The following is a 72,089-nucleotide window of genomic DNA, read 5'->3' as shown; positions in this document are numbered from 1 at the left end:
TTTGGCATAATAACTAGTTACCGTGCTCGTTACCACAATAATAACGTAGTTACTGTAACGCGTTACTTAATAACGCGTTAGTCCCAACACTGTTTATGACTTTAGTCTCATGAACGACATTAGCTAATTGTTATTTACTAGCTAATCTTACATGACTGTTCAGTACAGATATGAAGCCCAACAATCATGTTTTACAGTCCTGTGGTCTCAGCCTCAGATATTTATCAAATCACACAAAGCTCAGGTAGAAAAAACTGAACAAAATATGTTCTCCTTCATTTCTGTCAAACAAAGCTGTATGACACGTTTCCAGCTGTTAGTATCATGGTTGCTAGGCAACCTGGGCAGTGCGACGGAGGCTAGACCGTCCCATTTCACAAGCCTCGCACTTCCGGCCTTAGCGGTCTTTGAGTACGCGGCCCTTGTGGACCGGTAAGGCTGCGTACTTTAAGGCTGCAGACCCTGAATTGGGATACAGCCACCGTTTCACTTCAGTCTCCTCCTCTGACTTCAGACATGTTCCCTTAAAGAAAGAGATCAGAGATCAGTCCTATGACAGACTGACAGCGCTGTTTATTTAAACATCATCATATAGAGGCAGTATTTTATGTTATAAAAGCGACTTCAGGTTTAACTCTGGTTTATTTCATGTTTAGACTTAGACTTTTTTATTGTCATTGTGCAGTTTCTTGCACAGCAAAATTGGGTAGCTGGACCACAAAGGTGCTAAAGTAAGAAGAGAAACCAATATACAACAAGGGGGGGGGGGAATAAAATAAATAAAAAAAATAAAATAAAAAGCAATGTAGTTGTATACATATATGTGAGTGAAACTATGGTGTATGTGTAAGAAATATTGAAACAGAAACATTGTGGGTCTGTATACAAGGGCAGATATATATTACCCAATTTCCTTCAGGATCAACCTTCAGGATCAATAACGTTTTATTGAACTAAATTGAATAATATAATAAATAAATAAGGGTGGAGGGGCTATGGTCATTTAGGATGGAGATGGTAGTTCTACCAAAATATTGCACATGAGCCAAAATTCAACAGCAGTGTCAGGGTGGATGTGTTGGGGAAGTCTTTACACACTCTTAGTTTTCATTAAGAGTCCTGACAGCCCACGGGAAGAAGCTGTTCTTTAGTCTGTTGGTTTTGCACCTGATGGATCTGAACCTTTTTCCAGAGGGCGGGATGTTGAAGAGGTGGTGGTTAGGATGGAGGTGGTCCTTTATAATTGCCCTGGCTCTGGAGAGAAATCTTGAGCTGGCAATTAAGTCCAGGGAGGGGAGTGGACAGCCTTCTCTGCAGTTCTGATGACCCCCTGTAGTCTTTATGAAGAGGGTCACTTTTCACTGATGTACTTCACCATGGTAACCTACATTGCAGACTGTGAATGATTGAGGAGTCAAACCATGAGCATGTCCTTTTAACCCTGATGTCCTTCAGCTGTGCTGTGTAACCAAAGAAACTGAAATGACCTGTGAGCTTGTTTCTGCTACGACTCTGAGATCTGACTGTAAACACTGAAACCTGATGTTCCAGTTTGAGGATCATCAACCCTGAAGGTGATTGTTTTTCTTACTTTTTCACTGCCAGATACAAAGAATTACCTGTGTGCCTACTACAACTTTAACACTTCAATTCTAAAGTGAGTGAGTCACTCTTATAAGCTTCTTCCTGTTCCTGCTCCTGCTGCTGTGTGATCTACTTGTTCGTGCCCCCTCAGTTTATTTCCATATTGCAGATTGTCTCAGGTCCCTGAAGCATATACTCAGTCTTTATTGCAAACATGCTCACTAACATAACCAACCGAAGTGCAGCTGTGGTGAACACCTACTCTGCCTGTTTGGTCCTTCTTCTTTCTGGTTTTGTGTAAAGCTGTTTAAACAAGACCTGTTAACATTTTCACTCTTTTCAACTGAGCAGACAAACATGATGTGTTTTGGGTTTAATTCTGGATGAACTCCTTCTTTAATCTGACTTTTAGACATTTCACAGATTCTTTTCTTGCTCACAAATGAAATAAAAAAAATGACAGAGATCGTCTGTACTCCTGCCCACGAATAAAAACACACACTATTCTATGTTTTGACTATTAATCAGTTTCTCTAAACAAATAAATCATATCACTTAAGGAAAGTAAAAACATTTAAAGACACAAATAAAATTAGTCTGACATAATGGATCCTGATCATGTACAGACTTTACTGTGTAGAAGCTGTGTGCCGCTTCTGACCTTCATCAGTGTGTTTGATTTCAGACGGGTTCAGAGTAAAGTTCACTTATTAACATGATACCTTGTACCTTCAGCCGTGTTGTGTAAACAAGCAGAGAAACTGAACTCTGTTTGTTTCTGGTACAGCTCCAATATTTGACTGTAAACACTGAAACCTGATGTTCCAGTTTGAAGATCATGAACCCTGAAGATGATTCTTACTTTTTTCTGTCAGATACAAAGACAACAAACTTCTACAGTTATCAATAGTGTTTTTTAACAGAAGAATACAGTTAGTCACTCATATATGTTTCTTCCTTTTCCTGCTCTCAGCTCAAAGGCACAGTGGGATCGACTCATTGATGTCCCCTGAGTTTAATTCTATATTGCAGTTTTTCTCAGGTCCCTGCTGCAGACACTCAGTCTGTATTGGAGACATGTTTTCAAACGTAACCAACCAGAGTGCAGCCTTGATGAATCCACACTGCTACCTTAGTCCTTCTTTCTCGGTGGTTGCAGCTCGAGTGGTTGGGTATGTCAGCTGCTAATCAGAGTGTTCAATCCTCGTCTGTTTCAGTCTTCATGCAAATATCTTTGGGCAAAATACTTAACTCACCAAGCTGCTCTCTGATGCATCATGGTGTGTTTTTGGTTTAATTCTGGATGTACTTCATTAATCTGACTTTTAGAAATTTCACAGATTATTAACTTTCTCACACACATTAAATAAGTCATCTGTACTCCACCCCATGATTCAAAACCAACAAACACTTTATTAAGTTATGGCTCACAGTTTCTCCAACTAAAACAAGTCATCATATCACAGTATTTATGGAAAGTAAAAACAATTAATGGAGAAATATTAAATCAGTCTGACATGTTTAATGGATCCCGATCATCTACAGACTTTACTGTTTAGAAACATCTTTGGTTTTATAATTTGATGTTAGTCTGACTGCAGCTTCTGACCCTCATCGGTGTGTTTGACTTCAGGCTGGTTCAGACAGAAGTTCACTTGTTAACATGAAACCTTGTTGTTTGCTTTGTTTGGAACAAAACTTTTTAGGGATCTGAAATCACATGAGATGTTAGTGGTGCTCACATGAATCCTGTGATGAAAGATTTATTTCACTGAGTGTTTCTTCAAAGCTCATTTCAACCTGTTGAAGTCATGAATGAAAGTGCAGACTGAGAGTGGATCACATGATGTTTAAGGTGTGTCATGTGACATGTTCAGTATTGTCACACGTGTCTAGATTGTCCCTGATATCATAACTGCTCAAACACTGATGATTATATTTGAAGGATTATTACTGATGGCAGCAAAGTCTGAATGAAGCTCTCTGTCTGTGCTGATTTGTCGCCCTCTGGAGGTCAAAGCACAAACTGCATGATGTCACTGTAACCACCACAGTGACAGGAAGTGTTTTTATGACTGAAACACTGAAATGATGCTAAAGGCTGTCGTTAGGCTCACTGATAGCAGTGCTGATGTGTTCATGTCAAACACTGGCTCAGGTCAGACTCCTTCATTCTTCTCCAGCGTGAGGCCGCCCTCAGACCCACAGGAGCGCTGACCTTTGACCTCCTGTACACAGCTGGCTTCATCAACAGCTCATTCTCTAAACTCCATTTATAACTCAAATATTGCTTTGAATCTGTGCCAGCTGACATCACAAAATTCTCATGAGACTCAACACAAGAAATAATCCTTAAACATTTTCTTAAAGCAAAGCAGAGCTGCAACATGACTGTGAGGATTCACAATAATAAAGTCACAATACTTTATTATTATGAAGACTAAAGTGCACCTTAATGCTGCCAATGAATACACATGTTCTTTGTGACAGCATGAGCACAGCTGACATGCACCACACTGACCCCACTCGCCCCATTTCTTCATCCACTTCTTGCTCTTGTGCTTGAAATGAGGCACGAGACGCAGCAAAAGTCAGAGGCTCTAAAATCCACAAAAAGGGGCTTGTTAGATCAGGATATTGATGTGATCCATAGAAAACATGGATAATACACCACTTTATTTGAAGACATCTGTAGCACTGCCTCAGGATGTTTCCACAGACTCCTCTGTGCACCTAAAGAAAAGGTCAAAGGTCAGCAGCACATGTAGTTGGGACAATTCTTCATTTACAAACAACAGTCGCACAAACTACACAATTATTTTCCTCCAATTAGGACTTTTCACTTGCAGAAATGGTCCTGTGTGATTTCTAGGCTGTGATATAAAAAACTAGTTCCTAATGGCAGCGATTCACTCAGTAAACATGTGTTTCCTTCACCAACCTCACACACAGATCCAATAAGATCAGGAAGTGGGCAGTATAGTACAATATGTGTTATTTTGTACTGTGCTGCCCAAACTAAAGATCTGCTGAAGTGTTGGAAATGATTCAGATGTTTATTTTGGACGATACAGCAGAAGATCAGACATGAAAGTGGAGATAACACAGAAGACCTGCAGCAAAGGGTCAGAGGTCAGACTGGGCCACGTGATTCAACAATGAGCCAATGATCATCAAGTAGTGACTAAAGCAGAGCCCTGACGTTCTGACATTTATCACACAGTTAGAACAAATGTCTGCTGATGACTTCATCTCATGAAATGACTGATAGATGTCAATTCATTGATCAGCTGAGCTGCTGATCTTCATCGTGCACAGAAACATTCAGCTTGTTTCAATCAGTAAATAACTCCCACTACTCTCAGTTTGAACTGTTCCCACTCAAAATGCTGTCAGAACAATGATCATTGTAGAACTTCACAAACATCACGTGTTGTTTTCCACATGTAAGATCAGCAAACATACAGAAACTTCCTGTTGCCACACACGGCCTCTAAAATCTCTTCCACGCTTTCTGTCTGAAGTCCACTCTCTGTGTCGGATCCACAGGAAACAACAAGATCTTATTAACATGGTTTTCAATGTGTCTCCTTCCAAAAGTCCAACCAATGAACAAATGTGTATATTTGTGGAGGCCGAACAAAAGCATGACACATTTGTCTGTTTCTATAAACTGGTGTCAAACACAAATATGAAGAGTTTCATTGACAGACTCCATAATGCCCCCGCAGTGAATCACAGGAAATCCTACAGTGTGCAGAGAATCTTAATGGCTCCAACATCAACACATCCACAATGTTGGATCCAGTTCTACCTCACAGAGTTACTAAGACACACCCTCTGCCAGCATTACAACAGCTCCACCTGCTTCACCTGCCTCCTCAGCCTCTGTACACCTGAAGAGAAAAGAAAGGCTCCAAAAGCTCAAATCTACAAAGGATTCATGAAGTTTCATCCAACAATAACATGTTTGCCTTCCACAGTGTGCTGTTAGACACCACTGTACCTCTGCCATTTCAAAAGAGCAGCTTGGGAACATTTTGGCTCCAAACACTTTGTGTTTAAGTTCCTAATCTTTGTTTTCTTTGTGAACAACATCTGGAGCTTTTGACTCATAGAAACATCATTTTGTTCTTTAGATGACAGCAGATTGGGACTGAATAATCAATCACTATCAAACCAATAAAGACGCTGATTTTACAGGAACTTTGTTGGAGAAGCTGGAAAGACATGAAACTGGTGGAGATCCCAAACCAGTTGATAGTGCTGATTATTCCAAATAAAGCTGTTTTCCATTTGAGATGAAATGACTTTCTGTCCTGATATATAATAAAGATGTTGTTGTTTTTGAGCCCCTGTATTAAAAGTAGATGCAGTTTAAAGTCAGCTTGAGTTTGATGTCTTTATGTCAAAGCTGCTCATGATGTTGAGCTGCTGATGGAATAAAAACAGGTAAAAATCTGCCTCAATATAAAAGCATGTAGTCCAGACTTAAATGTAGCCTGTTGTTAGCTGAGGTCCACACACAGTGTTTGACAGTGTAAACTGTGTGAAAGGGCTGCTGGTGGAGCTCACTAGGATGAGCAGGTGACCATGTGCCACGAGGTGGAGAGCAGCTGGCCTGGCTTTGATTCTGACCACGCCCCTTTCTCTCTCCCTCTGCTTTGCTGTCACTTATCTTCACTGCTCTGTCCAATAAAGCTGAAAAAGGCCCCAAATCAAAGAAATCTGCTGCAGCCTCTGAAATGTCTTCTGTTTCCTTCCCGACGGCTTTTTCACCGTCAGCCCATCAGACAGTCCAGCAGCATTTATGATGATGTCATGATGTTGAAGAGACTGCTATGGTGGCCTCCCATGACCCCCAGCCTCATCTACACTGAGATGCAGACATTTGAAAACATTCAGCAGACGACTGAATAATAGTCCAACACAACAGTCTGTGTACAGACACACACTGAGCTTTCATAGAGTCAAAGGAGTCAATCAAACACAGCTAGTTGAGTCATTTCTTGTGTGAGTCTAAAGTGAATCTAGTATTTGAAAGTCCACTTCCTGTATTTGTTGTTGAAGACTTCTTCAGCTTCTTCTCAAGGACATCAGCTGCTTGTTTGGCAGCAGAGGCAGTTAAAAGCTTCCTGAAAAACACTGAACAGTGAGTTCACTGTGGCATATGACAAATTCAGCTTTCTATGTGCAAATGTGTCTGTGTCAACCTTTCAAATGCTGTTGAATCCAAAACATCAGCGGCTCCTTGGCTGCTCACTTCATGCACTTCTGTCTTTGTGACAGTCCAATGACATCACAGCTGTTTCCACCCCAGTGTCTCAGGACTGGACACCTTTAAACATGTGGAGGATCAAACAGCCGTCCAGCTAAACATACATGAAACTATCAAAGCTGACAATCATTCCAATAACATCTAATGGTACATATATATAGACACAGGACTACAAGGAAATGGCTCTCAGCATCTGGCTGTGGGAACAAATGAGTCCCTGTTTGTCTTCAAATTGTGTGCATGTTTTAGACGTGTGTCACATGTAGAAACACAAAAATCCCACAATGACACAAAGATGTGTTTGACACAACTGTGCAGCTGTAAGTTGTTTCTAATGATTCATTGAAGCTCTTCTAACATTCTGGAGACAATCAGTCCATGAATCTGTTCAACACCACAACAATTTGACTTCAATGTGAACGTTTGCCATTAAATAACCTTCTTCATCCAGCTGACAGCATCCTTCATTCTATGATATGAACAGTTCCTCCTGTTGATGACAAACCTCTGACATGATCTGCTTGAGGAGCTTTTTTCATGTGAAGCTCTCTGAGCTCAGGGCTAAGTTGCTGTGTTTCATCTTTAAGAGCTGCTGCCTCCTCGCCGTTCTTCTTCTCCTAATGACACCATTTCTGCTTCAGATCTTTCACTGGGCCTAAAACAGATGAAGAGTAGATCTACTGCTGTTCACTGTTTGTGTCAATATGGAGAAATATGAAAGACAAACACAGCACATACAGAGAAATGTAGACAGAATGTGCAGCCAGTGCAGTAAATGGTCTAAATATCAGCTCTTTAGAAAATGATCCTGATGAACATGAAACTAACATCCAATGAGAAACACAGCTTCCTTGTTTCATGTCCAATAACAATAAATGAAGAGCTAATAAAGAGCTATTCTATTGTAAAATGCTGAGATGATTATTAGACAGAACCCAGCGGCTCACCAAAAGCCTGCATTGCAAATCTATATGAAAGTAATCTATGCTCATATATGGCAAAATCCTTTAAGTGTCACTGTGTTTTTCATCTGTGCTCTTGTTGGTTGGACAAGTTTGTAAATGACAAAGAGCTCAGTGGACTTTGCATCCATCAAATCCTGTTAGATGTTTGTTTTCCTTCACAGCTTTGTGATGAAGGCTAAAGAACAGAGATATGAACTATTGCCAATATGAATCCTGATGCATGACGTGGGCACAGACCCACCAAAGCAACACTCAGCTCACCTCATTCCAGGCGCTTGTCTGCTGGAGACCATGAGCCTTGTTAGTCACACATTAGCACCGTGGTGAGGAAACAGCCTCCATCATTTCATTAGATCTGAATTTGGACTGTTTCCTCTGGATGAGAACCAAGTCTGTCAAATCTATTGATCCAACACAAACTATCAAACACATTGGCTCACAGTCAGATTGGCTTTGTATGGATGGTGTAACAGGGGCTGGGAAAGGATGCTGAAAGCTGAATATAATACAGAACAATAACAGGACATATAATCATGTAGCAAACATGATCTTCAACAGGCACACTTCTATTATTCATGATCACAAAGAACTTGTGCAGCCCTGATATCAGCCCTAATATATGAGTGTGTTTGCCCAAAGATTGAAACAGCATCAACATGACAGCTGTAAGAAATCTTCTCTCAGCCTTGTTTGGCAGAAGATCCCTGCAACAAAGATTGTAGCTGAAAGATGACGTGTGTAAAGTTTGTCTTTGGGAGGGTTGAGGCTGTTTTAGACCTTTGATAGTTTCAATCCAGTTCTGAAAGACAGAAATAAAAACAACATCATTAAGATCAGATCATGGAGCTGTTTCCTGCCTTGTTTCTAGCTTCACATTACAAGACTTTACTACAATAAAGATGCTAACATGTATCTGTAGGAACATCATTGAATCTAGAACAACTGGAGCCAAACCAGTGGCTCTGCTGGGATCACTGGTGAGCCAACACTTCCTTGTTGGATGCAGATTTCAGGGCTTCCTGTTGCTCCTCCGTTATAACTGTTCTCTCTTCTCAGCACATGATGACACAAAGGAATCAGCAGTGACAAAGATGATGCTGAAGAGAAGCACACATTTCACACATATAACCAGTGTTGGGTAAGTTACTTTAAATTAGTAACTTAGTTACATTACTAGTTACTTCTCTAAAAAAGTAACTCAGTTACTTCAAGTTACTCGTTACTTTCAAAGTAACTAGTTACTAGGGAAAGTAACTTTGGTTTTACTCAGAATTCTCTTGTTAATGTGTTGCTTCCGTAACTGGATACCCAGCAAGACTGCCAGTCTTCTATCTTGCTTACTTGCCACAAGTGCACTGTGCCACCTACCAATAGAAAGGAAAAATAATGCGCACATTTCCACACGAGAGAAATCCCGCGCTGGACCGTCGTTGACCGCCGCCATGATTCTAGCCTGCTTTTTACATCCAACACAAAAACTGCAGTTGTGGTGCTTTTGATTGTACTCAGAACTTGGAAATTCTGCCTTCTGAATAGGAAAGATGTAGGTAACACCAGACTGCAGATGAGCTGCATACAGAGCTGGACTGGGACAAAACAATCGTCCCGGCATTTTGACTAGAGACCGCCCACCATTATAGGAAAAATCATAAAGCCTTTGAATGAAAACAAACACTGTTGTGACAGTGATGTACACTGTTCTGATGGTATATATGTATCAATCTATCAATTGTTTGTTGTAAGACTCAGATAATTATTTTTTTTAAAAGCGAGACATTTTAAATGAGAATAATAAAGAAAAGTATTTCCTTGTCCCCCCTTTCCCTGTTAATGCCCTACCTGGCCCACTGGCAACACTTTGCTAGACCCGCCCCTGCACAGTTACCAGCTGTCAGCTACATAGAAAAGGATCCTGGTGTTATTTGTCTCTCAGAAACAGTTCATAACTTCCCTTCAACTCATTCATGTCACCTAAAAGGTAAACCTGTTTCTCCATCACCTGTTCAGCTCTGATGATTCAGTAAGGACATCTCCTGGTTTCATCTGCATGTTTCCCTCTCACCAGTTAACCAAACCGACATCATGACCAGCAGCTTTACAGCTGTGGCTCCAGCAAACATCAGCTGATACTAGAAATTAATATTAAATAAATTCTAACAACAGCTGATCAAGCTTAAACGTGCTGCTGTTGTTTAGCGCGACATCCGCTGGTTTCCTCTTTCTGGCGCAAAGTGGGCGATAAATAAACAAGAGAGAAAAGCCGATCAGCTGATCATTGATCAGTTTCACGATTGAAGTAGAAACGGGAGAGGAGAGAATGAGAGAAGAAGAGGCAGCTGTGCAGCTTCAGCTTTGTGTCTTTTTCATTGTAGCTGAAGTCCGGGACAAACTGTGTTCCTTTTCACCTCAGTACGAAACACATAATATTTTCTCTGAATACCAGACGATTCTGTTTTTTAGGGGACGGTTGGCAACTCTAATAATTAACCGTATGAACAAAATAAAGTTCAACATCAGTAACATAGCACCCACCCAGCTGTATAGAAACTCCATCATGCTAGCTAGCACGCAGTACAAAAACGTCAGCATACCGAAAATAAACTCCACCTAAACTTGGTTTATATCTGACTCCGACAGACTGCAGGTCATAACTTCTTACCTGAAGTTCAGTTCACCTGACACGCGGACCGGCGGCCGCTTCGGGTCTCTCCTCCTGCCTCCCTTTTCCTTCATCCACCTGCTGGCTTCCACCACTTGCTAATGTTATTGAATCTGTGGAAGCTCCGCGATATCCACCACACGAAGTAACGAGCCTATCTAAATCCCAGTAACGAGTAACGCGTTCCTGGTTTTGGCATAATAACTAGTTACCGTGCTCGTTACCACAATAATAACGTAGTTACTGTAACGCGTTACTTAATAACGCGTTAGTCCCAACACTGCATATAACAGAGCAGTCCAGTTACACACACCTCTGCTTGACATTAGGCCTCAAACAAAGACACAAAACACTAACTTGACTCTAAATAGAAGAAACTGGCAGCTTTTTCTGTTCTGTGCTTATTTATATTTGACACACATGCTTCTCTTTGTGCAAACACACATCGCACTATAAGGGTAACCTAGCACACAATGATTGGACAGCACAGTGATGATGCTGGGAGATCCTATACGAAGCAACACAGAAACACTGAGAACTTTAAACATTGATTATATTGAGATAAGCAGCCGACCCAGTCTAGATAAAGGCGAGCAGCTGGGACCGCTGCTGCACCAAAAACAGGTTTCAGTGTTTCCATGTGGGTGTGTGTGATGTCTTTACTTATACTGGTCAATAGACTTTAGTCAACACATGATTGAAAGGTGTTACACATGAAATAAAAACAGTGTTTCATCTTTATTCCTCTGAAGCAGCTGCATTATAACCAATCTGCTCCTTTGTGGCCTTTAAAACAGCTTAAATAACTGTTGTTATATTTGTTTCTGCTCCTCTTGGACAGACGACTCTTGAAAAGACATTTTGAATTTCAATGTGACTTTAACTGGATAAATATGGGATATATAAACGTCCCTCTGCAACAAACTGATTCCAGCTTCTACCTCATGATAGGAATGTTTTTGTGGCTCAAGATGACCTGATATCTTTCATGATGGAGACATTTGACACATGTTTCACATATTATAGACCAACAAGTTATTCATAGCAGTTTAAATACAGGGAGTCACTTTTGGGCCCAGCAGATAAAACAGAGCCAATATTTCCTTCTTTATTTAAGTGACGTGTGTCACAGATGTGACCTAGTAAAGTGTAACTGAACATTAGTAACGTTATTAACACTCTCAGCTCGTCCTTGTTCCAGACCTGAAGATCCTCTTCTTTCATTCAGCAGCAGCTTCAGGTCTCTGATGGTCCAGGCTTGTTGTTGGGAAACAGCCCTGCTGGGATGATGGTGTCCTCACAGAAACAGTCAGTGATGCTGTTGATCTCCATCACAGAGCACGTCCCAGTCTGCAGTCTCAGTCCTGCAGGGCCTCGCTGGCTTCCTGACTCCACCCAGTCAACAACAGGAAGTGTTTGCAGGAACAAACTGAGGCTGTGGTCAAACAGGAGTTTTATCTCCTGGCTCTGACTCTCACTGCGGCCCCGCTGCTGTGTCAACATGTGTTTGTGCTAAACAATGATGGAAAGTGTTATAAATGACTTGTTGGCCTCTGATCTGTCACAAACAGCTGAAACGTGTCTCTCATGAGTCACATGAAGGTTTCTGACAGAAAGGACAAAAAGTAGCTGCAGTCAGTTTGTGTCATTTTTATATTTATTCATCTGGGAGAAAAATCTGAGGGACATTAAAATGTGTTTTTCAACAGAGACAAGAACATAAATATAACAGAACAGGTAAATGAACATATTTCAAGTAAACAGCTGGACTGATCAGGTCCAAACACAGAGTGATCAACAAACAGCTGTCATATCTTTATATATAAGCTCTTTATAAATCCTGTTCACTGCAGTCTGTTTACTAATAATGTCAAACTGTTAGAAACACAGAAACATCAGAATCGTCTTTGTTGACATAAACCTGTCTGGGATCCTTTGTTGTTCTTTTGATGCAGAGTTACATTATAAATATAAAGAGTTATTTCAGAGTCTCATCAGTTTTCCTGCATGTCTTTATTGAACACATCAGCAGGGCTGAAGCTCTCATGTTAAACACACACTGATCTATGGACACGTTCATGTGTTTCTAACAGCATCATAACCAGGCTGTTATCAGCTGCACTAACATGATGTCACACACACTGAATGTAACAGTGACAGTTTACATCATCACACAATCAGCTGTGATTGTTTCACTGACATCAAACTAGTCAACAGGAAGTAGAATCAATAGAAACCAATCATTTACTGACAGCATGTCTGATGGAAATAAGTGCAGATTATGTATGAAGTATAACTGCACACAGTAACTGTGTTACAATAAGGACTTAACAGCGCCCTCTGCTGGAGTGTTTCAGTACTGCATTAACTAGAATACACCACCTCCTCCTCCTCCTCACACCACCTGCTACAGCTCTACTCTTCTATGACTACAGTCATCCACAGCACTGATGTGAGGTCACATGGTTCATATGTAAGGAGCACAGAGACGTCCTAGCAGCTGACCTCAGGTCAGTTTAATGACTGTGAGCAGCAGCTGTGTTCTTGTCACTGTGACAGGGAGACACTCTCAGACACAGCGCTCATGTCAGCTTGTTCTCATGCAGGAGGATCAGGAGCTCCATGTTTGTCTTTCTGTTTGAATCATGATGTGTTTGTGCCATCAGAGTCTGTCATGAGTACTCAGGGTTTCACAGCAGCTCTTCTGAATGCTGACGAGGACTCCAACCTCATGTTTCACCTCTCTGAGCTTCTGATGTCTGTGAACACTCGTGTTTCTTCTCTGGGCTCATCTGGACAAAAACACCTTTCTGTGTTTGGCTCCAGCCTCATTGTGACTGACAGGAAGTGTGTTATCCATGAGCTTCTTTGTTTCCTGCTGTGTTTCCTGTCTGTGGACAAACACGAGTGTTTCAGCTGAGGACTTGGTTCCTTCCACCTGTCCATACAGGACATCACGCTGTCTTTTCTCTTTAAATGCAGCTCCAGGTCCTTCCACGTGCTGCTCTGTATTTGTGCAGTTTGTAGTGTGTCCTGGGAAACGTAGCACACATGGTGTTCTTCTGGTGTTTCCTCCTTTCACTGAGTGTGAAACACTGACGCTGTGCTGTTGTTCACAGAGCTGATTCTAGCTGCAGCTGGACTCTGTCATCTAACTGAATGTGTTGGTGCTGATCACGGGGCTCTGAGGGGAGCAGCAGGAGGACTCTGGATACTGACGTCAGTGTATCTGTGGAAGCTCACACAGCGTCTCTGTCATTCAATATTGTGCTATATATTGTATCTATGCAAAGATGAACAGACTGTGTGTTCACTGGTCTCTGTGCTGCTGACTGCTTTGCTGCAGCTCTGATGTCATCATCACTCCCTCCTCCACCCTCAGCAGTCCCAGCATGCTGCTGTGGTGCACCCCACCCTCACTCTACACCTGAGCCATAGACCACACCCTCCACCTCAATATACACCACAGTTTTCTCTGCTATGGAAATGAGATCAGGAGGAAATCATTATTATTATTATTTAATAAATGCTCACATTAATGTGGGCTTATTTGTTTCATATTAGAAACATTAGTCGAGTGTTTTTAGTATAAAATGGTGAAAGTCCCTCTTTTTGCTCCTCCCCTCACCTGTGGATGGACGGTGCTGTTACCGTGGTGACAGCTTGGATGTGTTTCAGTCCTGCCTGGTTATCACTGCAGGAATCTTTCACATTTATTACAGGTAATAACTCTGATTTTTCTGTGTATTATGAACTAAATGTATCCTGATACACACAGAGATGGATGAGCAGAGGTCACATGATGAAAGAACAAACATGGAGTCTTTGATTTATTTAGATATTTATTGATGAATGCAAACAAACCCTGACACTGAACCATCGTCCAGCTTTCACAGAACAAACCTGATCACATGACCTGCTGACCCAAACAGTGCAAAGCTCCATGGCAACAACAACAAACAGCCTCACATATGTTAACAGAGGCTGTTAGAAGCACAGAGTCTTTACAGTCTTTCTCCTGTTTGTACACAGATCTCTGCACATCTTCATCACAGTTACTCACAGACGTGCAGAGTGTGTGGATATCAAAGCTAAGTTTCCACCATGTTTGTAGTCTGTACTGGGACTCATGGAGCATCTCTCTATGAGCACTCAGTGCTTTAAACAGTGAGTCCCAGTTTAACCAGCAGCCTTCACACCACACATCACACAGACATGGAAACTTCAAACCCTCAGACTGAAGTCACTGGCAGTCTCTGGCACCAGCGACTGCGCTAACAAACAGACAGCAAACAGTGAAGGTTTGTAGAGAAAGCTGGTTGGGTAATACCAAGTATGCAGCGGAGGAGGCGGGGTTACATTACTAGATGATTAAACATGAAACTATTTTGCTGATAATAATTGAAACGATCAAAGAAAATCAAGATAATTCATAATTTTATAAACTGGAATGATGAAATTATATTGGCTGGATCTAATTATTGGGGGGTCATGACCCCTGTAACCCCCCTGGAAGTTACACGCCTGGTCCTGAGGTCAAATCCACCATCTTTGTTTCAGTGCTGAGCTTCATGTTCTCCCGTGTTTGTGTGCGTCCTCTCTGGTACTCCGGCTTCCTCCCACAGTCCAAACACATGCAGTTAGTGGGGTCAGGTTAACTGTGAGTGGTTGTGTCTCTCTGTGTTATTCCACCTTAATAAATGACTTCCTGTTAGCATTAAGTGCTTCTGTAGGACTGATGTCATTTTCATGGTTGGATCATTTAAATGAAGCTGGACTCAGATGCAGTAAATAAGTTGATTGATCATTAATGAATAAAGCTGGTCAAATCCATCACGTGGACACATGTGATTGTGTAGTATTGATCCCAATGCTGGTATTAGTCCTGGATCAATAACACTGGATGGATGCGTTCAGCATGGAGCCCCTGAGCTGTGTTACAGACAAACATGAAACTGACAGGTCTGTGTCATTCACAGTCTGTAACACTTCTAAACAACAGAGGCTGACCCAAGTGCCTCAGAGCCAGGCACGCTCACATCACAGCTCTCTAAAGAAGTTTCAAAATAAGAGCTGAAAGCTGTGTTTGCTTGTGTTAGCTTATTATTGTGGAGACTAACATTCAGTGATCATGTGTTCAGACTCATAATGATTACTCTCATAAATCCTGATCTTTGTATTTACTGTGTGTTGGATCAATAACTGAGATTCATCGTATCACACAGCTGTGCTGCTGCTGCTGCTGGTGATGTCAGCACATCTGGAACAATCCGAGGTATCTGCTACCAGACTGAGCAGGACGTGAGACCTGTGGACTGTTTAAAGCTGTCCCTCCACAGGTCACTCAGACCTGATCCACACCTCAGTGAGATTCTCTGACTTCCTCAGTAGAGACAGAAACCATTCAGATCTGGGACGATCAGCTGACTGATGATGTCACACAGACTGTGTTTTTCAGGAACAGTGATTCTGATGTGAGCCTGCTAGCTGACAGCAGACCTGATGAAACCACATGTTGACATCTGTGAGGACAGACTGGACTCTTTGACTGCACCTTGGTTCTCCTCAGAGGTCTGTACAGGAGCATGTCCACCCCACTGAAGATCTCAGTCACTGTGAAACATAGAAACCTGCTTGTGTGGCCTCTGCCTCACATGTAGATGCAGCTACAGGTTTCTCTGTCAGTCAGACTGAAACAGTGTCCTGATGCTGCATCATTCAGCTCTGTGCCCCAGTCAGCATCACTGTGTCTACCAGTGTCAGTGTTTCTTTTCCTGTAACACTCAGCACAGGCTCAGCTGGTATCCAGTGTTGGACTTTCAGCTGCTGTCATAGATCCTCTAACATAGATCAGCTCTGCTACATGTTGTTAGATCAGTGCAGCTGCCTGTCATGTCCTGATGTTTCTCTGGGTCAGCAGCTTCTCCATCAGAGGTTCACATGGAGCTGATCCAGTATCTCCAGTAACTGTGTTCTGTGCCTCACTGGTTCATCCTTCTGTCTGTGTGACGTCAGTCAGATGTTAAACTCTGTAATCTTCACTGTGTCACAGAGTTCAGTGAGTCCCGTTATTCACAGGATCAATCAGATCATCAGAGAACAGCTGATCAGCAATCAGTGGTGCCAACAGCACCTCCTGTGGTGAGAGGATGCAATAATGCAATGTAGCATTTTACACTGAACACTTCCAGTCATGGAAACTGTCTGTTGGATCTGTGTGACGTTGCTTTCTTGTGTTGCTTTCTTGGTTAGAGTTCCTCACAAATGTGCAGATGATTCTTCTAATGAGGCGTCGACCATGTTTTCAGTTCTTTGGAAGAAAACATCGCCTTTTGCCATCCTTACTTTTCTTTGACTTCTTCAAATGCAGCTGAACTCCAGCTGGTATTTTATTGGACTCTGCAGCTGTTTCTGGTCATCAGTTCATTCCTGCAAACCTCTGAACCTGAACAACAATGATGCTGCATTGCTGGCTGATCCCAAAAGGTTGATTCTGTTCATCTGGACGTTTTCACGTTTGCTCACTGATCAGGTGACTTCTTCAGTCTCAGCTGACTGCAGCTTTACAACCTTACAAACAGCACATTTGCACAATGACTGAAACCAGCAGCACCTGATATATATGATACTAATATAATACATATACATATATAATCCATACTAATGATGAAGGAACTGAGCTCACAGTGTTCATTCAGTGAACTACTCAGTTTATTTTGGGCCTCAGAAATGCTCACTCTGTTTGTACATCACTGTCAGCAATAGACTCATTCTGCTGTGTGGACAGGGACACATGTGACATCACTTCCTGTTTGTTTGTGACTGAAGAGGAAGAAGTTTACAAGGAATCATTGAGAAGAGTTTCAAACATCAACTGAACTATCTGTTCAACAGTCAGAGTGTTTCTCTAACAGGAGACACTCTTTACACTCAGCACAGGGACACTGAGGAACCAGGAGACCAGAACCAAAACCCAGGATAAAGAGTTTGAGTGAATGTGGTGTTGAAGGTGTGGAGGTGGATCAGAGTGTCAGAGGAGACTCTGTAGAAGGACAGAGTGCCAGCAAGACAGTCCACATACACTGCTGCTCTGTTAGAGACAGAGGAGGAGGGGGAGGAGGAGATGGGTGTTCGTCTGTTATTGTGCCAAACATAACGAGGACCATTATCAGAGCAGCTCAGACTCCAGGAATGATCATTGTGTCCAAACCTACAGTCATCACTGCCTCCTTTCCTTCTGATGCTTCTGTAACTCACTGATATATCAACGTCTCCTCTCCACTCGACCTCCCAGTAACAGCGACCAGTCAGACCATTTCTACACAGCAGCTGAGGCCAAACATCTAATCTGTCTGGATGATCAGGATATGGCTGAACCTCCTCCACACGTGTCACCTTCCTGTTGTTGTCAGACAGTTGGAGGTTTGTGTTCACTGTGTTTGTGTCGATTGTGAGTTGACAGGAATCTGATGGAGAGAACAAACACAATCCAGCTGCAGTTATTGATCCATCATCTGTTCATTGATTGACACTTTGATGATGACTCCTGACATGATGAAGATGGTTGAATGTGTGCTGCTTTGTTTTCATGAATCCCATTAAAAACACACTTACACTTCCTCAGACCTGGTCTCAACCATCGGACTCCAGCAGGCTCCACCCTGAAAGGAGGAGGGGGGTCAGAGCAGCACAGTCAGCATGCACACATGGACATTACATGGCTCTCACACACACACTGTTACACACTGAGGATGGCTCAAAGCTCGGCTCCACTGTTTTATTCAAAGAAATCTACATTTATTTATCAGCACATTTAAAAACAGGTTGAGCCAAAGTGCTGTAGTAGAGAGTAGAGTAGAGATAAAATAGGAAACATACACAGTAATTACTATAAAGACTCGTCAGAATTGAAAGCTACAGAGTACAAATGTGTTTCCAACCGGGTTTTAAAAATGTCGAGTGTTGGTGACGACCTGATGTGAAGGGCGACTGTTCCAGAGTTTAGGTGCAGAGATCGATAAAGCTTGCTCACCTCTGTTTTTACGTCTAGTTCTGGGGAAAGTCAGAAGCAACTTATCTGCAGACCTGAGGCCTCAACATGGATTATTTCTTGTTAAAAGGTCAGAGAGATAAGATGGAGCTAATCCATTCAGAGATTTAAAGACAACCAACAAAATTTGAAGTCGATTCTACAACGTACTGGTAACCAGTGTACACATGTCAGGATTGGGGAGATAAGATCAAATTAACGAGTGCCTGTCAGGAGTCCGGCTGCCGCATTCTGTAGACGCCAGTGTAGGGCCTGGTTAATACCAAAATAAAGACTATTGCAGTAGTCAAGCCTAGAAGAGATAAATGCATGTATCACTCTCTCATGACATTCTTGGTTTTTGCAATGGCAGCTAACGCTAATTTGATGTGAATTAGCATTATATTACTGAGGAGTTAATGCTAAGAAGGCTGCAATTAGTGGCTAATGCTAATTTTAGATGAATAAGCATTGGCTTATCCGCTAATGCTAACACTGTTTTCCCTTACTTTTTAACAATGACAATAGCTAATGCTAATACTCTTTTCCCTTGTGTTATAACGACGTGAGGAGTTAATGCTAAGAAGGCTGCCATTAGTGGCTAATGCCAATTTTAGGTGAACAATCAGTAGCAGCTAATGTTAATACCGTTTTCCTTTGCTTTATAACAATGAGAACAGCTAATGATAAGAAGGCTACTGTTATTAGCTAATGCTAATTTGAGGAGAATTAGCATGATCCGCTAATGCTAACACTGTATTCCCTTACTTTTTAACAATACGAGTAGCTACGTTTAATTTAAGGTGAATAATCAGTAGCACTGGATGCTCATATCATTTGCCTTTGCTTTATAACAATGTGAGATGCATATGCTTGGTAGGCTACCGTTATTACCTTATGCTAATTTGAGGTGAATTAGCATCATGTGCTAAGCTAACACTGTTTTCCCTTGCATTTAACGATGTGAGGAGTTAATGCTGAATAGGCTGCCATAAGTGGCTAATGCTTATTTTAGGTGAATAAGCATTGGCAGCTAACGCAAAGTCTTGCTTTATATAAAGCAGCTAATGCTAAGTGGGCTGCCGTTATTAGCTAATGCTAATTTGATGTGAATTAGCATTATCTCATGTCTCATATGCAGGAAACAAACAGGAAGTAAGTGAAGGACACAGGAAATGTTTCCAGCTCTTCCTCCTCTATCAGACATTCTCTCCATACCTGAGAGTGTCCAGTCTCCCGCCTTGTTCCTTCAGTCCAGCTGACAGCAGCTTCATTCCTGAGACTCCTGGATGATTGTAGCTCAGGTCCAGCTCTCTCAGATGGGAGGGGTTGGAGCTCAGAGCTGAGGCCAGAGAAGTACAGCCTTCCTTTGTGATCAGACAGCCTGACAGACTGCAGACACACAAAACAACAATCCATCTGTCAACAATCATTTTCTCTTTATCACATACAATAAAATCTCTCCATTTACATCCATTCAATGTAACTTTATTTATAAGTGACAATTCCCAACAGACAACAGTCATCTGAAGCTGTTTAACAGTGTAAGGTAACAGCCTCCAATATTAGAGAGAAAGCCCCAACCGTCAGACAATCCACTGTGAGCAGCACTTGGTGATGGTGGGAAGGAAGAACTCCCTTTGACACAAAGATCCTCCCAGTGAAAACAGGCTCCAGGAGGAGCATCTACCATGACTGGTTGCAGGGTGAGGGGAAAGAGAAGAGATCAGCTCAGAGAGACAAGAACAAAACACAAACTAAGGCGAGAGAAGACAAAAGTTAAGGACATGCAGTAGTGACATATAAAAGCATCAGGAGTGAAAAAAGGGGAGTGGAGAAGAAAGCGGGGCATTATGGGAAGTCCACCAACAGCCTGAGCCTATAGCAGCATAACTAAGGGATGGTTCAGGGTCACCTGATCCAGCTCGGACTATAAGCTTAATCAAAAACGAAACTTTGAAGCTGATCTTTAAAGTAGAGAGGGTGTCTGGGTCTCCTGAACTCAAACTGGGAGCTGGTTCCACACCAAGTCCAACATAGCCAGGCTGAGTCATTAGATTAGTCCAAAGTAAAGTCAGAAAGTCATTATTTGTGTCACATTTTAGTGGAAATGTAGAAAAACTATCCAAAAGTTATTTCTAAATCTGATATTAAACAGTTTAAACGGTGAAAAACGCTGTAAAGAAAATGAAAACAGTCAATAAAAGCCTTTTTAGAGGGTCACCAGTTTAAAGCTCAGACATTTAAACTGGTGATTCTACTTCTCTGCTCCATTTCCTCTCTAGACTTCCTGTTCCTATGAGGGATTTGTTTGGCTGAACATTCTTTTAGCCTTTCTTTAGTTCTTTGGGTGCTAATCAAAGGGGAAAACACACGAGTCATGTGAAGTGACAGAAGGAGTGCTCTGATTGGTTGGGATTCACAAACTATGGTGCTATTTTTCAAGTTTAGCTTTGCAGCGCCAAGAAGATCTCTTAAATAGGGATGAGATGCTCCACCACTGAAGTTTCCACACTTTGGAGCTTCTGAAGCGCAGATGTTTGGAAATGCTGCTCCAACACGTGGTTCAAACACTCAGATCACATGACCTCAGCTGCAACAGGTGGCATACCTGCTGCTTCCAGGCATTGCCAGGCTCAGGAATTCCAGTTTTTGATTGGCTGGTCTTTTGGACTGGGCCTTGTAATGACTGAATGATGTTTTTATAGCACTGCTTCAGTTTATTCCACACACATTCAGTCCTATCAGCAGAGAGAGAGCCACACACTGTCTGTAACATCATCAGAAGATCTCAGTAAAAACACCACCTCTGCTTCAAGGACTAAATCAAACAGGCACCAGTTTTCAGCTCTGTCTGCACTCTACTTTTTTTCTACTTTCAACAGAAAATAGGATTTACTGCATTCAGGGATATCATCCTCACTGTCAGCTGTTACTTACACACTGTGTTTAGAAATACAGAAAATATTGATCCTATAAAAAGGAAAGGTAGAAAAACACATTGATTGATTCCGGGCTCTATTTTCCTTTTTGATTTCCACTGACGCTTCTATTGTGAGTCTGTCAAATCCAACAGGACTTGTGCAGGTTCACTATGAGCCAAACTCCAGACTGACAGTGAAACATCAGGCCAGTGTTAGAAGATAAAGTTCAGGAAAGTTTCTTCATGGTTCAGAAGATGTTCAGCACAGGACGACTTAAAGATGTGCGTGAAATGGAGGCTTCTGATTGGTCAGAATGAGCCTGTGAAAATGGGACAAACTTTGTTTAAAAAGAAAACACATTTAGTCTTTTCATGGAAATTTATCTTTTTCAAAGTGATTCCAAATCAAAGCTAGTGCCATGGCAGCTTGTAGCTTTGATTGACAGTGTGTAGAACAAGCCTCATGACACAAACTCCCAGAAAACCTCAAAATCAACATAATACATCCAAAGTTTCATGGCTGGGAGCAAAACATGAGGTCAACAAACAGCTGTAAACACGTGTGCTTATTACAGTAAACACAGCAAGGCAAGGCAAGGCAAGGCAAGTTTATTTATATAGCACAATTCAACAACAAGGTGATTCAAAGTGCTTTACAGAGACATTAAAAACAAAAACAAATAAAAAGCATGATTTAAATTTGATTAAAACAAGCAAGCAAACAAACAAACAAACAAACAAACAAACAAACAAAACAGTATATAAAATCAAATATCAAAACAGTAGATAAAATCAGTAGTTAAAAAGTAGGTTTTGAAATTTAAACTTAAGAGTGGATTTGGTGCTTTATTCAAATGCAGCTGAGAATAGGTGAGTCTTCAACCTGGATTTAAATAAACTGAGTGTTTCAGCTGATCTGAGGCTTTCTGGGAGTTTGTTCCAGATATAAGGAGCATAAAAGCTGAATGCAGCTTCTCCGTGTCTGGTTCTGACTCTGGGGACTGATAACAGACCGGATCCAGATGACCTGAGGGATCTGGAAGGTTCATACTGGGTAAAGTAAATCCGTTGGGCATCTTTCTTCGCCTTTAGACAATAATTCTGATGGCAAAAGAACCAAACGGGACAGGTTAAAAAAAAAAAAAAAAAAAAAAAAAAAAAAAGCAGTGAGCTGTTTCAGTTAAAAAGACTAGATGTTACAGTCCATGATCCCTGCATTGCTAGGTTAGGGTTAACCCTAGGTTTACGGATTAGAGATCTGATCTAGATTATCATTTTAAAATTTGGGACACATCATCAGTAGTGGAGCATGGATGTTTCGGTGATTATCACTAGACACCGGGGTGCATTTTCCATTGCTATACCCCTCTGACCTGTATTCCCCATGTGATGTGTTGTAATGTATGTATGGCTGGAAGGGTAAAATGGCGCTGGCAAAGTTTGGCAGCCTAACCCAAATTTCCCACGTGTGGGACTAATAAAGGTTATCTTGTGTTATCTTATTTTATATTCACTGCAACTGAGAAATAATGCTTACCTCTTTAGCATTTATGGAGCCTAACTTCTTCAAAGGGATATAAAAGGTGATAGAGAGACGTAAGACAAGAGGGACAAGATAGGAGAGAGCAGAGAGGAGAGTCGGAAGGGGGGCGCCCGATCTGGCTTCCCACACCTCCCCGCCGGATCGGGGTGTATGCTCTACCTCCCCTCTGCCTCCCAGAAAAGGGAAGAAGAGCAGAGGGGAGAAGATTGGAATAGTTCTTTTCTCTTAGCTGACTGCCTTAGCTGCCCAAGTGATGTCAGCCCTTTTCAACCATAGTCAGTGACTGGTCCTCTCAACAGTGTTAGCTAGTTCTCTTATAGCCTGCCGTTGCGCCTGCACTCTGATCCCAATCTCTCTAAGCAGTTTTGCTGTTGTACTGGCAACAAAGCCCCTGCACCCCACTTCCACAGGGCACACCTTGATCTTCCACCCTCTGTCCTCTGCCTCAGCTGCCAAGTTGGCATACCGCAGCTCCTTACGCTCAAATGCTTCCTCCCATGGTACCGTCAGCTCACTTACGTACCAAGTTTTCGGGAGTTAGACCAGAGGACAAGGTCTGGTCGCAGAGTTGTTGTTACGATCTCTGTGGGAAAAATTAGCCTCTGATCCAAGTCCACTTGCATCTGCCAATCCCTGGCGGCCTTCAGCGGGCCCAGGTCTGGGGTTGAGGGGCTCGTCCTCGGCTTGTCTCCTTCCCGGACAAAAGTTGATGAAAACTGACGCTCCTCTTGGTTCGTGAAAGGTTGAGCGTTAATGGATTTTCTTTTCCACTCAACTTTCTCGGCAAGACACATGAGAACCTGGTTGTGTCTCCATGTGTATCTGCCCTGAGTAAGGCTAGTCCAACAACCAACCAAGATGTGCTTGAGTGTTGCTGGGACTATACACAGGGGGCAGGATGGGTCCTTTCCAAACCACAGCTGCAGATTTATTGGGGAAGGTAGCACATCGTATGTCGCTCAGATGGTGAAACTTAGTCTATTAGACTCCATGCCCCAGATTTCCCAGATTTGTGACCGCTGTGAACAGTGTTCTCACACTATCTACTCCCTGTGTCAACATACATGAGGCTGTTTCAGCTGCTTAGTTATTCAGTGCAACACACCACAAACACCTTTATACAACTAAATATACTGAGAGCACAATGCTGTGGTTGCTGTGGTAACCATCCATATATTCAGCTGTTTGGGGCCGAGTCTGCTTCCTCATCCTTGGGAAAAACCCTCAAAGTTTGATGTGTTTTTGACTTGAAGCTTTTTGGGATTTGGTTTTATTTGTTGTTCTACACACTGTGAAACAAAGCTAGAAGCCACTGTGGTACAGTGGGGGACTCAAACCCAGGGCCCAACCTGCTCCAACAACAGTCAGAATGATTTTATCAAGTCTCATATTCTGTTCATTAGGAAAAACACAATAATGAAGAGCAAATGTTTATAGAGGCACATTCAAACCAATTACAACAGTCCATTCACACTGACCTCCACCTTTTTAAATGTGAGTAAACACATCATGGTTCTGAGTGCTGATGAGGTATCTGGGACAGGTGATGATGATGATTTTGAACTCAGTCTGAGGTTTGATTACACTGAACCTGCACTGCTTTCTCCTGTTTATGACACATTTATACCCAAAGTCTCAGCTGGATAACAAAGAACGAGGAAAATCAAATTTGTTGAGAGAATTGTTAACAAATGTGGTGAGAGTGTTGTAATTGTTAAAGAAAGAACTATGATTTATATGTGTTTGACAGATGTCAAAACAGCTACACAAACACCTGAAACTGATCAAATACAACCCAACATATTAAAAATAAATATGTTCCAGTTACCACAACTTATATAACTTATACTGGGGGTTCATTATGCTCAGTGACTCTGGCATGTTGAATAGAAACAAAGATAAATATGTTGAAGTTAACTACTATAATGAATCAGAAAATAGAATAACAGTGATTTTAATAACAGGCCTCACTTTGTAAAGAGTCTGACGTTGGATGTGTGTGTGTGGTGCAGGATGTAGGTGAAAGCTACACAGATTATGGGGATAAGAGCAACTTTAGGCCTGACTGCTCATCCTACCTCCAACCTTTCCTCACCACTAAATTAACATTAGCTCAGAGTAGGTTAGTTAGATAATCAAAGTCATTTCATTATTTTTTGTGATTTTTACCATTTGATTTTGCTTTGCTCCTGCTGAATTTCTTTAATACAATTTCCTGGAGCCCCACACTCCTGGTACCGGGGGCAAAAGGAGGAGATCCCATTTAATTGGTTATAACACGGGTCAGAAATATAAGTCCTGACATGTGTGGTATCCACAGAAATCTCAGCTAAAGTCTCACAGAAACCATTTCTACAACCACCAAACACAACGAAACAAGCCATGATTAAACGAGCAGTAAATGCGCAAAAGTCCGCTAAACAAACAAAACCGAACCAGAAATTCTCCAGACTTCATGTAACCGGCTAAAGAAAGGCTAGTTAGCTTCCAGAGCTATCACCGATGCCAAACACCAAGTTTCACCACACTCTGACTAAAATTCACTGAAAGAACCGCAAACAAAGACCACAAAAACAGACAGCGGTACTAAGACAGAAACTGGGTTACCGTCCCGATTTCCTCCGTTATTTTTGCCGATAGCATCATGATTTTCAGCACCTACCACAGCTAACTAGCAGCATCAGAGCCACATCCGTCAACAACTGCCATTATAGGCCCAGCTACGGACACGTGACGAGACAGATGCCATCCATCCATCCTCATCCGCTTTATCCGAGGTCGGGTCGCGGGGGCAGCAGCCTAAGCAGAGAAGCCCAGACCTCCCTCTCCCCAGCCACCTCCTCCAGCTCATCCGGGGGAACACCAAGGCGTTCCCAGGCCAGCCGAGAGATATAATCTCTCCAGCGTCCTGGGTCTGCCCTGGGCCTCCTCCCGGTGGGACATGCCCGAACACCTCACCCAGGAGGCGCCCAGGGGGCATCCTTGTCAGATGCCCGAACCACCTCAACTGGCTCCTTTTGATGTGGAGGAGCAGCGGCTCTACTCTGAGCCCCTCCCGGATGGCCGAACTTCTCACCCTATCTCTAAGGGAGAGGCCAGCCACCCTTCGGAGGAAGCTCATTTCTGCCGCTTGTATCCGGAATCTCGTTCTTTCGGTCACTACCCACAGCTCGTGGCCATAGGTGAGGGTCGGGACGAGAGATCGACCGGTAAATTGAGAGCTTCGCTTTTACACTCAGCTCCCTCTTCACCACGACGGACCGGTGCAGCGTCCGCATCACTGCAGCCGCAGCACCAATCCGCCTGTCGATCTCCGGCTCCCTTCTCCCATCACTCGCGAACAAGACCCCGAGATACTTAAACTCCTCCACTTGGGGCAGGAACTCATCCCGACCGGAGTGGGCACTCCACCCTTTTCCGGCTGAGAACCATGGCCTCAGATTTGAAGGTGCTGATCCTCATTCCCGCTGCTTCACACTCGCTGCGAACCGCTCCAGTGCGAGCTGGAGGCCCCACCGATGAAGCCATCAGAACCACATCATCCGCAAAAAGCAGAGATGAGATTCTGAGGCCACCGAAGTGAAAGCCCTCCGCCACTTGGCTGCGCCTAGAAATCCTGTCCATAAAAATTATGAACAGAATCGGTGATAAAGGGCAGCCCTGGCGGAGCCCATCACCCACCGGAAACGAGTCCGACTTATTGCCGGCAATGCGAACCAAACTCTTACAACGGTTGTATAGGGATCGAATGGCCCGTAGCAATGGGCCAGACACCCCATACTCCCGCAACACCTCCCACAGGACACCCCGAGGGACACGGTCGAATGCCTTCTCCAAGTCCACAAAACACATGTAGACTGGTTGGGCAAACTCCCATGCACCCTCAAGTATCCTCGAGAGGATAAAGAGCTGGTCCAGTGTTCCGCGACCAGGACGAAAACCGCATTGTTCCTCCTGTATCCGAGGTTCGACTAAAGGACGAACTCTCCTTTCCAGCACCCTGGCATAGACTTTCCCAGGGAGGCTGAGGAGTGTGATCCCCTGTAGTTGGAACACACCCTCCGGTCTCCCTTCTTAAAGATGGGGACCACCACCCGGTCTGCCAGTCCAGGGTACTGCCCCTGATCTCCACGCAACATTGTAGAGGCGTGTCAACCAGGACAGCCCTACAACGTCCAGAGCCTTCAGGAACTCGGGGCGGACCTCATCAACACCAGGGGCTCTGCCACCGAGGAGTTGTTTAACTGCCTCAGTGACCTCGACCCCAGAAATTGGCGGGTCATTCCCCTCATCCCCAGACTCTTCCTCCTTGGAAGATGTGTCAGTGGGATTAAGGAGGTCCTCGAAGTATTCCTTCCACCGTCTGACAATTTTCTCAGTCGACGTCAGCAGCGCACCGCCAGCACTATACACAGTGCAGGTAGAGCACCGCTTTCCCCACCTGAGACGCCTGACGGTTTGCCAGAATCTCTTCGAGGCAGTCCGAAAGTCTTTTTCCATGGCTTCTCCGAACTCCTCCCACACCCGAGTTTTTGCTTCAGCCACTGCCCGAGCCGCATTCCACTTGGCCTGTCGATACCGGTCAGCTGCCTCTGGAGTCCCACAGGCTAACCAAGCCCGATAGGACTCCTTCTTCAGCCTGGTGGCTCCCTTCACCTCTGGTGTCCACCATTTGGTTCGGGGATTACCACCACGGCAGGCACCAACCACCTTGCGGCCGCAGCTCAATGCAGCAGCTTCGGCAATGGAGACGCTGAACATGGTCCATTCGGACTCAATGTCCCCAGTCTCCCTCGGAATGTTGTTGAAGCTCTACCGAGGTGTGCGTTGAAGATCTCGCGGACTGGGGCCTCTGCTAGACGCTTTCCAGCACACCCTCACTACGCGCTTTAGGTGCACCGGGTCTGTCCAGCATCCTCCCCGCCACCTGATCCAACTCACCACCAGGTGGTGATCAGTTGACAGCTCAGCCCCTCTCTTTACCCGAGTGTCCAGAACATATGGTCGCAGGTCTGGTGATACGATTACAAAATCGATCATCGACCTGCGGCCTAGAGCATCCTGGTGCCACGTGCACTTATGGACACTCTTATGTTCGAACAAGGTGTTCGTTATGGCCAAACTGTGATTTGCACAGAAGTCCAATAACAAAACACCACTCGGGTTCAGATCAGCGAGGCCGTTCCTCCCAATCACGCCCCTCCAGGTCTCGCTGTCGTTACCCACGTGAGCATTGAAGTCTCCCAGTAGGACAACAGAGTCTCCAGGTGGGGCACCTTCCAGCACCCCCAGGGACTCTAAGAAGGCTGGGTACTCTGAACTGCCACTCGGCGCATAAGCGCAGATGACAGTCAGGACCCGTTCCCCACCCTGAGGCGCAGGGAACAAACCCTCTCATCCACCGGAAAAACCCCAGCGTACCGGCAGCAAGCTGGGGGATATTAGAATACCCACCCCAGCCTGCCGCCTCACCAGGGGCAACTCCAGACTGAGACAGAGTCCAGCCCCTCTCCAGGAGACTAGTTCCAGAGCCCAAGCCATGCGTGAGGTGAGCCCGACTATATCTAGCCGGTACTTCTCAACCTCACGCACTAACTCAGGCTCCTTCCCCACCAGAGAGGTGACATTCCATGTCCCTATTGCCAGTCTTGGCAGCCGGGATCGGTCCGCCAGGGCCTCCGCTCCCTGGCCGCCGCCCGACACACAATGCACCCGACCCCTATGGCGCCTCCTGCGGTGTGGTGGGCCTGCGGGAGGATGGGCCCATGTCTCCTCTTCGGGCTGTGCTCGGCCGGGCCCCATGGACTAAGGCCCGGCCACCAGACGCCGCCCTCGGGCACCCTCCCGGGCCTGGCTCCAGGGCGGGCCCCGGTAACCCTATCCCGGGCAGGGTAAACTGTTCCCTCGATGTTCTTTTCATACGGGTCTTCTGAATCGCTCTTTGTCTGGTCCTCACCCAGGACCAATTTGCCATGGGAGACCCTACCAGGGGCAAAAGCCCCAGACAACATAGCCCCTGGGATCCCTGTGACACACAAACCCCTCCACCACGATAAGGTAGCGATTCACGGAGAGGGAGACAGATGCCACATGCAGTAAATTTGGGCCCATGTGGGGTTTGGCCTTGCGACTTCTGATTGGTTGAATTGAAGTGAACATGGCATGTTAGTATGATTCTATTGGCTCAAACGATTTTACAAGATTCATTCATGGCCAGAGGTGCTGTATTTTGTCACTGTTTCACTTTAGAAACATGAATCTTTACACAGATGATGTTTATATGTTGGTTACTGATTGTTGAATGTTGATTACTGAATTTCTGAAATAAAATGTGAACTGATATCGTGGATATGCTGACCTCGCTCCGTGGTGTACAGGGCCATTTACCCTCATGATTAATATTCACAATAAAAATATTAGCCGAACATCATGAAGTCTGTGTCTGTTTCATAGTGTCGAACAACCTTTGTACAGTTACGCTAATAACAGCTCCATTGCTTGTGAGGTGAGCAGGTCTATCCCACGCTTTGCAGGGAGACTGGGCTGGGCAGACATCTGCGAAATCATCGAAGCACTTTTGCAAAGAGGCTCTATCTTGGCAAACCAACCAGATATCTGAAGATTAAACCACTACATTCTCGGCTAAAAAACTAACACATAAACAGGGTTTTTCAAAGTACAGTTCTGCTAGTTTCAACATGCCAGTTGTTGGTGTGGAGAAACGCCTTATAAAAGCAATGGCCACCAGGCCAAAGCAATGGTTTTGACTCGATCAGCATTAAACCTGCCCCCTGAGTTTGATGGGTGCGGCTGATAGAAAAAATGATTTCATGATAAGAGCTGAAAGGGACAAAAGTGCCAAAATGAATTAATAAAATACACCATTAAATAATTTACAAAATGTGGCAATAATTAATTAAAATGCTAAATAAATAAATAATTAATTCAGTGTGTCAATAACTAATTAAATGTGTCATAAAGAGATGGGCCAATAAAGAACTGCCAGGTATTATTCAGAGTATGTTTTTTTGAAAGAAGGAAGTTATAACTTAAGGGGTTTTTGTAACTTTAAAACAGGGAAGGAACGTACTACAAGAAAAAGCTTTTGGTTTTCTGTTCATGGAGTGAAACTGTGGAACAGTCTGAATATGGTATTAAAGCAATGTCCAAACATAAAACAGTTCAAAAAGAGTTATCCCTGCATTCCATACAGATTGAACATTTTACTGCAAATGAAAACATAAGGTGAACAAATATCAATAATCAATGATTTACATTCAGACATTTCTATGTAAAGTTACTGTTTTGCATTAATATAAATCAGGTTTGAAATGATTAGCAGTGAAAAAATTTAAATCCTGACCTGAGAGTTTCCATTTTACAGTGTGGACTCTTCACTCCAGCAGAGAGAAGCTTCACTCCTGAATCCTGCAGGTCAGAGTTACTCAGGTCCAGCTCTCTCAGACTAGAGGACTGGGAGCTGACGACTGAGGACAGAGCTTCAAAGCCTCTCTCCGAGAACTGACAGTGACTCAGTCTGAAAAATGAAAGATAAACATTAAACAAATACTGTTGTTAAAATGTAGTGAGGATGCACTGAAGCGTTGTTAGATTTAGCAATATGCAATCCTGTTTCTACAGGAATACATTCCTTACTAAGATACAACAAATGGATGACACTGACAGACACTGGTTAAAATACACTGATCAAAAGAAAAAGAAAATATCAAAATGGTACTCATTTTTTTCAGGAATCATTCATTTCTTCCTAAGATACAACAACAAATTACCTTTAATAGCTTAAAGACACCATTAACAAAAATACACTTATCAAAATGGTACTCAGAGTGATGGATCAATTCTAGGGCAAATGCCAACTGGGCTCCATGTCCCCATCAGTGAGGGCAGGGCATTAACACCAAAGCAGCTGACATTGATCAATAAGTAATTAATTAATTAAAAGTAAATAATAAACTGACTTGATGTTATACTTTGATTAAAAAATATTTATTTTGTTTCGTTCTTTATTTAAGTAGAACATTTTTATCAGTTAATTCTGCTAATTTGATCAAAAACACAACATCACTTAATCTCACCTGAGCGTATTCAGTTTACAACATGGAATTGTCAGGCCGGTAGAAAGAAGCTTCACTCCTGAATCCTGCAGGTTGTTGACACTCAGGTCCAACTCTCTTAGACTAGAAGACTGGGAGCTGAGAACTGAGGACAGAGCTTCACAGCCTCTCTCTGAGAGATAAGGCACACTCAGCCTAAGGCAAAAGGAAAAAAAATTGTGTTCAGCATTACTGTTTAAGGTTAACATACTGGTAAATAGAAACAAGTGAAGAGCTGGTAGATTTACTGACACTGGTTTAGTACCTGCTGGCACATCCATACACGGCTGTTCATCAGTTGCCCAAAATAAATATCTGTTATTGTTCTAAATAGTAATTACTGATCACAAAATGAACCTTACTGCAGCCTCTCACGGTTCATCTGTTTCATTTGTGGGTGTCTGCATCTCAAATTATCATGGGCTTTCTACTCAACTATGTCCAATTTAAATTGCATGGTGGTGTGTGATTTTGGCTTCATATTTCAAATCATTTTCAAGATATATAGATTTTTTTTGTGAAAAATAGCCTATCAACCTACTTCCAGCATGTTTGTTCACACTTTTGATCATATTTGACAATATTATTTTAACCCTTTCACAAATAGTGGTCACTACAGTGGACAGCTATTTAAAGGCTGTTTTCTTGTATTTGTGTGAGTGTTGATGGTATACTTGCACATAAACCACTACATTGGACACTGATGTGTCACTCCATACCCTGCCACCCACTGGCCGTTTAATGTTACTATAGATGTATGACATGGTTCATTGTAATTTTTGTTATGTAACCCTGTCATGTAACCTCAATCAGGATTTTTTTTCTTAAGTATTTTTATTCATCTTTACATTCCTAAAGAACACTATAAATACTTCAGAAAAAAATCCTGATTGACGTTGTGATAATTCATACATGAAAGGGTTAATTTTCTTTAAATAAATTTAATTGGGGCGATCGTGGCTCAAGAGTTGGGAGTTCGCCTTGTAATCGGAAGGTTGCCGGTTCGAGCCCCAGCTTGGACAGTCTCGGTCGCTGTGTCCTTGGGCAAGACACTTCACCCGTTGCCTACTGGTGGTGGTCAGAGGGCCCGGTGGCACCAGTGTTCGACAGCCTCGCCTCTGTCAGTGCGCCCCAGGGTGGCTGTGGCTACAATGTGGCTTGCCATCACCAGTGTGTGAATGTGTGTGTGAATGGGTGAATGACTGGATATGTAAAGCGCTTTGGGGTCCTTAGGGACTGTTAAAGTGCTATATAAATACAGACCATTTAAAGATAAAAGCATATATTAAACTAGGGATGTTGGATATAACGATTTATATCAGATGACGATATACGGAAAATATTTTTTTATGGTTTGCATGGTCACTGTGGTGGCTATATTAATTTCTTTCTTTTATATTTAACATAACCACACTACGGACGGACAAGCGCCTGTTTTTATGCGTTGTCGTTAGCAACAATGACAGTAAAACCATTGCGTATCTGCTTGTTTATTTTCCACATAAAGCTTTCACAATAAAGCTCAAGATCCTGTTGAGACTTTTCAAAATAAACTGAATCACGTGAAAAAGTATGCAGAATATATTTACAGATGAGAAGCATATAAGAGCTGTCAGGTGCTAAAAAATAGACTCAAACGTTAGAACAGGCTTTTCCGTGCCGCACGCCCTGCAATAAATACTCACAAAGAAAATGGCGGCCAGTAAAACCTATGTCTAAAATGTATCGTTTCATGCATCGATCAAAACACTCGACTCCAGGTACATGACACCCAGCTGGAAACACTTCACACAAATCGAGCTGTCCGAGATTCACAGAATTTACAGAAAATGTTCAATTTTTGTGATTTATACCATCGGGACGATAGATGTCTTATATCGGGATATGAGATTTTGGTCATATCGCACAGCACTATATTGAACAACATTTTTCTCTGTCATAATTAGAATACCACCTGAAAACAACATTTTTGGTCTATTCAGATAGGACCATTTACTGATATTTTTCTTTTTAATGGTACAAATAGCAGTTGCTCAATCCAGCATAAAAGTCATCTAGTTATTTTATTTTGCATTATTGTAATTATACGGTGGAACAGTGTTTAGCACCATTGCCTCACAGCAAAAAGGTTTCTGGGTCCAAATCCACGACCTGGCCTGCTTCCTCCCAGATTCCAAAGACATGCAGTTAATGGGGTTAGATACTTTATTCGTCCCACAAGGGAAATGTTTGTGTTAATGCAGTACGATAAAGAGTAAAAATAGTACAGGTGAGGTTTGGTTAATTAGTGAACCTAAACTGTCTATAGGTGTGACTGTGAATGATTCTCTGACTCTCTGTGTTAGCCAACTGGGATAGGCTCCGCCCCCCTCACAACCCTGAACTGGGATTATGTCATTCAGAAATTGGAACTTGTTGTCCTTAACAATGTTTTTATTAGCGTTTGAAAAAATTTTTTTTATAGGATTTTACAGAACTGTTCCTTTGCTAGCTGCCTGCTAGCATCTAGCACCCTGTTGTAAATGGTAAATGGCCTGTATTTGTATAGCGCTTTAATGTGCTGGATTCCTCAAATGGGAGTATTTTCAAACAGCCTGCACCTTAGAAAGAACACTAATTTTTAAAAAGTCTCAGATTGCATCAATTAGATGTTCTGAATGTTGGTTTTGACTAATTTTCAAATAAACTGCCCACCCCAGGTTTCCATTACCCCCAGTGGGTCTGAGCAGTACCAAAGGTAAAGAGGTGAGACACTGATGAAGCAGGTGAGCTGAGCTGCAGTGATAAGTGAGGGAGCTGACTGATTGCACTGCTGAGGTGAAGTAGAATAACAGATATACTTCCTTTTAAAGATGGATACTGGAAGGTTAGGGGAAGATGACTCCTCATTCTGTGAACAGGTGATAAGCAAGTGTGTACGCATTCAGCAATGAGAGGGAAGGTTGGCTCAGATCCTGGCGAGTGAGGACTAGTTACTCCAGGATAAGGTCAAGATATGATTGAGAGATTCTGGAAGACTAAACCATTGAACTTTAATGGAAATTATTTCTACTAGAGCATATATAGCAAATTAGTCCTTCCATCAGAGTTGTCCACAAAGCAGTGAGATAAAATCTCAAGTCTCATTCTGCACAGTGTAAATGTCATTGTCCTCCGGTCCTCACTGATCATTGTATTCTGTCACAAACTGTCATGGTTCACAGACTGTGCACAGTATTGGGATGGAATTATTTGACGTGCCTCAATTCTATGCTTTATATTAACTAAAATGCCATATAACCATATACTGTAGTATGAAGTGGACACGGCCCTGAAAATAAAGGCATTAGACTAAGTGTCCTTGGGGGGTAAAATGCTGTAGACTTTGACGCTTGCCTGGGAGAAAGTAGATAACAGGGGACCAACTTTTAGTGGAAAGTTACTGAAACACTGTTGTTTAGACTAGAGAGGGACCAGCAGGCACCTAGTTTTGAGAAAACAGAGGTTGTTGATTTCTGTGTGTCAGTGTCTGCTGCTGGAACTGCCCAAGTGGATTTTGATGTTGGATGCTGCGCTATGAAAATCCCCAAGTACATGTAATAAAATTGATTGTTTATTCTGAGAAAAAACAGGAATGGGATATTACACTGTTTTATGATGCATTATACTGCTGATTTATAAGAAATACTGGTTGCAAAAAATTGTGGCCTAATTTGTCTGATTAAAAAGAACAAAACATTATCCACAGGTAGCCAAGGTCATAACTGAGAGACAGAAAGAAGGTGAATGCTTAGTTTGGAGGGGGGCTGAAGCTTTAAGAATGTGAGAAACAGTCAGACACTTCGAGATCTGGCAGAAAACCCTCCCATCGTTATCTCCCGTCCGGACGTTTGTAATGCTCAAAGTGTGGTATGGAATAAAGAGAAATTTATTGTTGATTGAGCATTAAACACCAATTGTTGTTTTTCCTTCAGCCCGAAGATCAGAGAATCAGGGTATTTAACAACAGTCAGAAATCAAAGTGCATGACAAAGGACAGATTGAAAAAAAAGGAAATAGATCAGGCAACAGGCAACCTGAAGAAACGCGACGAATATGATTGAATCTGCCAGCAGCTGCAGATCTTGGGAACTGTACCGGTGAGGCTGATTGTAACATATAGAAGTGAGCTCATCTGAGCTGCTGAGCAGTGCACTGATGCAGAGCAATAAGACCAGAGGAGGAATGAGGGATTTGATGGTTATCACCTATGGGTCCATCACAGTCTTTGAATGTCTTTAGACAGTGATGCTGCTAGGCTTTTAACTAGCACATGAAATAGACTGGACATTACTCCAGTTTTAATTTCTTTACACTGGTAACCAGTTCATTTTAGAATTCATTTAAAATTTCAGTCCTTACTTTTAGAGCCCTGTATGTATAGGCTGCATGCCAAATATCCTTGGACAAGATACTAACCCCATGTTTGCCTACTGGTGGTGGTCAGAGGGCCCGGTGGCGCCAGTGTCCGGCAGCCTCGCCTATCTCAGTGCGCCCCAGGGCGGCCTGTATGACATTAAATGTTTGCTGTTTTATGTTTTTATCTTCTGTGTTTTTTATTGTCTGTTTCTACTGTAAAGCACTTTGTGGTTTTTGACCTGTGAAAGGTGCCGTATAAATAATGTTTACTTACTGGATGATTCTGGATATGAATTTGATAAAAGCTGACACCCAGAAATATTTAGGATACTCTGACATTTACTGCTGCTATCAAACATTAAATAAACTCGAGTTTATTTAGTGCTGATGATCATTTAATTAAATGTGTTTGAATGGTAAATGGACTGATTCTTATATAGTGCTTTTCTACTCTCCTGGAAAAAAGCTGTATACAACATGCCTCATTCACCCATTCACACCCACTTCTAGACTCAAGTGCAAACTAATCAACATTCATACTCCGGTGAACGCATCAGAGGGCAACTTGGGGTTCATATCTTGCCCAAGGATATTTGGCATGCAGACCGGGGAAGCCAAGGATCACCAACCTTTCAATCAGTAGCTAATCTCCTCTACCACCTGAGCCACAGCCACCAAGTTTTTAAGCGCCCATCACACATTGCACTGTTTATGTTATAAATAAAGGTATGATCACATATTTACTCACAGAGCTTTGTTGGAGGCTTTGACCACTGGCAGCAGCCTCAGAAGAGCCTCCTCTGAAGCAGAATATTTCTGCAGGTCAAACACATCCAGATCTTTTTCTGATGACAGTAAGATGAAGACCAGAGCTGACCACTCAGCAGGAGACAGTTTATCTGTGGAGAGACTTCCTGATCTCAGGGACTGTTGGATCTCCTCCACTAGAGAACGATCATTCAGTTCATTCAGACAGTGGAACAGATTGATGCTTTTCTCTGCAGACAGATTCTCACTGAGCTTCTTCTTGATGTACTGAACTGTTTCCTGATTGGTCTGTGAGCTACTTCCTGTCTGTGTCAGCAGACCTTGTAGGAGAGTCTGATTGGTCAGTGAGATACTTCCTGTCTGTGTCAGCAGACCTCGTAGGAGAGTCTGATTGATCTGTGAGATACTTCCTATCTGTGTCAGCAGACCTCGTAGGAGAGTCTGATTGGTCAGTGAGATACTTCCTGTCTGTGTCAGCAGACCTCGTAGGAGAGTCTGATTGGTCTGCAGTGAAAGACCCAGGAGGAAGCGGAGGAACAAGTCCAGGTGTCCATTTGGACTCTGTAAGACCTTGTTCACAGCATTTTGGTAGAAGTGTTCCTCTGCAGATTCTCTTGTGTCAGACCACATGGAGATTATTTGTTGTTCTTCCAGCAGATTGAGTCCAGAGTTGATGAAGGTCAGATGGACATGAAGAGCAGCCAGAAACTCCTGAACACTCAGATGGATGAAGCAGAACACCTTGTCCTGGTACAGTCCTCTCTCCTCTTTAAAGATCTGTGTGAACACTCCTGAGTACACTGAGGCTGCTGTGATATCGATGCCACACTCTGTCAGGTCTGATTCATAGAAGATCAGGTTTCCTTTCTGCAGCTGATCAAAAGCCAGTTTTCCCAGAGACTCCATCATCTTCATGCTCTCTGGACTCCAGTGTGGATCTGTCTCAGCTCCTCCATCATACTTGACCTTCTTCACTTTGGCCTGAACCACCAGGAAGTGGATGTACATCTCAGTCAGGGTCTTGGGCAGCTGTCCTCCCTCTCTGGTTTCCAGCACATCCTCCAGAACTGTAGCAGTGATCCAGCAGAAGACTGGGATGTGACACATGATGTGGAGGCTTCGTGATGTCTTGATGTGGGAGATGATCCTGCTGGCCTGCTCCTCATCTCTGAATCTCTTCCTGAAGTACTCCTCCTTCTGTGGGTCAGTGAACCCTCTGACCTCTGTCACCATAGAAACACATTTAGGAGGGATCTGATTGGCTGCTGCAGGTCGTGTGGTTATCCAGAGGCGAGCAGAGGGAAGCAGTTTCCCCCTGATGAGGTTTATCAGCAGCACATCCACTGAGGTGGACTTTCTAGGGTCAGTTAGGATTGTAGTTTTGTGGAAGTCCAGAGGAAGTCGACACTCATCCAGACCATCAAAGATGAACACAACCTGGAAGTATTCAAAGCTGCAGATTCCTGCTTCTTTGGTTTCAGTAAAGAAGTGATGAACAAGTCCCACCAAGCTGAACTTTTCCTCTTTCAGCACATTCAGCTCTCTGAAAGTGAATGGAAATATGAACTGGATGTCCTGGTTGGCTTTGTCTTCAGCCCAGTCCAGGCTGTATTTCTGTGTTAAGACTGTTTTCCCAATGCCAGCCACTCCCTTTGTCAGCACTGTTCTGATTGGTTCGTCTCTTCCAGGTGAGGCTTTAAAGATGTCTTCTTGTCTGATTGTTGTTTCTAGTCTGTCTTGTTTCCTGGATGCTGTTTCAATCTGTCTGACCTCATGTTCATCATTGACCTCTGCAGTCCCTCCCTCTGTGATGTAGAGCTCTGTGTAGATCTGATTGAGAAGGGTTGGGTTTCCTGCTTTAGCGATGCCCTCAAACACACACTGGAACTTCTTCTTCAGAGCAGATTTAAGGTTACGATGACAAACTGCAGCAAGTTCTGAACAACAATAATACAAATACGACTTCAACAATCAGTTCATATTCTCACAAATGGCCATTACAATTTTAATACACCACAAGAAATCAAAGCATTCAAGTAAATCTGTCGCTTGAGACATTAGTTGAATGGTTTCAGTTTTCAGCAGCTTAAATCTTTTTAGAAATCCTCTTACTGCTCTGCAGACGATGAGCCAGCTCCTCCTGCTTCAGTCTCCTCAGGAAGTTCAGTGTGATCGTTATAAATGCCTGTCTGCTGCTCCTCTGCTCATCATCCTGCCTTTGAGTCTCTAAGGATTCTGGGTAATCTGGACTCAGAGCCTTCTGGATCTTCTTCAGCTCGTTCTTCACAAAAGTGATGATGTTGTCCTCCAGCAGCTGGAACAGAATATTTATGAATGAGCCAATCAGACTGAAATCATGGAGCCAAACATCAGATCCATGTTGGACACACTGACGATCCACTGGTCTACAAAGAGCAGCATGGAGATGACTGTGAACAGAATAGATGTAAAAGTAGTTGTTGTACATGTACAGACCATAAATATGGAGTCCAGCTGTGTTTGATGCTGCTGGGCAGACTGACCACTGGGAACCTCTGAGCACTGCTGCTCCACTCTGTGGAGGAACCATGAAGAATTAGTTGTTATTGTACAAATACACACACACACACACACACACACACACACACACACACACACACACACACACACACACTTTTCCTGCTTCCCTTGTTGCATCTGTATTTGTAGTTTCACTGTCAGAGTTCAAAGTGATCAATAATACAAATTATACTCCAGAGTCCTCCCACTGTTATCCTGATTACTGATACTTCTTTGTTGTGTTTCTCACTCTGAAAAAACACAACAAAATTAAATTATTGTAAAGTTAATAAAAAGTCAAAATCTATCAGAAGGTTAACCACAGTTTGTTAAACTCGCAGCTGAACTCTGAATGTCACACTGCTGGAATAAAAACTACTTTCTGATCAGCTGCTGCTTGCTGTATTTCAACCTTAATTAATAATTAATTAATAGTTTGAAGGACTTTATCTGCAATCAGAGAAATCGTAAACAGGGAGAAGGACAAATTACAGAGCAGGTAAATATAAGAAAAAAGATGGATTTTGTTTGATGATATGGGGTAGATTTACTAAGCAAATGATCCTAATGCTGCAGTCACAGTGTGAGTGAGCCAAAATCCAAGAACTCTGATGTTCTCTAGTCTGTATGCAGCACCAACTGGTGCTACTGGTCAGGATGGCTGTGGCTCAGGAGGCACAGCAGGTCAGAGAGCAGGTCCCTACTACTGGGAAGGTTGGTGCTTCAATCCGTGTCTGCTCCAGTTTGGATGTCAAATATGCTTGAAATCTGCCCGAGTTGTTCTCTGATGCAACCATCAGAGTATCAATGTGTGTCAATGTTAGATAGAAAGTACTAACACAGAGAAAAGTGCTGTGATAATGAGGGAAGTTGGATAAAATATACAACAAATAAAATGTAGTTGGATATCAAATATATTCAGATTTCCCAAAAGTTGATTCTGTTCGTCTGGACATTTTCAGTGGAAGAAACGTTTGATCATCATAAGGTCCTTAGTCTCAGCTGACTGCAGGTTTCCAACCTTATAAACAGCACATTTGCACAATGACTGAAACTAGCAGCACTGAATAAACAATGGGCTGTGAGGTCAGTTCATTGATCCTCACTGATGATATATAAGCCCAGTCCATTTACTACAGTGGCTTGCAAAAGTATTCAGCCCCCTTTCTCTGACCTGTCTGGTGTGTTCTTTGGACTTCATGGTGTTGTTACTCCCAATATTCTCTTAGACAACATCTGACGCCGTCACAGAGCAGCTGTATTTGTACTGACATTAGATTACACACAGGTGCACTCTACTTAGTCATTAGCACTCATCAGGCAATGTCTATGGGCAACTGACTGCACTCAGACCAAAGGGGGCTGAATAATTACGCACACCAAACTTTGCAGTTTTTTATTTGTAAAAAATGTTTGGAATCATGTATGATTTTTGTTCCACATCTCACGTGTACACCACTTTGTATTGGTCTTTCACATGGAATTCCAATAAAATTGATTCATGTTTGTGGCTGTAATGTGACAAAATGTGGAAAAGTTCAAGGGGGCCGAATACTTTTGCAAATCACTGTATTTAGCAGCTAACATTATGTATGTTACAATTAAAAATTGTACTATATCTTATATATCTGTATATTCCAACCTGTTCCAGCCTATAAAGCTGAACTCTGTGTGAACAGCTGACCTGTGTGATGTGACCAAGAACACAAACATGATCTACTGTCAGATCAGGACACGTCACAGTTACTGTGTTACTGTTTAACAGCACACTGCAACATTCACACGTTCATCTAACAAACTGGATCATTAACATTTTCACACACGTTTCACTTTGATTCACTACAGATTCAGCAGACAGAAAGAAGTTGATGAGGAAACAACAGTTCAGTTCATTTCTGTCCTGGTTGATGAACATGGCAGCACTGCTGAGGAGCAGGAAGTGGGGATCAGACTGAGTGAAGAGTTTTAGGACAGAGAGTTTGAGAACATCTCCCCTTCCTAAAAATAATCTCTGAGTATCTGCTGTGTTTGTGGAAACACTCCAACACACACCGCTGCACATATAAACATAGAAATGTGTGTGAAACAGAGCTGACATTAAACATGATGGAGGATTTATTCACAAACACTGAGTCACAACAACATTTACACACACATTACCTCTCTGCAGGATGACACACGCCTGATTTAAAGTTAACACCAACATCCTTAGACACGTCACTCTTTAGGGACACACAGCTGGGTCCAGGTTCAGGTTCATGTTTACGTTTAGTTCCTCGTTGGTTCCTGTGAATAATGATGGAGCAGTGATGTGAGTGCTGAGCTGTGACATGGAGAAGAGTCATGGACAGTTAGAGATGGTCATCTCACCTCTGAGCTTTGGTCTGGCTCTCATGTTCCCCACACAGAGTGCTTTTAGAGGGAGGGACTCCCTCCTCTCTGTCCTCACACTGATCCATGCTGCTCAATTCAGCTCACACACACTTTCTACCTTCACCTGCAGAGGAAACACAAATCATTCATGTGCACATCCAGTTCCAATCCAGTTTTATTTATAAAGCACTTTAAAATACCCATCACAGGAACAAAGTGCTGTACAGAAAATACATTAAAACAATCAACTGAAATCCTCCTTTCCATCATGTGTGCTGTCCAAATATCAGCTGCTTCTCTCCTGCTTCGTCTCAGTGCTTCATCTCACACACATATATGTATGTATATGTATATATATGTGTGTGTATATATATGTGTGTGTGTGTGTGTGTGTGTGTATATATATATATATGTGTGTGTGTGTGTGTGTGTATGTGTGTGTGTGTATATATGTGTGTATGTGTGTGTGTGTGTGTGTGTGTGTGTATATGCGTGTGTATATATACATGTATGTGTGTGTGTGTGTATGTGTGTGTGTGTATGCGTGTGTATATATACATGTATGTGTGTGTATATGTGTATGTATATGTGTGTGTATGTGTGTGTGTATGTGTATGTATGTATGCCTAAATTGGGATACAGCCTACAAGTACACAAACACAAACGTAGCTCAGAATGGTGGACACACTCGGCCTCGTTGGTCCAGTTGTGAGTCTGTTGCTGTGGCAGATTTGTGCTGTTTGTGCTGAACTAAGCTGCAAACAGCTGACGTTAGCCAGGAAAACATTACACACTGACTTTAATGGAGAGACCGAAAATAAAAACACACACAGTTTGTTGTGTGAAGAAATCAAACATGTGTTTGAACATGAAACTGAAAAGGAACGTATGAAACATCATCGTGAAGAAAACTAAACACAAGTTCCTAAAGACAAACTGTTAAAGGAGGAAACAAAGCAAACTTACAGTTTCTTCAAACACACCAACAACAAGCTCCACTTAATGACGTTTAAGAAACAGAAAGTAAACTTTGAGCGGGAAGGAAACACAGAGAGGCGTTTCAGGACAGTAGGACCATCGAAGCAGTGTGTGCTGTGTTCAGGTTAAACTTGGAAACTCTATGATCTCTGGCAGGTTGTGATTTATTTCTGCTGGTTTCCTGTTTGAAACACAAACATCTGCCATTACTTTGTTGTTCATACCAGAGTTTCTGTTTCCAGCTCAGACGTGTTAAACGCTGCTGCTGTGCTACATTTATCATTTCCTGCTTTCACTACCAACCATGTCAAAGCGCTGAAGTCATCTGATCACTTTAATGCAGTAAAACAGGAGCTGTAAGTCTGACATTTATTTACTGTCATTACAAACACGCACAGCTGGATTAGCATCCAGACAAAGGGCTGAAAAACTGAAAATCATTGTTTGATTATTATTATTATTATTATTATTATTATTATTATTATACATCCTGTTTATGTGGATGCACTTTTCTATCTGTCAGTGCTAAAGAAGACGTCACTGATCACATGACTCTGAGGGATGTTTCCAGCACCTCGCTGAATCTGAGCCATGAAGATTTAAGGCGGCTCTGAAGGAAAAGCAGGTCTGAGCCTGTGTTAGCAAGCTGTACCTAATAAAGTGGCAGCAAGGACTCAGTTAGTAATGATAAGAGCCAGCAGGGGGCAGCACAGAGAGGTGAGGCGCTGTCAGAGAAGCTGACATCAGACTGGTCATATTCCATCATCTATACCTGAACACAGCAGAGCAGAAACATGTGGAAACATCTGGACCTTTGTCTCAGTTTGATCCCTCAGAGGTTTACCTCAGTCCTGCTCCTCTGCTTCCTGTTTACATCATGCTGTGTACTGAGAGTCATGTGGTCAAAGCGAGGCCCTGATACTCTGACAGAGAGCGAGCACAGTTATCCTAATGTGTGACATCACCTCGAACCAGAGAGTATTCAGCTTTCTCAGCAGCCATCATCCTGTCACACTGAGCATGTGCAAACACAGCTCTGAGCTTCATCACTCACAAGCTCCACCCTCCACTTAAAAGCCCAGAATAAAGCTGTGACCAACACAGCGCAGACAGAGGTGATGTTCATGCTCTGTTTCTGGGTGGGAAACTCACCTGTGGGTGTGGCTGCTCCTCCCCTACAATTTCTGATGTCACAGCTGCTAAATTAGACTGAACTGAAGCCAGACTCAAACAGAAGCAGCCTCAAAGTCTCAGAGAGAGACCGCTGCTCCATCTCTGGACCCAAATATATGTTCCACCACCACGCTGCAATGCACCTTGGGATAGGGTGGGCCCACCTGTCCTTCAAATCCGGGGAGAAGGAGGACACGTTCGTGGGAGCCTGGGATTCTGGACGGCCTTTGTGGCCTCGCTGTCATGGACATTCAGAGGAAGCAGAGGCTGAATTTAAACACACCTGCTGACTTCATGTGTTCTGCTCTGACAGCTGCCATGTGTCACAGCGTGGATAATAAAGCCATCAAACTCCACTCAGCTCCAATAACACTATCAGTGTTTATGTCCAGAGGATTCATCAACTTTAACAATGATAGAAGCAGGAAGTGAAGATGAAGATGATCAACCACATTGACTGACACACTGCGAGCAGGTTTGCAGAGATCTGAGCAAGAGGGGCTGTTATTGTGTGTGCTTTTCTTTGGTCAAAATAAGTTTCTTGCACATTTTTTTTTCCATGCTCCAATAGCTCAGAATAGCAGCACAAAATAACGCCATACTAATGAAGTCCTCACCTCCCAGCTTCAGTCAGACTGGTTCACCTGTCCCCACACTAGTCACACCACTGGCTGAGAACATGGATAATGTGACTGGCAACACTTTTGGTTCAGAGACAGCAAACAGTAAGACAAAGAGAGAAGAACTCAACCTGTGGGATTCACTGAAAGATGTCATATAAATCCTCAGCACCATCCACAAACATCTGCATTATTTCCAAAGAACATGGAGAATATCGGTGTATGAACACAGCAGTACTCGTGTATACTGCAAAACCTGCATTAGGAAAACACAAAGAAACTCTCTTCACCTTCCAGAAAAGTGGAATGTAAGCAGATAATCATCATTTATATTCATAAATGTTGGGATTTCAGATTTCTGTCAAAGTTGTTGTGTTCATGTTTCCCTACTGTAGGGGTCTCTGCAAGCATACAGGGCTCTGAGAGGGTACAAGATGACAACTTTGGAATTCTACTAGAAACAGTCGATCATATTTGTTTGTCAAAGCTCAATCCAGGGCAACCTATGCTAAATTAGCGTTTTTAGCTAACAGCTACAATAAGCATAAAAGGCACTGTATGGCTATAATTTGGTAACATGACACTTGTTCTTATACATGTAATACATTTATTACCAACCTGAGAGTTTATCCGCTGGTCATTCGACATGACGAATGACTTCTGAATAGGGATACACCGATACCGATACTGGAATCTGGTATCGGGGCCGATACTGTAAAATGTGTGTGTACTCATACTCGTAAAAGTTAACCGATACCATGAACCGATACTAACTTATTTCATTAATCAGAGGGTGGCTTGTCATTTCTGCTGTAGTTTTTTAGATTGGCCACTAGGGGGACATCCCGCGCTAAACAGGCAAAGGTTAGGCGAGTGAGACTGGCGGCTCCAGATAAAAAAAGAGAAACTGGAGGCTGCTGTAGCTAGGCTAAACAAAATGTCAGCAGTGTGGACAGGAACAGCCAACTTTAACTCAGGTTTTGGAAAAACGATGAAAAATGTCAAGAGAAAATCCATGGGCAGTTAAAATAACAGAGGCTCTGACTCATTTTATCCCTCTGGATGACCAGCCAATGCCGGTCGTGGAAAACATAGGACGGCACTGTCTTCTCAGCATACTCGAGCTGCGATATGAAATTCCCAACCGCCATCAGATAGATACATCAGGGAGATAATGGTGCCAAAACATTCTGAAGAGGTAAAGACAAGCAGTGTGTGCGCGATGTCAGTCCTTGATTTAACGGCACAGTGGACTGATGATCCACGGGCAGATGATGTCACGGCCCGGCGGCACGAAGTAACTGAGATGGACACAAGCGCAGGAACCAAACCGGAAACGAGACGGCAAGTGAACAAAGGATTTATTTCACCCATAAGTAAACAAAACAAAAACAAAACTACGCCACCACACTAGCGGCGCGCAGAAAAACCAGAGGTAACTTAAATGGCCTTGACAACCCTAGGATGCTGCAGAGCAACAGCGGCAGAGGGAGCTGAGCTAGGTAGTGGCCGGGGCACTGTAATGAGAGGAGAGCACAGTCAACGTGGTCCAGCAGATAAACAGCGATCCTCCACAGTTCGAACTGAGTTGTCTTACTTGGTTTCAGGTGGAGGGGACAGAAAGGGCAGATGGCCCGGACGTGGTCGTGACGTGGGGAGGCAGGCAGGTGTGTAGTGGCCCAGTTGGCCACGTCGTGTCAGCAGCAGGTGGCCCAGGTCCAGGACAGCAGAAATGAGGGAGGCGAGACCTCCACTCCAGGAGCTACCTATGGGATTGCAGATACTCAGGCGAGGAATGGTTGAGAGCGCAGGTCTAATATGCTGCTGGAATAATTGCCCACAGGTGGTCAGCCAGGGAGGAGCAACCATTCTCCGCCCGAAGAGGAGGAGCCACTGTGGAGGCCTGCAGGTACCCACCCAGATCATGACACCACCCCCCCCTCAAGGGTTGCCACCCGGCGACCGGCCCCTGTAGAAGTCCGAAAGCAAGGCGGGGTCCAGAATCAGGGACCTGGGAACCCAGGACCGCTCCTCCGGCCCATACCCCTCCCAGTCAACCAGAAACTGTCTGCCCCTCCCCCGCCGGCGAACAGCCAGGATGCGGCGGACCGTGAAGGCGGGATGCCCGTCGATGAGCCGGGCAGGCGGTGGGGCCTCAGCGGGCGGGCACAGCGGACTCACGACAACCGGTTTGACTTGGGAAACGTGAAAGGTCGGGTGGATCCGTAACGTGGAGGGCAACCTCAGCCTGACTGCGGTGCGGCCAATCACCCGTTCCACTTCAAAAGGACCGATGTAGCGCAGGGCCAGCTTACGGGAGTCCGTCCTGAGGGGGATATCCCTCGCCGAAAGCCACACTTTCTGTCCCTGGGAGTAAGTAGGGGCAATATGCATAAACATTTGAAAATAACACACGGGTAGCCCTTAAATAACAGTAAAAATCCGTTTTTTCTCAGCTTATTCAGTCTTAAATGAGGTGACGCCAACATGGCGCGCTGAAACACCGTCAAAGGCCTTTGAACTGCAGCCTGTGTGTCGGTTAAGCACCAATCCACCGTTTTTTAACATAAAACAACATAAATCTGCTACCTTGACTTTCCATTTGCATGAAATGAGCAATATAATACAACAAAACATTTCTTGCATGAAATAAAATACAATTTCTGAACTCACCAAGTCCCGTTCGGTTACGTTCACAACGTCACCAAGGCAAAGACAGGTCGGAAAAACAAAAATATATTCTCCAGAGTACAACAATGGCTTTATGTAGACTTCTGGCTTGTTTTTTAATATTTTTTTCACTCGTTTAGGCAGCAGCTCCGCAAGAACTATTTGCATTTCTCCCTCTCCAGCATCAAAAAGAAGGAACAACCCGCTTGGGTGTGGCTATCACAGGAGTCACGCTGCAGCGTACCCTTTCACAATAAGAGTCTGAACACATATTTTAGCCATTTTACCTTAATTAACATGAAACACCATGAATTAGCAAGTTTTTTAACCTTTTAACATGTTTTTAAACACAAATGAAATCTTATACCATGAATTATATCATTGCTGATGTTTTTAATGAATTTTCTAACCATTATGTTCTATTTATTGAATATTTAGCACCTGTAATATATTTCTTAAGACTGTTTTTACAAACAGGCTTTTATTTATTGACAACTATGTTAACCAGGGTTACAATTGCATTTGTGTGTGTGTGTGTGTGTGTGTGTGTGTGTGTGTGTGTGTGTGGTAGAAGTATCAGTTTTTGTACTCTGTATCAGCAAGTACTCAGATCCAAGTATCGGCATCGTATCGGTTTGAAAAAATTGGTATCGTTGCATCCCTACTTGTGAAGTCTTAATTCAGCTCGAGATGTTGTAGATTCCCGTCAGTAACACTTTCGGTCCGCTAGTAAAACGTAGGCTGTGTCCCAATTCAGGGTCTGCACGCTTGAAGTACGCATTTTAAGTGCGATTCGTACGGAATACTTTTTTTTTTTTTATTAAGAACTTTATTTACAAACAACAGTATAACATACAAGTCACCATCATTAATCCGAATATGTAATATCTAATATATACGGGCGATCGTGGCTCAAGAGTTGGGCGTTTGCCTTGTAATCGGAAGGTTGCCGGTTATACGGTTATACATGGTTTAGCTTTAAAGTGTGTGCATTTGTGAATAAAATTTTTTCCCATTAACAAAAACGTCCTAATCAACAAGTCAAAATCTGCATTCTCAGCAAGTATTCCCAATTTTAATACTGTCACCGTCAAATGTGGTAACTGAATTCTCCTGGACTGTAGCTCCACATGTCAGTCCAGAAGGAGTGCACTGATTCACAGTAGAAAAACAAGTGATCCCGACTTTCAATATCATTTTCACAAAATGTGCAGGCGTTCACATCTAAGTTAAATTTCGGTCTTAAGAATTCATTGGTTGGATAAACCAAATTAATGATTTTAAAGTGAACCTCTTTTACTTTAGGGGAAAGAGGAAGTGAAATATACTTTTTTCCTATTGCCTTAACCTCCATGGTCTCAAATTCTTTAAGAATATAATTTCTTTTAACCGGATTAGGGCAAATTTCATTTATCAAAATATTCCTGATCACCTTGTTTGTAAACCTGCTGTCACCAAATTCAACTCCAGCTATGCAGAGCTGTCTCAGTCCAGGAGAAATTTTAGAGTGCACAATATCTTCTTTTATCATTGATCTCAAAGGGACTGGGATGGCTTTTATTAGGGATTTATATCTCTTAGCAGTACATCTTACATCAAATTTCTCACAAAACATCTCATGTTTTAACCCTAGAACACTATCGCCGGGTGATTTACACCCGGGAAAATACATTTACATGATTTCTCTCTCCTGCAGCTGTTTGCGTGTCGGGGAGCCTGTGCCTTCATCAGGGAAGTCTCAAATTTCCCAGGAATGGGTGGACCAAAGACCAGCTTTCCAGAGTCATTATTTTGTTTTAGGAGGGGTTTTTTTTTCATTTTGTTAGACATGGCACAGTTGAAAGTAAAAGAAGACCACTGTAATTTGTCATGTGTTGTCATATTTTGATATATTTGATTACTTTTTATTGGTTATATTATATCGGGTAAAAATCACCCGGCACTAGTGATTGTGTTACTATTTATAGCGATAGTGTTCTATCAATCAATCAATCTTTATTTATAAAGCACTTTTCATACAAAACAAACTGTAGCACAAAGTGCTTTACATGGCTAAAAGCAGCCCCCCCCCACACACACACACACCTACCTAAAGAGTAAAATTGGGCTGGGTACGCATTAGCCAAGTGAGGAAACACTATCACAGGGAGCCGTCTGCACCGGGAGCCGGTTACAGACCGCAGCCTCCAGGCTGGGCACACAGCAGGAGGGAGGCAGAGAAGCCCCCCAGTCAGGCTCAGAGGACCCACAGGGCCCCAGCAGCCATGGTCGATCACAGCCCCGGTGCAGAGAGCCCCCTCCGAGGAAACACTGGAGATATGACCTAATAAGAATATAAACAGGATAAAAAGATAGAATAAATAAGAGTGGGATATAATATAAATATAAGTATAAACAGAGTAAGAAGATAAAAAATGAATAAGAATACAATCAATAGATATTAGGTAAAACTAAATGAATAATATAAATAGAATAACAGGATAGAATAAATAAGCATTAAATAAATAAGCGTTAGGTAAAAGCTAAATTAAAAAGGTGGGTCTTGAGCCTGTTTTTAAAAACATGTACGTTCTCTGCGGCCCTGAGCTCCTCCGGCAGGCTGTTCCACAGTCGAGGACCATACCACTGAAAAGATGCCTCTCCGTGAGTATGTGTCCTGACTTTAGGGACAATCAAAAGGCCAGTACCAGAGGACCTCAGGGTCCGCGAGGGTTCGTATGGTAAAAGTAGATCTGAAAGATAAGAAGGCCCAAGACCATTAAGACATTTAAAAACCAATAAAAGAACTTTAAAATCGATCCTGAAACACACGGGGAGCCAACGCAGCGATTGTAAAACCGGTGTAATGTGGGCCCGCCCTCTGGTCTTCGTCAGCACACAAGCTGCAGAGTTTTGCAAAAGTTGCAAAGGTGAAATATTCTTTTTGGGGAGACCAGAGAGCAGGGCATTACAATAATCAATGCGACTGGTAATAAAAGTATGCATCAGCATCTCCGTGTTGGCCCGAGAGAGTATAGGGCGGACTCTGGCTATATGTTTTAGATGATAAAATCCAATTTTGGTTACATGTTTAATATGTGGGATAAAACCAAGCTCAGAGTCAAGAATAACACCCAGGGTTTTCACTTGTAGTGAAGGGCATAGTGAAAATGCCTGTAATTTAGACAAGAGTTTCTCTCTCTGAGCCTCAGGACCGATGATTAAAACTTCAGTTTTCTCCTGGTTAAGCTGTAAAAAGTTTTCTGCCATCCAAGATTTTATATCTAGAATACAGTTAAAAAGGGCATCCATTGGTCTGGTGTCATCAGGAGACACTGTCATGATTCGGCTGTGTGCAGGCAGGAATAGGACCCAAACGCAAACTCACTGGAGACAGGACTGAACTCAAAATGGCAGCTTTTATTGCTGAACCAAGAATATCTACAAAACCTAAACTGAGAAGAATCTAACAAAAACACACATAGGGAGAAACACACAGCATGAGGGAGATCGCGACACTGACACAGGGAAACACAGGGCTTAAATACACCAGGAATTAACGAGGGGAACGAGACACAGAAGGGGAGCACAGCTGGGCGAAATCAGGACTGACGAGACGAGGGAGCAAAGTAGGATACACTCACATGAGACATGGACCTTCAAAGTAAAACAGGAAGTAGCATAGACGCAAACTAGACTAGGGGAGACAGAGCAACTAAGGAACACAGAACAAAGAAACAGAGGGCAGCTACTAAATACTCAGAGAACTAAAGAGAATACAAGAAAACCAAACTAAGACACTAGACTAAAGAATAAACTGGGGGAACAAAGGGAACTAAGATCATAATACAAAAACTCAGAGACATAAGAAACTCAAAACACTGGGTCACCGACCCAGGACCGTGACAGACACGGAGATATACAGCTGAGTATCATCAGCGTAACTGTGGAAGTTCACTCCATGCCTCCTGATGACACCGCCAAGAGGGAGCATATACAAATTAAAAAGTACAGGGCCTAAAACCGACCCTTGAGGCACACCACATGTCATTTTATGGATCTTAGAGGAGCATGTATCCATACTCACCATAAAAGTTCTGTCTAAGAGATAGGAAGTGAACCAGTTGTGTACAGCACCAGAGAGGCCCACCATGTGTTTCAATGTGTTGATTTTTCCCCTGAAGTGGTCTGCAAACTGCTCACAGAGCGAGTCTGTGGGGGTTCTTTGGGAGCTGTTAAAATCAGGGTTAAATAAATGATCTATGGTGGAGAAGAGGACCGTGGGATTAGTTTTGTTATTACTGATTATTTTGGTGAAGTATGAATTTCTTGAATTCCTTAGTGTATTATTGTAAATTTTAAGTTGCTCGCAAAGTATTTGATAGTTGATTTCATTTTTCCTCTATCTCCTTTCTGCTGCCCTGCAATTTCTTTTGAGTTTTTTGACTTCTTCGTTTCTCCAGGGTGACACACGTTTTACGTTCATCTTTTTGGTGGTGAGTGGACCAACGGAGTCAAGGCTTTTCTTCAGTTTGAGGTTAAAATGATTAAAAATAAAATCACAGGGTGCAGGTAGAATCACAGGGGGGCATTCGTCTAAAACCCTGGTAAAATTTGCAGCCACTTCAGAGGTTAGATAGCGCCTCCTCACAGTTCGCACCGAGGTCTCCCGCTGAATAAAACCGGTGATGTTAAAAACACACAGTAGTGGTCAGAGACGCGGTTGTTCAACAACAGAGGACACACTGGTGGACAGCCCATGGGTGATGACCAGGTCCAGAGTGTGTCCTCTGTTGTGAGTCGGCTGCGTGACGTGTTGTAAAATCCATACAGTGAAGAATGTTTAAGAATTCTTTTGATGCAGAGTCAGAAGGATTATCTATGTGCAGATTAAAATCACCGGTTAAAATTATCATGTTATATTTTGAATGTATGTTTGTTAAAAATTCTGAGAATTCCTTGATGAAAGCAGCACTGTCTTTAGGTGGTCTATAAATTGTGACAGATAAAACTGCACTGTAAAATCTAATTAGTTCCTAGAACTCAAAAAAATTATGGAAACTCGTTGCCTCAAAAAAATTGAGTAAAGCTTAGCTAAAAATGACTAAGTTAGGACAACTTATTTATTTTGAGTACTCTGTACAAGCTCATTTGTTCCCAGAATTCAAAAAAATTGGATCAAGTTTACGTAAGATGACCAAGTTAGGGCAACTTACTCATTTTGAGTACACTGTACTCAAAATGTACACAGCCGTGTTAGTTCCCAGAACTCAAAAAAATTATGGAAACTCGTTGCCTCAAAAAAACTAAGTAAAGCTTACTTAGGATGACTGTTAGGACAACTTGCAAGTCTGCAGTATTAAGAATAACTTGATATTTCTGACTGTACAATACTAATTGTTTACCTACTGACAAACACTTCAAGTTCAACTAAATGAAAAAACAATTTGTGGTACCATGAATATGATTAAAAATAATTAACAACAATTTTTGTAATGATGTTAAAATGAGCCCAACTTTTATTTTCAAACACAACAAAGTACAACAGCCAACATACTGGACACTGTTCTGCTGAATAAAAATGATATTGCCATCACTGTTATAATCTTACAACGAAACAAAGTCTCAGATGTAATTATTCTGAAAATAAGTTTAGGCCTACCACAAGTTTGTTTTGTACTTACATTACTTATATAATCAAAATAAAATATTTATTGTTCTGTCACAAGTGCAGTCTCTAATTTAAACAACACATTTGTTTTGCATTCCAACACATGAGCTGGAATATTGTAATATTTTAAGGATGGCTTGTTTCCAGCCCAGGCATTACTGCCTGAATGACTGTCATGGATCGAGGTGATCCAAATGTAGGTGTAGAAGAAAGTCTTTAACTTCCCTTAAGTACAGTGGCAGTGGATGTGGGTTGGAGATGCAATGAGCTTGAACCTGCAGGCGACCATCTTCACTGACCGCACCATCTGTGATGGAGGACTCATCTCTCCTGTTGTCCTGCAAGCAAACAATCATATTTTTTGGAACATGAACTTAATTGCTTTCTTAAAACATTTTTTCTGCATTTGGTATAAAACAGACTCCAATTTAGACAATCTCAGGCTCCCTCCCCGCCGGAGAGGTGACACTCAATGTCCCAAATTGTCAGTCTGGATAGCCGTGACCACCACGCAACACACAATAATGTCATGAAAGCATCATTTTAAAAAGGGCTATGCAAACATGGCCAATAACTTTCATTCTAATGATGTGCAAAATGATTTGGGCACAAAACAAATTTTGCTGTTAGAAAACTTGCAGACTTCACTATATACAGTGTAGACCCTCTAAACTAAGTTTGGGGGATGTGATCTTTCAAGAAATGCAGGCCAAACTGTTGTTGTTTGTTTACTTACACAGCATGTCTTGTAGAATTAACTGGAGTCACAGCAACAGCACAGTGCAGTCATATCTCAAGTCTAATAACAGAAGACAGGAAAAGATCAGTAAAGAGACAACTTCCCCAAACCAAAGCACAAATAAAACAATAAGTAAAACAGGCTGATCTAAAGTATGATTAAAGTTCAGCCTGATTAATATAAATGTCACTGACTAATATATTGGAAAACCAAAATACTTACCACTGAGTTGATGTCTTTCTGTCCAACAGCAGGAGTGCTGGTCCCGATGGGCCTCAAAGACAGTAAGAAGCAAGCAGAGGGAGAAAAAAACAGAACATTGATTTGATCCTTAATGGCTGTGCAATCATTGTTGATAGGTTTGTAGCTTGAACCTATCCGCTGGAACGTTGAAGGCAATGTTATTACACAGCAAGCAAGACACGAAGTAGGCAACATTCTTTATGTTTCACGTGCACGGGAGAGAACTGGACAGGCGCCGTTCCTTCGCTTGACCTCAGTTGCTCTCGTCCGTTCCCCCGTAACACTGCTCTTTTATTGTGGTTACATGAATATGCATAGGTTCATTAACATATGACGTATACCGTGTGTGTGTGTGTGTGTGTGTGTGTGTGTGGGGTCGAGATATGACCCCATGAAGACTCCCCAAAGCTGGTGCCAGGAGTCTAACGGTACATCTGAACAAAAGGCTCTTAGACTCAAACAGATATACGTATGTTTGCTATACCATATATCAGCAAGAGAAGATACGACCTCTCCTAGGAGGTGTGTGATCTATGCCAGAACACTCTGGAGAGGAGTGAATGCACTCCCCTCTTCATGCTACACAGAGTTGTTACAGACCTCCTGGGATGAGACATTCTTTCAATCTACAAATGATTATATACTTCTAAGCATATATGAGTAAATATTTCTAAGCATAAATGACAATCACAATACAAATCTAACATTTCCCCCCTTTTGGCAATTATGCTAGAAAAGTACCCAGTTATGATCCCGTCATGTCTGACAGTGTCAATGCAAACATTTTTATACTCAGCATATGTAAACGTACACAGTTTGACAGATATATTAGCAGTTATCCAATTTCTCATTGATCTCATTCAATGATAAACTGCATCCTACAAGTAAACAGATGAATTGTTAATGGTCATAAGAGAAATTAACATTTTCAAGAACACTCCAGCTTGGTGGTGCTCCTCTGCAAGACATGTAAATCGCACGTCTCTTTGCAGAGTGGTTTAAGTTCTGCAGGGCGTCATAAATGTGTCTTCCAGTTGTTTCCATCACCGTCCATAGGACCAGAGTCCAAATGTATGTAGAATAGACATTCAAACATATCAGTTGAGTTTGTTGTTTGTCAACATGGGTCTCAGCTATCGTGAAAGCTGCAGACCTCTTCAGCACTCTAGTTTTATGGCCTCTGCCAACCCCCATCACCTCACTTCAGGCCTCTGTACTGTGGGGGATACATATGACTCCTCCATTGTCCATCCTCTGCAGGAAAAACCCTCTGTGGAAAGGGTGTTGGATCCAGTTATCTTACTGCTGTTATGATCCCAGCAGTCTTCAGAGTGTCATCGTATGCACAGTACAGTGACACAGCATTAGGTGATGTTCCTAGGAAAGTACTGTCATCACCACCATAGCTTCTGGTTCCTGTGCTTCTCACAGAATCATGATGTCATCCTTGGACTCCCCCTGCGCTGTCGGTGGAGCTTGGCACGCTCCCCTCATCCTTCAGGTGCCCGTCTGTCGTCCACAATCTCCCCTGTTGGCCTCTGGAAAGCCCCCTTGGCACAGCTCTCATTCCAACGCAGCTTCGTGGTCCTTGCTGTGGCTCCGAAGTCTGATCTCATGATGGGCCCCAAACAGCTCGACCTTTGGCCTCAACCACTGCCTGGACTGTCAGCTCTGCCTGGAATGGGTTCTTGCTTCTCACTGGGCCTCAGAAGACTTCTCAGGAGATTCCTTTCAGCAATACTCTGACTGCTGCACCTGTATTTCCTTGCTAGGAGGAAAAACTTCTATTTGGAGAGCATGTAACCCATCAAACCACATTCTTTAGTTCAGTGAGCTTCATTTATGGACCATCAAAGCCTCATCTGAACACAGATGCACCACTTGCATAGGTTTAATACCCGTAAATGAATTGTTAATCACACAAAAATCATAAAAACATAGTTTAGAAAACATAGAAAAGATAATTTCATGTAATTCTGGACCCCGCCTCTTGACGCATGGACACTCCCATGAGTCAACTCATCAAAACCAGATTCCTGTCTGAAAGAAAAAGGTTAGCTAGATTACGTCCCAGGCAACATCAGGGCATCTCCTCTGGAGTAGCTCCACCCCGGACCTATAACCCTGCAGTAAAAGATGTTAGTGTGTTTTGCATAATAAGTTTGCTTCACATCTGGCTCTGTCTGGAGCCTGCATACACACCATCATGGCCTGGAAAACAAGATCTGGAAGTGAAATCAAACTCCACACTTATAAACAATTGTATCATAAGTAGCAATAAAGCACTCAGCATCAGCAGGACAAGTATCATGTGCAGGTTTTCTCAAATCAGTAAACTACAATTATCGGCATAATTTGCCTCAGACATGGATCATCCCATGTACTCAGTTAACATTAATGTAATTGGTGACTTCCCTGAAGCAAAGTCACTCCATGTATTTAACACTAGGAGCTCAGTAGTGGCCAGCTAATGAGCCCCATATTAAACTATTCCATAAACACTGCATCTCTTAGTTGCTTTCTCATGTTACTTGTCCGTCTCCGCTGAATCCTCTACATGCACTCTTAGAAAAACAAACATCAGCAACACACATGGACAATCCTGGAGGTCAGGCACAAATTGACAGGGTCCAGAGGTGCCATAAAAAGACCATAAAGTTAGCCATCCATAGCTGTGGAAAGAAGTGACACTAGTTTCAACACAGGGAATGTCTCACATGTTATTCACATCGTCAACGTAACCTTCACATTTCCCCAACAACACAGTGTAACAGCATCACCAACTCATAACCTCTAAACACAGTTTTCTTCACACATGAACCCAGAAATCCTGTAGTAGAAAACATCAACCAGCTATCCTGGTATAAATCACATGATCAAATCACATGAAGAACTGTAATGCTGTAGAAATGTTAGCGCTGCGCAGGTGTATACACACTTTCCCACAGTCACCTCTGTGAACAACACAAGGTAGTGAATAACACCCCTGGTAGATGCACAGACACAGAAAGTGGTATTTAAAAGGTTAAATCATCACGCAACCTCGAATGTTGCTGTCATCTTTCTGCTCCTGTAAAAAGAAACACACATAGATTCATCTGCATCTTTGTCAGGTGGGGGTTAACGTCGCACAGTGATGTCAGTCAGTCTGTCAGCTTCTGTCCGCTTTTACCAGTCAGTCAGTTTTATTTTCTCTCACTCATTCATTCATACATTCATTCATTCTTTCTTTGCTGACAGTGGAAATTATTGTCGCATTTTCATTTCCACTTCTCAGCAAAATGACGTCATTTCAAAAAGAAAAGAAGAACTTTATATTGGATTCTCTCGCTTAATCCTTTTTTGGGTAGGGACCTATTTTCTAATTGTCCCATATAAGTGACTTTCTCCGGAGCCCATTGTAATCTTTTGGAGAAACTCACTTGCAACAATTTTCTCGACGACGCGTCATATAGCGCTTCTGTTGTAATCGTGCAGATCTGCTCAAACAGAGATTATCAATAAAACTTTCAGTGCACTGTGAAAGTATCAAAATAAAAAGGCCTCGTTAAGTCATGACACACACTCCTCATCTCAGGAGGGTAAATCATACCATTAGCATGGTTTATCAAACCATCATACTAATTGGCAGGCTCAACTTCACAACAAAAGAAAAATCATCAGCTAGATTAATTCAAAGCCAACCATCAGCCGCACAACACACAACATAAGCCTCATGTCTTATTAGCTATGAATTTAATCCCTATGTCTGTGCTCTTCACTCATTTAGGCCACAAATTTTATTTAATTTCCCTTTTTCCCCATCATCATAAAACATGTGACATGTTGTCATGCATTTCGCAAAAGAAGTTTGTTCTCATATATTCAGAGTTGTGTATCTGGGTACAGGATTCACTCACACATCACAACAGGAAACTCAGTGTTTTAGAGTCTCCACTCTTACAAACTCCAACACATCCCATTCACTCGTACTAAAATTTAATCACCTTTCATTAATCTAAGCACCATCAACCAATTTGCATATCAGCTATTAACCCACTAAGATGACAGGACAACAGAAATGCATGTTCAAAATATTATCACAAAAATAGAATTTTCCCTCATACAGTAAAATATTTTGTGCTGCATCAATCAGGCAGAAAACATCTCCCAATTTACTATATTAACAACTAAATTTATTGTCTGGTCACTGGTTGGTCAAACCAGAATCTTTTTTCCCACAAAAGTTAAACTGTTGTCCTGTAACCTAGAGAGTCAACTGTCAGCATTGGATAAATTCAGCATTTGATAACAAGCATCTGCTAAATTTACACTATTTTAACACTGATGAGAAATAACACACTGATTTTCATTGCATGTGTGTTTGTGTTATTAGGCAGGTTTAATCAATGTGTCTGTGGAGTTGCATCTCCAGCAGGGCATGTTCTTAAAGCTGCCTTTCCTACACACTTCTCTGCTATTAATTGATCATTTTTCAACTAATGTGCTATGAGTCCACTGATCTTTGCATCACACTAAGTAACTTGGACAAGATGATAAACAGACTCACATGCTCAAGATGCTGCCTAATCTTCATGAGCTCTCTTGTGTTTGTGTTAGTAGGGTTAATGCATGTTCTGCTTGTGTGTGTGATTTTGTATATGTTTCTTTTTGCAGTGTTTCAGATTCCTTCACAATTTTCCACTTAAGCAGTCAGTTTTCTTTTCCCCAGGTTTGCTAACCCAAATTTTGATTTCCCACATTAAACAACAGCTTTCCTCTGTGTTCTTACCTCCTCTCACTCTGTTGTCCTCTCCCACTTCAACAGTCCAACAGCCGGCAGTTCTTCTTCAGCTTTGTCCTGTGTTCCACTGTCTCTTCTTGCCATTTTACTCCGAAAGTGGCAAATGTCAAACCCCAACAGTCTCCTCAGTTCTCCTCAAACGTTCTTTTCACAAGCACAGTGACTTTGCAGCTTGTTGGAAACACAGTGTCATTCATCCAATCAGGATGATGGTTTGCTCTTCTTCTCCACTGCTGTTTGTCCACACTGCTGCTGCTTGCTGGGTCTCTCTGCTCAGGACTTTGCTGCTGTCTCTTTATCTGCCATGTTATTGCTCTTTGGAACTGCATTCCTTGTCTTCAGGGAGGAGTGAGAGCTCGCTTGTGAGGATGAGGGACACATGGTGCTGTAAATAGCCAAAAACTTGGCCCGAATGTTTCCAATGATGTTAAACTATAATTTCCTTCCGACCGCTGCATATGGGAAATTGATCCGGGTCTGCTCCTCACCTGCAAGTGACACACTGAGACATTTTGATCATTATTCTCATTACTTAACCGACACACAGAACTCTCTCTCTGTTTTTTGTGAACTCTCCTTTCTTAAAAGCAGAAAGTGAGATTGTAGTTGTTCTTGGCTGATAAACACAAAACCTTTTTCCTATTATTGTTTTCATCTACAATATAAACTTCGTCTCTTTTTTACTCTTTCTTTCTTTAGACTAGCTGGTGACCTGCAGAATCACCGCTCTCACAATTTGTGACAATTACTTTTACACAGCGCACACACACTGCGACGTCAGGCACATTCACACTCACTTTTTTCATCTGCATAAATAAATCATATGGCTGATGACATGTGCCATGGTGATCCATAAGTATGATCACAAGTTTTATTTAATTATTTTTCAACCCAACAAAGCAAATAAACAAAAACATGATGCTGATGCTATAAACACTCTACACACATGAGTCAAGAGACAGGAAAACTGCTGCGCATCTGAAAGAACTCACGGAAACGCTGCACACTCCAGTTATCATAATTATCATAGTTTTGTTTCCCTCTCTTTGATGAGTTCTCAGCCAGCTCCCGATCTGATAATGTGTAGCTTGCTCATCAGCTCAGAAGAGACCGCAACGCAACCTCACACAGTGGTTGGGTGCTTTGCCCACAGCGGCAAAGACTTACATTTTCAGCTTCTCCATCATGTAGTTTTCAGCTGCTTCATACAGGGTTCAGCATAATAGTTGTTTTCACAGGTGTGCTCTATATCTCAACAATGGCTCATAATAAGACGACAGTCTTACAAACAGGTTAAGTGCCTCTATGCACTTCATTAGTTAGAATATTTGCCTATTTTACTTCATCTCATATGTCATTGTACTGAATTTGAGCAACCTTAAGCTTAATGCAGATTACTGTTAACAACTGGTTAAAGTAATGGTCTGGAGCACAGGCCGTTGTTGATCAGGGCAATCTAAAGAATCATCTAAACATTTTGTGTCAGCAAGGGGGTGGGGGAAAGCCATTCACCACAGCATAGCTTAACTGCTGCTGATGTGGGCTGGCCTTCTCCACACGCCCTTCAAGGCTGCTGTGTTTTCTGAAAACTTAATCTCTTCCATTTATAAGCCTGCGATTAACCGCACGGCTCAGGTCCGCGTGAAACCCGCGCGACCGTGCTCGCGTGAACCCGCGCAGCTAAGGAGCCGTCACTTTTTTCTTTTTTTTAAATACTGTGCGCTCCCAGGAGTGAAGTCCAGCATAAATGTCTGTCACGCTCGGACACACTCTTGGTTGCTTAGGAACCAATGATAACAACAACAACCGTGTCCCAGACCACGCCTGCTCCGCAGTCATTAACACAAACACACTCAACACAACAACAACAACACAAAATAGGCCTATAACTTTCCCCAGCCTGCGTGAACCCGCACGGCCGTTGAGCTCCTGGACTCGCGTGTACCCGCGCAGTCACTGAGCTGCACCTGCCTGCGTGAAACCGCACGGCATAGGCCCGCGTGAAACCGCGCGGCCGTACAATTAAGGAGCCGTCGCTCTCTTTTTTATAAGCCTGCGTGAAACCGCACGGCTAAGGTCCGCGTGCAAGCCGCGCGACCGTGCTCGCGTGAACCCGCGCAGCTACAGTAATCTCTTAGTCGTTCTCTTTGAACTTACTTGGTGTTGCTTAGCGTGTAATATCAGCCTCGGATCCCGCCGATCGTCATTCATCGAAGAGAGAAAACAGACAGCCAATCCACCGGCCCGGTGACAAATTCTCACGTTTCGCTGACGTCAGGGTTCTCTCCTCGGTGAATGCCGACTCCAGGGATCCGGCGTCGAAGGACCAATTAATGATAGGTTTGTAGCTTGAACCTATCCGCTGGAACGTTGAAGGCAATGTTATTACACAGCAAGCAAGACACGGCAGTAGGCAACATTCTTTATGTTTCACGTGCACGGGAGAGAACTGGACAGGCGCCGTTCCTTCGCTTGACCTCAGTTGCTCTCGTCCGTTCCCCCGTAACACTGCTCTTTTATTGTGGTTACATGAATATGCATAGGTTCATTAACATATGACGTATACCGTGTGTGTGTGTGTGTGTGTGTGTGTGTGGGGTCGAGATATGACCCCATGAAGACTCCCCAAAGCTGGTGCCAGGAGTCTAACAGTACATCTGAACAAAAGGCTCTTAGACTCAAACAGATATACGTATGTTTGCTATACCATATATCAGCAAGAGAAGATACGACCTCTCCTAGGAGGTGTGTGATCTATGCCAGAACACTCTGGAGAGGAGTGAATGCACTCCCCTCTTCATGCTACACAGAGTTGTTACAGACCTCCTGGGATGAGACATTCTTTCAATCTACAAATGATTATATACTTCTAAGCATATATGAGTAAATATTTCTAAGCATAAATGACAATCACAATACAAATCTAACAATTGTAACATAGAGTTTACCTATGTTGTTAAATAAAGGCTAGATTTGACATTAATAGATGCCACAGATGTTCTAAAGCTGCCACAAAGCATGAAAAAAATAGACGTCTCCGAAAACGTTGGAGCATTTTTGCAAATATGTGATGTCTTGATAAATCGAGCAGATATTTGAAATTTACACAGCTACATTCTTGCCTGAAAATATCTTAAAAGTTTATTTTGTGACCCAGAAAAAGTAATACATTTTTCAGCGGCGCTCCTCCGCCATTGCCGCGCTTAAGTACGCACAGGCTCCGACAACCGCGGCCGACAAATGCGATCCTCCTTTTCCCCAGACTACCCTTTCTGGGTCACAAAATAACCTTTAAGATATTTTCAGGCGAGAATGTAGCTGTGTAATGCTCAAATATCTACTTAATTTATCAAAATATCACATATTTGCAAAAGTGCTTCCACGTTTTGGGAGAGCTCTGTTATCCACCCCCCCACACCTACCCCACCCCTAACGGCTGCACCTCCCAAAGAATTTTGTCTGGGCTCTTATCTCACTTATTTATTCAAACGATCAACAGAAAATTTCACCGACATAGTTTTATGTAAGGTTTTTAAGGCTGTGGTGTTAATTTTTAAGTAACATGAGCCCAGCGGGAGCAGCAACGCTAGGCTAACATTAACTAGCTAGCAAGATTTTAAACCTGGTGCTAAACTAAGAGAAGCCACAAACCAGTTTGAATAAGAGTAAACATTTACTCACCAAGTCAATGTATCACAGCAATGACAACAGTAATATCTTGAGCTGACACTTCTACAGGTTTGCTCAACATTTTCCATAAAAAACACACCGTGAACATGCGGACTGATCCGCGAGGGAGGAGGACGGTAGTCACGTGGCATTTTCAAAACACATCTTTCATCCTTCCGCACTGAGAAGCAAAACTTCCAGCTTACTTAGTTTTTCTAAGTTAAGACAACTCAAATAAATGGAGTTTATCAGCGTTTTTTCATAAAAAGTACTGCTAACTTATTTAAATTGAGTTCTAATAACAAGTTGATAAAAATTTAGTTCAGCCTATTTAATATTTTTAATTAAACACAATATTACATTTTACAGTGAAGTAGAGCAGGCACTGTGGAAAAATAGTTGTGACTCAACCAGTCCATTACAAAGTATGGCCTGGAGGATTTTCATCTCAAGGTGCAAGAACATTCTTAATGACTGTACACGGCAGCTGCTGATGGACGATGTTGGGCCAGATGTGCTACAGTTAGCGTTAAGGAGGTATGATCAAAGCAAGATCGAAAACATTTAACATTTAAACTTGCATAAAATGTTTAAGGGGAATATGGCCTGAAAATATAACATGAATTAAGAAGTAATTTTTTGATATCTTTGAGGTTGGAGACAATGCAGAGAAGCCTTCGGTGGGCAAGAGGAAGACTGATCAATGTTACTGCGGCTGAATTGATTCAGGAGGTCGAACTGTCTACTCAGCATGGCCAACAAGATAAGCACATATTGTGTTGATTCCTTGACTCATCGTGACTCATTGTGTTGATTCCCTGTTCACCCTGCTCACTCCTCCCCACCCCCAACAACAGCATCCAATACACACTCAACACAAGGCTCCAGCCTTTCTCTCTCAACCATCCAGGTTAGGAGGGAACTGAGAAGGATTAAAGCCAAGAAGGCAGCAGGTCCAGATGGCATCAGCTCGAGGGTCGTCAGGTCCTGCGCGGACCAACTGTGTGGTGTGATGGAGCACCTCTTCAACCTGAGCCTGAGGCTGGGAAGAGTCCCACAGCTCTGGAAAACCTCCTATGTTGTTCCAGTGCCAAAGACTTCACGCCCCAAGGACCTCAACAGCTACAGGCCGGTGGCTCTGATCTCCCACCTGATGAAGACCCTGGACTGGCTGGTCCTGGCCCAGCTTCGGCGCCTTGTGAGCTCATCACTGGACCCACTTCAGTTTGCCTACCAGCCTGGCATTGATGCCGTCATTCACCTCCTACATCGTTCCCTCGCTCACCTGGAGACCACGGGGAGCACTGTGTGAATCATGTTCTTTGATTTCTCCAGTGCCTTCAACACTATTCTTCCCTCGGTTCTGAAGGACAAGCTGGCGAACTCTGGAGTGGACCATCACCTCACTACCTGGATTTTGGACTACCTCACCGACCAACCACAGTATGTGAGGACTCAGGGCTGTGTGTCGGACAGGGTCGTCTGCAGTACGGGGGCCCCACAGGGAACGGTTCTGGCTCCGTTCCTCTTCACCATCTACACTGCAGACTTCTCCCACAACTCCACCCAGTGCTTCCTGCAGAAGTTCTCTGATGACTCTGCAATAGTCGGCCTCATCACTGATGGGGACGACAAGGAGTACAGAGGACTGACTCAGGACTTTGTGGACTGGTGCCAGCTGAACTACCTCCAGATCAATGCCAGTAAAACCAAGGAGCTGGTGGTAGACTTCTTATTGTATTTTATTCTAATTTTCACTCCATAACTCTTGCAAAGTCCACTTCCTGCTGTGACAAAACAAATTTCCCACATGTGGGACTAATAAAGGTTATCTTATCTTATCTTATATTATATTATATTATCAAAAGTGTGAAATAAATTATGACTCTGTATTAACCTATTTTCCAAATACACCAAACGCTTATATATTTTCAGGCTGTTTTGGATACCAGGCACCAGTGGTTTTCAACAGAGGTAGAGGAAGGTCCCTGTACCGTATCACTTGGGAACAGCTTTCATTCCTGAAGTCTTGTGGATTCACTGCACCTCAGATGGCTGATATTTTGAATGTTTCACTTCATACAATTCGAAGACGTCTGCGGTCAGTGACTTTTGAAACCAGTGTGACTTTCAGTTCTTTGTGACACACACTCACTGTTTATTCAAATTAAATGGTATTGTGAATTTGTAAAAATAAGTTTATTTGAATGTGCACCACTAGTCAAGTAATGAAGTGTGTTGTTATGGTAGTGATAAATTACTCATGTTTTTTTGTCTGATTTCAGACAGTATCATTTCACCCGTGCATCAATGTATGCGGAACTGACTGACAGTGCCTTGGATGAACATGTGCAGGACATTGTTGCTGGCAATGAACAAACTGGTCCTGAGGCTGTCAGAGCCTCCCTGCGAGTACGTGGACTATGTGTACAGTGAAGGAGGGTTCGAGCAAGCATGTTACAGATGAATCCTGGAGCAGCTGCCCTTAGAGCAGTTTTGCGGAGACCAGAACGAAGAACATATCAGGTTGCAGGTCCAAACTCATTGTGGCACATTGATGGAAATCACAAGCTGATACGGTAACCAACCACACTGATTTGTTGAACACCTATTTTGATCAAAGTGAAATTCAGCATTACATAAAAATATAATTGTTGAACAGTAAGGCATGTCCAATAGGGCCAGGCCCTGGGGTGGGCAGTCCTCTAACACAACTGGTTATGTTTAAAGGGGAAGATGAGAGAACACAGACAGCGCAAGCAACATACAGAGAAAAATTCAAACTTGACATGTAATAGTCCCATGTAAATCAATTAAGAGTGTATTTTCCATTGTTTCAATAACAAAGCAGAAATAATATTTTACTTCTCATGGACCACGGTTTTAGGTGGAGGATAGTCATTCATGGGGCTATTGATGGATACAGTCGTCTTGTGGTCTTCCTTCATGCCTCAAACAACAACCTTAGCAGTACCGTTTTATCAAGTTTCATCAGAGCCGTGGTATCCTAAGGTGTACCCTCGAGGTTCCAGAGAGACAGAGGTGGGGAAAACAATGCTGTCTGCCTGATGATGAACATTTTCAGAGGATTTGATCGTGGAAGTGCCCTACGAGGAAGGAGTACCCATAATCAGAGAATTGAGAGGCTCTGAGGTGATCTGTGGCGAGGAATGACCAATGTCTACTGTGATTTATTTCACCACCTGGAGGGGGAAGGCATCATTGACATTGACAATGAAATACACCTATGGGCTCTCCATTACATCTATCTCCCAAGGATCAACAGAGATTTGAAAGACTTCACTCAACAGCGGAACAATCATGGCTTGCGGACAGAGAGACACTTGAGCCCATTAGAGACTTTTGTCCGAGGCAGCCTCCAGCAACAGGGCCAAGCCTCAACTGCCATGCAGGACATCTTTCAGACTAGAGCAGCTGCTGCTGCTGCTGGGACTATTGGTGGGACAGCTGATGGTAGTGTGACAGCCACTGAGATTGAGCTCACTGCTGCTCAGGGATTAAGTGCAGATTCTGGTGGTGCTGGTACTCATGGTACAGATGAGCTGGGACTGCTAGTCGACTGGCCTGAGAGGATTACTGTGCCAGACATTGAATTTACTCCGGACGGACCGATGATGGAACAAGTGGTAGAGCTATTTAATCCACTAACTGGCACCAGAGGGAGTCATGGTATTGAACTCATCTCTGGCTTAATATACTTTCTGGACTTGACATATCACTGAGACAGTGCAATTAATGACTGAAACATAATAGCAGCAAGTGGAAAGACTTCAAAATATCTAGGTGACTGGATACATATAATGTGAAAAGTCATAATACGTGTTTACTATGTACCATTGAGTAGTGGAGATACAAGAATGAGCTGTGTGACACTGACAATAAAAAATGTTGAGTGACTTTAAAAGTGTATAAGATGGAAGTTGTGAAATGGAAAGTATACAACTGAATCTGAATCTCGATAAAGTCAACTTGATTAATCTAAAAGTTACAGCTGTTGATATTGATAAATACAACTATAAAGTAGTGACAGTAAATAATTAAAAAATAAAAAACTGTATACTAGGTCTTGAAGTGGCTCAGTATAGTGTAGTAGATATAAAGTGGTTTAGCGTGTGTTTGATGTTGTGACAGTTTACAGCGAGCACATTATGTTTTGCTTTGTACAGCTTATGCTTTGTACAAACATAGTTCTGAAAATACTGGATTCCAGTGTAAAATGTGAATAAAAAAAGAGCAAGCAGTGATTTGCAAATGTCAAAGGCAAAGTTTGTTCACAGTAGAACATAGAAAACATGTCAAATGTTTACACCGAGACTATGTCATTAAAAATGAGTCCATTTTTTTTTTTGATGGCAGCAATATCTTTCAAAACAGTTGGGATGGGGCAAGAGAAGGCTGGAAAAAGTGGTACTAAAAAGAAACAGCTGCAGGGATATTTTAAAAGTAACAGGTCAGTTACATGATTAGATATTAAAAGCATCTTAGAGAAGCAGAGTTGCTCTGGGGGAAATATGGGCAAAGGTTGATCAATCTGCAAAAAAAACCTCCATTAACAAATTGTGCAACAATTTCTGAATTTCAGTTTACATGGGAAACAATTATCTCATGTTCTTGAGATTATTTATTTAGATCACTTTTCAGAAAACGTACATACAGGTATGATTCAAAACTGCATATCTATTTTTAATGCATTTTGATGGGGCAAAAATATTCCTGAGATACTGTTAACATTATTAAATTTGAGGTCTATTATACAGTGGTATTACTTTAAACTGAGTAAAATGGTATTTTGATAAAAGTTAAGGTCTCCGTTTGTTTCAGAAAAAGCATACTGTCATTTATTTGCTTTTATTATTTATTTATATGCCCTCCGCGGACCATCTGTGCACTGCGTGGGTGATTAGTGGCTCCATGCACACTAAGTGCTGCACACAGGGACAAGGCGCAGGAGGTTACGATCACATCTTCCCTGGGCAGGGAGGTGATGAACTGTATGCCACTTTTTCATTGGCATACATTAAGCACAATGTTTTATTGCCTACGGTGGGGCAGGTCACATACTGGGTGAAGGTGGGCAGTGTGGAGTCCATCGAGACATAAAGTCCCATGATATCAGAAGAAGAGATCTCGGAGATTGCGTTTGGAGGCAGCCTGTGACTCTCTGTGGTCAGCAGAGAGTCACAGGCCCTGTGGCACTGCCCGGTACTCACAGAGGGAGTACCGGGCAGTGCCGGGATACTGCCACTGCCAGGATACTGCCACTGTGACCGGGTTAGCGTCATTAGCTCCTCAATCATATCAGGGAGCGATCTCACATTTACAGTGATTACAGGAAAGAGAGATTGTGTGTGAGGTGTCCTTCTCGGGATACATCACCCCCGTTTATTCCCTCACTGGGGACGTAGGGTCTGTCTGCCGGTAGCGCAGCGCTAACAGCTGATCCCTAACGTAAACAAAGTAGCCATGCGCGGGTGAAAAAAGTGAAGAGAAAAGTCAACATAACTAGCACGAAGCGGTAATGCATGATGGCAGAATCGATTGCTAAGACATAAGTTAAAGGTTAAGAGAAGTAAAGAGGAAAATAAGAAAGACGCTCAGAAATGAGCAGAGCTACCGTAACAGGTAAGAAAGTTAAGGTTTCAGAAAACGCATTCTGTCGTTTGTTTGCTTGATCATGCCTTAAACACATCAAAATGCATAGAGGGATTATAATACAAGTCAATACTGTGACAAGCACTGGTACTGAATAGGCAATCACTTAGCAGCAAGGTAAATCGGTGATGCATTAGTGTGCTCTGCACTTCCTCTTCTTTGATTGGGTGAAATGAGTTGAAAGTAATTGGATGAGGGAACCATGGGGAGTGCCCTGCATAATTTCAATAAAACGCCGTTTTAAACGCCGTTACAGCTGGCACAGAACGCTGTAAAAAACGCCGTTTTTATGCATCTTTGAACTGCGTTTTCTGCCGAGCGGCGTAAAAAACGGCGTTTCCGTCTGTCTTTGAATGCCGCTTTTTCCGTCACTCGGATGGTGCATTCAGGGTGCCATGTGAGAGTCGGAAAAAACGGCGTTTGTCGAAACAGAACACCATTTTTTTCGGCGTTTTGAAAAATTAAACGGCGTTTTTTTTACGGCGTTTCTTAACCAAACGGGTTAGAAAAGTGGCGAATTTTGGCACTAATGGCTTGCCACAGCCTGACCATGCGTCACACATTTGACGAGTTGGGAGTGAGAACGTGTTGTATCATCAGGTAGAAGCTGGAATCAGTTTGTTGCAGACGTTTATATATCCCATATTTATCCAGTTAAAAGTTGAAATTCAAAAATGTCTTTTCAAGAGTCGTCTGTCCAAGAGGAGCAGAAACAAATATAACAACAGTTATTTAAGCTGTTTTAAAGGCCACAAAGGAGCAGATTGGTTATAATGCAGCTGCTTCAGAGGAATAAAGATGAAACACTGTTTTTATTTCATGTGTAACACCTTTCAATCATGTGTTGACTAAAGTCTATTGACCAGTATAAGTAAAGACATCACACACACACATGGAAACACTGAAACCTGTTTTTGGTGCAGCAGCGGTCCCAGCTGCTCGCCTTTATCTAGACTGGGTCGGCTGCTTATCTCAATATAATCAATGTTTAAAGTTCTCAGTGTTTCTGTGTTGCTTAGATAGGATCTCCCAGCATCATCACTGTGCTGTCCAATCATTGTGTGCTAGGTTACCCTTATAGTGCAATGTGTGTTTGCACAAAGAGAAGCATGTGTGTCAAATATAAAGAAGCACAGAACAGAAAAAAGCTGCCAGTTTCTTCTATTTAGAGTCAAGTTAGTGTTTTGTGTCTTTGTTTGAGGCCTAATGTCAAGCAGAGGTGTGTGTAACTGGACTGCTCTGTTATATGTGTGAAATGTGTGCTTCAGTATCATCTTCGTCACTGCTGATTCCTTTGTGTCATCATGTGTTGAGAAGAGAGAACAGTTATAACGGAGGAGCAACAGGAAGCCCTGAAATCTGCATCAACAAGGAAGTGTTGGCTCACCAGTGATCCCAGCAGAGCCACTGGTTTGGCTCCAGTTGTTCTAGATTCAATGATGTTGTTGCTACAGATACATGTTAGCATCTTTATTGTAGTAAAGTCTTGTAATGTGAAGCTAGAAACAAGGCAGGAAACAGCTCCATGATCTGATCTTAATGATGTTGTTTTTATTTCTGTCTTTCAGAACTGGATTGAAACTATCAAAGGTCTAAAAACAGCCTCAACCCTCCCAAAGACAAACTTTACACACGTCATCTTTCAGCTACAATCTTTGTTGCAGGGATCTTCTGCCAAACAAGGCTGAGAGAAGATTTCTTACAGCTGTCATGTTGATGCTGTTTCAATCTTTGGGCAAACACACTCATATATTAGGGCTGATATCAGGGCTGCACAAGTTCTTTGTGATCATGAATAATAGAAGTGCGCCTGTTGAAGATCATGTTTCTACATGATTATATGTCCTGTTATTGTTCTGTATTATATTCAGCTTTCAGCATCCTTTCCCAGCCCCTGTTACACCATCCATACAAAGCCAATCTGACTGTGAGCCAATGTGTTTGATAGTTTGTGTTGGATCAATAGATTTGACAGACTTGGTTGGGGGCACAGCATGAGTAGAGGTCTCTTTTTTTCCTCTTGTACTTTCCCGTTGTAGTGTACATTCAGTGTTTTTTCTGTAACGCTACCGATCTCCGACTTGTATCCCCATGTAATCTCTGTGTTGTGTGTGTAAGGTCAGGGGGGGGGGTCCCATTCCACTGCAGGGCAACCTGCATGTGGCCAATAAAGCTTTGATTGATTGATTGAAAACAGCAGCAGTAACAGTAAATTGTACTTACAAACTCACTGAAAGCCCACATTTGAACTAAACCTACTTGTTCATCGAGGCATGAGTACAAGGACAAAGAGACGTCACAGACATGTTGAAATTGTCCTTGTTATGTGAAGACAGTGGACTGTACGCCGGAGGAAATGCTTTTATTTTTTCGCTTTTATGAAGCAGAAAACTATTTCTCCAGGCTAAATGATGATCTTTGTGAAACACCATTTCATCTCCAGCTTTGAAGTTATCTTCTTTAAGGTTTGAGAGCTATACCAGGGACACAAGTACTTCTGATATGAAGCTCTCACAGGAGCTACAGTACCCAGAGTCATAAGTTTCTGTACTAAGAGAAACTTAGAAGAGAGAGACCTAATGTTTAATAATCCACATTTCACTGTCGTGGATACTGTTACTGATACTGGATACTCTTTCTTTGTGATTTTTATGTTTAAGTTGTTTTTTGTTGGTTTTAGTTTGTTTTTGTCTGTTTGGGAGCTGACACAGTCTCTAATGGGATGGGGTTTTGGGGGATAACAGGAGGAGAGAAGCTGCAGAGAGTCGTGAAAGACTGCATTTCTGAGAGAAGACCTTAGTTCATGTGATGAGTCACATGATCAAAAGTGGGTCGGCAGCCTTCTTAAGGGAGAAATTCCACCAGGGCTCTTTAAGAAACCTAAAGAAGTCCAGTCCCTTCTTTTCCCAAGCTCCTCAGATTACCATGACCTGGATGACTGAGAACCTACGTAGACACACAAATCCCCAATTCTGAAGAAAAAAACCCTCTTTCTAATCAAAAATAATTCTTGAACCACTTCTAAGGGACAAAATCTAAAGAAATATCTCTATTAACGTCATTAAAAAAAATCTGTGGAAGGAATCAGATGTTCCCTTAAATTTAAATAATAATAATAATAACAGGCTTCTAGACCATCTTCATGGGAGATGTTAATTTCTACACTCATATCCATTGTACACATAAGACCACTATTTTTTATTTAAGTGGCCCAAAGAGCCGATGTGTCCAGTACAAATGAAGGCAACTGGATCATCAATGGACGAACATGAAACAGACTATAACCTGACACTAGAAGGCATCCTTGCACAGGATCCATGCAACTTGTAAAAATATCAGGCATGCAGAATGCTCTTGTAAGAAACATCTATATTTATTCGTTGTTATCAAAGACCATATCTTATCCGTTTCTAATTTCTTCTTTAAAGCAGCCATGTTTTATATATCAATTCTGAAAAATGTCCTGGTGGATTATATAAATAGTCATCATTTACATATGTGGTGTAGTGGCTTTAGCCTGTAATGATGTGGTGGTTAATGAACTGTTAGATTCACATGTTATTTGTGTATTTATTATATGTATATGTAGTGTGTGGCTTGTATTTATCTGTAAATATGTGCGAGTCATTGTCAGAAGCCTTAATCGCAGTCATTGTTAAGAAGGATTCATGTGATTATCAGAACTATAGATATATCTCTGTTATTCCATTAAATACCATTGTAGCTGTAGTTAGGGGGATGATAATTTCCCAGGCATGAAATATCATCAGACATTCATAAACTGAGGGTGTTTGCAGATGATATACTTGTGTTGATTTCTGATTAGGTGAGATCAGTACTCTAATTGTTGAACACTATTAACACGTCTTTGGGGTTTTCAGGTTATAAAATTATGTGGAGTAAATCAGAAGCTCTTCCCTTAACATTACATTGCTGAGCTTCCAGGAGGGTACATTTAAATGGCCTAGGTAGGGTCAAAAATGTCTTGGAACTTCATTTCCCCTGAATGAGATGGTATTCTTACAGTTACCTGTGTAAGTGTCACAGAAATGGCTTATGTATAAAGAAGTTTAATACATGGTTCCAGCAGTTAAAATGTTCTTGCTTGTACATTTCTGTGGACAATATTGTAAAGGTGTGTTTATCTTGTCACAAAGAACAAGTTTTGTTACAGCGCTATTATCGTGAGGTTTGGTCGTGATAATATAGACTGTGAGCCCACGTTTAATAATCACGCTAAGGAGTTCAGCGAGCTATCTACAAAGGCCTGGTTAGTCTACCAGCTGTACAAGGTATTTGTCATTTGCTATAACTGTATTGTAATATTGTGAAAATTTGTAATGTATGGTGTTCTAATTATTTTATGTTTTAATTTAGAATGCACAGGACTGTAAAGTTATTGTTCTAGAACCTCCAAAGTGGCAGGCGGCCACGAGGTAATTTTTTGTTGTTGTTAAAACACAAGTGTTACTTATGATAGACCGAAGCGCTTAAAGCCTTTGTGTTCTGTGTTTGTAGTTTTTTACGGCGTTCAATAAATGCAGCGAAGCGCCCGTCTTGAAGAAGCCGTGCCTGTGTTGTCATTTCGGAGTTACAACCTGTAAGCCAAACCTTTTAATTCAGACAGGAAATATTGATGGGAATTGTTGGTCAACACTAAATTTGTGTCTATGGTTGAAAGATCAATGTTATTAAAATAAATTTCATCTCCAGTATTATTTATTGACTTGATTCCATCTC

General features: G+C 42.5%; 1 protein-coding gene and 1 long non-coding RNA gene across 2 annotated transcripts; both read right to left on the bottom strand.

The window, feature by feature from the left end:
* Positions 1-14,110: 14,110 nt before the first annotated feature.
* Positions 14,111-17,944, bottom strand: LOC120435242 (neoverrucotoxin subunit alpha-like; the record flags this gene model as incomplete). The annotated part of the gene is made up of 2 exons (XM_039604398.1): positions 14,111-14,180; positions 17,448-17,944. Coding segments are annotated over 2 exons (567 nt in total), but the record flags the coding sequence as incomplete, so codon positions are not given.
* A 22,722-nt stretch (positions 17,945-40,666) lies between these two features.
* On the bottom strand, positions 40,667-41,195 carry LOC120438033. Its single transcript, XR_005611609.1, has 2 exons — positions 41,149-41,195; positions 40,667-41,064 (listed from the first exon to the last, which is right to left on the bottom strand). It is a non-coding gene; the product is annotated as an uncharacterized LOC120438033 (long non-coding RNA).
* Positions 41,196-72,089: the final 30,894 nt, after the last annotated feature.

Source organism: Oreochromis aureus, linkage group 3 (genome assembly GCF_013358895.1).
Source record: "Oreochromis aureus strain Israel breed Guangdong linkage group 3, ZZ_aureus, whole genome shotgun sequence".
NCBI lineage: Eukaryota > Metazoa > Chordata > Actinopteri > Cichliformes > Cichlidae > Oreochromis > Oreochromis aureus.
Note: the sequence above shows the minus strand (reverse complement) of the source record. Positions and strands in the feature narration are given on the sequence as shown.